Source organism: Haliotis rubra, unplaced genomic scaffold (assembly GCF_003918875.1).
Source record: "Haliotis rubra isolate DU_JTF1 unplaced genomic scaffold, ASM391887v1 Scf311, whole genome shotgun sequence".
NCBI classification, from domain to species: Eukaryota; Metazoa; Mollusca; class Gastropoda; order Lepetellida; family Haliotidae; genus Haliotis; species Haliotis rubra.
Window position 1 is genome coordinate 189,623 of NW_025766982.1, and position 72,089 is coordinate 261,711.

At 41.3% G+C, this 72,089-nt stretch overlaps 1 protein-coding gene and 1 long non-coding RNA gene across 2 annotated transcripts; one reads left to right on the forward strand and one right to left on the reverse strand.

Annotated features, from left to right (window-relative positions):
- Positions 1-1,680: 1,680 nt before the first annotated feature.
- LOC124283264 (S-crystallin SL11-like) lies at positions 1,681-46,693 on the forward strand. The gene is made up of 5 exons (XM_046719294.1): positions 1,681-2,397; positions 27,960-28,052; positions 30,351-30,466; positions 32,649-32,753; positions 46,291-46,693. The coding sequence occupies exons 1-5, from the start codon at positions 2,265-2,267 to the stop codon at positions 46,453-46,455; spliced, it is 612 nt and encodes a 203-aa protein (XP_046575250.1). The 5' UTR covers positions 1,681-2,264; the 3' UTR covers positions 46,456-46,693.
- LOC124283266 lies at positions 18,173-30,237 on the reverse strand. The gene is made up of 3 exons (XR_006900317.1): positions 30,166-30,237; positions 23,157-23,161; positions 18,173-18,183 (listed from the first exon to the last, which is right to left on the reverse strand). It is a non-coding gene; the product is annotated as an uncharacterized LOC124283266 (long non-coding RNA).
- Positions 46,694-72,089: the final 25,396 nt, after the last annotated feature.

The window sequence follows — 72,089 nt, forward strand, 5'->3', positions numbered from 1 at the left end:
GTGTGTACGACAACTATAAATGGAGATAAACAGCATTATTCTTGTCAGTGGACAAATGAACACCGCTTTCCATGTTATCTTGTTTGCTGTTGCTGCTGCTGCTGCTGCTGCTGCTGATGGGGAGGAGAATGACGACGAGGATGGTGATTGGAAGAAATGATATTTTGATGATGATGATGATGATGATGATGATGATGAGATGGGCTTCACACATTGTACCCATGTGGGGAATCGAATTCGGGTCTTAGCCACGGGTCTTTAACCACTAGGCTACTCCACCGCCCCTGACGACGATAACAATGGTGATTACGAGGAATATAATTTTGAAGTTGATAGTTACAATATCGCAAGTGATAAAGAACGACGCAGGTGTTAGTCTACAGGTGTGGGATGCAGGAGACGTTGTGTGCAGTGCTGCAGATGTCCCTCCCACACCTGAGACCCCGCTGCCCAAGGAGTCGTCGCCTCAACAATGACACCTGTAAGAATTTCACTGGCAAAAACGAATTAATTTCATTGTGTCCGAATTATTGAGGACCATATGTCGTTTGCCATCAACGATATGAATAAAGTGAGTGAGTATGGTTTTACGCCGCTTTTAGCAATATTCCAGCAACATCACGGCGGGGACACCAGAAATAGGCTTCACACATTGTACCCATGTGAGGAATCGAACCTGGGTCTTCGGCGTGACGGACGGACGCTTTAACCACTAGGCTACCCCACCGCCCCCGATATGATTAAGACTCCGCAATGTCATCATAGTGTTCCATTGGGATCAGTAACTAAGAGATGGGCGTTGGTTAGCTAAGTGGTTAAAGTTACCGTTCATCATGCCGAAGAACCAGGTTCGATTCCCCATATGCGTGAAACCCATTTCACGTGATGTTGCCGGGTCATTGCTAAAAGCGGCATAAAACAATACCCAATCACTCATTTACTAAGACATGTAAATATATGAATAGTATTGCCTGAGATGGGATATGATTGAGAGTTAAAAAGTCGAATCTCGATTTCTGAAAGCCTCGGTACAGGTTTTGCATAATAGTGATTCATTTTGGATAAAATCATTAATATTTGCCTTTCGGGTCCTCGGATTGATAGAGGCAGTGGGGTAGCCTAGTGGTTAAAGCGTTGGCTCGTCACGCCGAAGACCCGGGTTCGAATCCCCACATGGGTACAATTTGTGAAGCCCATTTCTGGTGTCCCCCGCCGTGATGTTGCTGGAATATTGCTTAAAGCGGCGTAAAACCAAATTCAGTCAGTCAGTCAGTCGGACTGATAATCTGACACAATATTTGCATCAGTTCTGGTACTCTGTCATCAACACGTTTACATAAACTGATGTGTTTAAATCTGTTAAATAGTGAGCCACGACATGACGCATCTCTTTTTTTAGGTGATGATTTTTTCAACTTCCATTATATTTGCCGTATTCCATTAGCGTGATTAGCCAAACACGCATGACTGGATTAAAAGGGGATAAGGTGCGCGAAATGCGAGTAGCTTCTGCTTTCGAAATGGAGCTGAGGGCACGTGGATGAAGACCCCCCGCAGGGTCTGGATTGCACGTGCACATTCATCACCCTAGCAACGGGAGGAGGGGGCAGATGCGGTAAAAATGAGGTGTAACAGGCGGATGCCGAGAGTGTATATCTACATATGTCTGACTGCTGGGAGACCACATTCAGCCGCGCGATGAAAATGTCAATAGTCCCTTCAACAGATACCTGCATTGTGCAGTTTTATACACACGTGTATTGACTCGGCGCGATATACCACCTTGAAGCTCCATTCACAATTCCAGCATTAACTAATCCAGGAGAGAGAGAGAAGGGGAGAGAGAAGGATAGAGAGACGAAAAAAGAGAACTAAATGACCCCCTACTGCAACGGCGGTCAGTTGAGCTCGAACCAAACAGAGGCGAAGAGTGGGAGGCGGGCAGTGTGTTGTCAAGCCCAACCGGAAGCTAAGATATGGATGGCAGGGTTAAGGAGGTGAGAGGACCAGCGGACTGTCCAACCGGACTCAGAGCTGACCGCCACACCGCTTTCGATTAGTTGGAACGTGACGTAAGCAGACCACGCTCCACTACAGGCGGCCTGAGCCCCGAGGATAGGATCTTGACTGTAGCGGAGCGGGTGGGCCGCGATACATAGTTCAGGGTAGCGAGCGCCCGACACCAAACGCCTAGCGAGGGGGACGGTCGCTCGACGGTGTACCGTGAGCTCGGAAAAGCAGGGAGGGGCAGGTCGGAAAAAGGCATGGCCTGTTATAGACTTACATATTTCAACGTGAGAGGGAGGGCGGAATTGACTCGTCTGTGCTTTGCGGCAGCGGGGGTCAACTTTGACGATGTGAGAATTCCCAATAGTGAATGGGCGGCGATGAAATCGAGTAAGTATTTTAATTTTCTACTACAATCTCCGTCAGTTTTTTTTTCTCAATTCAGGTGTTTACTGATGTTTATTATTGTTTTCGTTTTTTATCACCTGGAAAAATTCACCGTGCATTGCAAAGCCGGCTTGAGTGGACCCGGCGATGTCATGAAGGGGTCACAGGGTGCAAGTAAACGATCCCAGTGATCGCGTCGAGGGGACAAGAGACGTTTGAGACTGGGGACGATCACAAGTATGTTATATGACCCCAGAGTCAGTCACGCACCGCCGGCCATCAATAACGTCCAAAATGAGCTTACTAACACTCTCCCATTGTCGATACAACGATGTATAGTGTTAACCGCTAAGGTTCCTTCTGTGGAAAATATTTCGTCTCTTGTCTGTCTCTCACAATGAAATATGATATATTCTTTTCACGATTTTTGTCGTTGAAAAGTAGTGTTTAGTTATTGAAGCGGGCGCAAACGAATAACCCCCGTTCATCCTATTCACCGTGAATAGAACACTTCTCCGGCCTTGAGTATAATATCAGCCATTTATTATTTTTTGGAGGGAATTGTGTACTGTTGGAGATTTACAAACTCATGCGTACGTTTCGGCGTTGTCAGTGAAGTACAAACTTATTTGCAAATTACAAAACCTTTCACTACCTGTTCACAATACTCTGTGAACATTAAATTGAAATATGCCATTCAAGTATCGTCCATAATCGGGAGGCTTAAGTATTTAGCATCTTACATAAACTAGTCTTTTTCATCAGGTCGAGGTGTGACATTTTCGTACCCGAAGTTTATCAATGGAATGGTCACGAGTGTTACTGGAAGTCAAAGTGTGCAATATTAATGATTTTAATGTAAAACTGTTGGGAAACGTAAATGAACGTTCGAGTCAATATGTACACGTGGATGCCGTACACCCCCCCCCCCCTCTCTCTCTCTCTCTCTCTCTCTCTCTCTCTCTCTCTCTCTCTCTCTCTCTCTCTCTCTCTCTCTCTCTCTCTCTCTCTCTCTCTCTCTCTCTTATCAATGTATAGTTTACTTACAAGCCTTTGAATAAGGAATCAGTGAAAAACATGAGAAACTCAGTGGTGCAGTGGGTAGAGCGTCAGCCTGGAGAGCGGAAGGTCCGTGGTTCCATCCCCGGTCGCGACATACCAAAGACGTTCAATGCTGGTACTCTTTGTTATCCCGTCTGGCGCACGGCATTAAGGGTATAAAACAATAATTGATTGGCTCGGAGTCAGAACACTGCGTTTGAGAAGGGTATCTATGTAAAACTGTGACACGGCATCTCATTGGGCAAGAACTAGATAGTTCTGCGCTCACACGCACGCACGCACGCACACGCGCACGCACACTTTGCTGTGTAAGTGCAACAATCTGGAACGCTATGTTAATCCAATTTAACTTCACCTCTGCCGTAAAACGATACAGTACTGTCATCCTGCGGAAGGCATTACACTATCAAGCATTCATTTTGAGTCGTAATTCTTTGTTTGCCTTTTAATAAGAGGAAATGCCTCGAATATTTCCTGCTACCATTTAGCTATAACTATAGGCTCACTATTTATGATAGCGCAAATCACCACCTTTAGTTCCACGTTAGCGCGTCCGTCGTGATATGCATATAAATAGTGCGTTTATACGCTTGATGGTTTTAATGTGGCGTTTGTTTAATAATGTGTTTCATGATGGCCCGACCGTGTACGTATTAAGGTTGTAATATAATGCTTTTTATCTGTCTTGTTATAAAATAATGCAAACATTTCGATCGCTTGTATAGATATAACAAAAGATCAGTTAATATTTTAAGGCTTTGCAGGTTTTCATATTAGCCAGTGGTTAGTAGAGAGTGAGTGAGTATGAGTTTTACGCCGCATTTAGCGATGCTCCAGCAATATCACGGGGGTGGGGGTGGGATGGGGTTCACGCATTAAACCAACGAGGGAATGGAACCCGGGTCTTCAGCGTGACAAGCATACGCTTTAACCACCCGGCTACCCCATCGCCCCGGTTACGTACAGATTCTCAGAACTTGCTCTCTCTTCCGATCTGTATTTTGACTGACGAAAGGAGGCCTTGTCAGACGCCACTGTTTCCTTCAACTGTCGGGCCGATGTGGTAGCCTAGGGGTTAAAGCGTTCGCTCGTCACGCCGAAGACCTGGGTTCGATTCCCCACATGGGTACAATGTGTGAAGCCCATTTCTGGTGGCCCCCGCTGTGATATTGCTGGAATATTGTTAAAAGCGGCGTAAAACCAAACTTACTCCTTCAACTGTCGACGAAGACTAATTTTGTATTTCCTCATGGTACAATGTGTGACGTGTTTGAGTGACGTAATAGCACGTGAATACTGCTCAATGTGACGTAAAACCTTTCACACTCACTCACATGACCAGTTTGGGAGTGAGTGAATATGTTTTTAAGCCGATTTTAGCCATATATGCGTGGGGGGCACCAGAAATAGGCTCCACACATTGCGACCATGTGAGGATTCGAACCCGGTTCTTCGGCGTGGCGAGCGATCGCTTTAACCACTGGGCTACCCTACCGCCACCACTGGTTAGGAATGTTAGATATAAGTCCAGACTGCTTGTAAAAGACAACAGGACGAGTGAGTGAGTGTGGTTGTTTTACGCGCTTTTAGCAATATTCTAGCAACATCACGGCGATGGACACCAGAAATGGGCTTCACATTGTGCCCATGTGAGGAATCGAACCTGGGTCTTCCGCGTGACGAGCGAACGCTTTACCCACCGCATACGTAGGACGGAATCATAGGAGGAGTGAGTTTAGTTTTATGCCGCTTTTAGCAATATTCCAGCAATATCACGGCGGGGGACACCAGAAATGAGCGTCACACATTGTACTCATGTGGGGAATCGAACCCGGGTCTTCAGCGTGACGAGCGAACGCTTTAACCACTAGGTTACCACACCCACCCAGAATCGCATTAAGGCGAAGTAGAAACAAAAGCACCTTGTGCACGAACTTGTCCCATGACCTAAGCACCTATCACAATGCCACATATGGCGCTGATTTAGTGATTTACGGTAAATGCGTTCGACGAGTTGACGAACAGCTGGTGACGAACAGCTGGTGACAAACACCTACTATCGGTATCAAAACCAGTGACATCCATGCAATAGTCACCTCATCACTCAGTGCCGTCACGTTACGATATTGAGTCACTGTCTTCCACTACGTAACCCTAACCCTGAAAACTCCACCTCGTGCCGAGAGCGGAAGGTCGCGGGTTCGATCCCCGACCGCGTCATACCAAAAGACGTTAAAATATGGTACTTTTTGGTCCCTGCCTGGCGCTCGGCATTAATGGTTACATCAAGGACTGGTCGGCTCTGAGTCAGTATAATGTGTCTGAGTGGGTTATTCATGCTTCACTGCGGCATGGTATCTCAGTGGGCTAGCACTATAAAACCAGCTTCAGTCTGGGCTAGTACAAGCAGCAGCACATACACATACATACGCATGCTCGTCGTCATATGAGAGAAATATGCTCAAGCACGACGTTAAACCCAATTTCACCTCACCTCCACCAAGTCAATGCGCTGTCGATCCGTGTCAGGTAGACTTTGTACCGGGCTTGAACGTGAACATACTTACGCCGCGTGGCCTCGCGTACTTGCTGTCGCTTGTCTTCGTACTAAAGCTCATTGTTCGTACTGACTCTCACCGTTTCGGTGCAAAGTACTCAGTATTCAGGCCTTTAAAAACAGTTTATTTATTTTGGGGGACCAAGAGCCATACCACAATCATTCAACATTACAACCCGACAAAGCAAGGGTAGAACTCTACTTCCACGTTCCAACTTTCATTTTAGCATATCTCTCCACCTGCGCTCGTAAACCAGGTATTCAATATTGAATCTATTCGAAAGTTATGGCCGGTCTTATACAAGATTCGATAATATCGCCATTAATGGGCAATTATCGGTCCAGCACGTCACTGTCACCTCCTAATCAGTATCAAATTTAAGAGCAAGGGTTTCTCTATTATCTGCATTATGCGCGTTGTATGTTTCCGCAATCGATATATTAGACAGTCATTGCTCGAATTGTGTATAATTTTACTATGAATTATAAAATTGGATACATTATTGAACGAAATAAAGGACCGGGAACTGCGTGTATCCGAATCTCGTTAAGTTGACATGTGTTTGATGGTAAATTTTCCACTTAATAAATATTTGATGACAATTTAAAGTTGGTTCATTGGAAAACTCCTTATTTTAAGCCAACTAGCCGTATGAGAAACGAGAAATTGATTCACGGTTATTAGAAAGCGAGACATTAAAAGGGCCGAAGCTTCGAGAAACCTTTTATGGGTAATATTGAACGAAAGTAGTTTTTTTCACCGAAGATACTGTACTGTATTTTTATTCCGTCGGCTTTGAATGTGTTTTGTACAGTGTACGCTGAATTTGTTCATGAAATGTACCATGGTAGGGACTCTTTGGAGGATGTAGTCTTGATGAACTTAATTCTTTACGACCATGTCAAAGATGCACTACTGGCGATAAAACTTAAAAATGTAAATAATGATAACGATTTGAGTTTTGATTTATTTCACTAGAAATAAAATTGGAGAAATATTGGTATTACCAGCACGAATAGCGGTTTATTAGCTAAATATTACTCAGTCGATGAGTTCGCTTTATACATACTTTTTCCTTATCTGCTTCTACTAATATTGGTGATGATGATGGTGATGATGATGATGATGTAGAAGATGATTCTCTGAATGTATGATTGTGTTCCTTACGACTGATCTACATATGCCATTTATAACATGGGTGGGTATTTATTAACATCACTGTACATAGTGTATGAGGAGTGATTGAGTTTAGTTTTGCGCCGCACTCAGCAATATTCCAACTATATGGCGGCGCCCTGTAAATAATCGAGTCTGGATCAGACAGTCCAGTGATCAACAGCATGAGCTTCGATCTGCGCAATTGGGAACCGATGACATGTGTCAACCAAGTCAGCGAGCCTGACCACTCGATCCCGTTAGTCACCTCTTACGACAAACATGGGTTACTGAAGATCAATATTCTAACCCAGAGTGCGGCGTAAAACTAAACTAACTCACTCACTAAAAGCGGCGTAAAACTAGACTCACTCATGTACTGTAGCTCCATGAAATAAGATATACGTTGAATTCTGAATAAATAAAGTTCGTATGTACATTTTTTTAATGAAAACTATGCACTCCGTCTTTACGACACAAAATATTCTCAGAAATACGGTTTCGTAAAGTATTTTTCCCTCAAGAGATTTAAGAGATATGTTCTTTTGCCTTGAAATAATTTTCGTAACAAATCCTTCTCACGCTGGCATGAGAGTAATAAAAACACACAATTTGATATCCAAAATACGGAAAATTCCACGAACAAAGAATAATTTGTTCTTGTCAGGGCGTGATTGAAGTTGAAAGAAGGAAAGATTAGACGGGCTGGTGCCTGACTAACCAAAAGAAAAACATGCCCCCTATCTGCTTATGTTACTTGGAGAGGAGCTCGGGGCTTGTTTAGTCGAAAGGGAGACTATCAAAACAGCACCAATACCAGCTTCAGGTTCACTGGTCGAAGTCACATAAACACATTCGTATCTACCGGCATAATCTTCCTTTTAATTTACATCTACCATAGCGACGAGCTCCACATGGTTCAGATGCTTCGGCGAAACACTGCCTCCATTGAGAAATCTCGTGGTTTACTCGGCGAAGGTTAACGGAATGAGGTTAATCGGCGAAACCCCCCGATGTATTCTGAGTGTCGGTCAGACGCTAGTGTTTCTCTTGCTGCAGTGGAATGGTTGAGTACAGCAGATGAACTCATGCTTCGGCGCCGGGTGCAGCCCAGTTCTCGATATGCCTGCTTCTGTTTCTTGATATCAGCGTCATTATCTCGGTGATGTCGAGGTGAAGTGCTTCCCGACGAGGCGGTAAGCGTTGAAGGATGGCGGTTCTTAAAGCGACGCTGCCACTTTTAGAAACATTATTTACGCCAAAATTAAAACGATATTTTTCTTACAGCATGTTTGTTTTAATGCTGTTTCTGACGAATATTATTTCCACGGCGTCTTTCTTTGTTTTAAATTCTTTTGAGTTTGTTCTGTAATTTTCTGATTTTGCTTTGAGGAGTTTTGTTGTTCGTTTTTATTAATTTCTTTTGGCTAAATTTTCGTTTCTATTCCCCTTTTACTCAATTAAGTTTTGTGTTGAGAAAGACAATATGGTTTCTATGTAAATATTAATATGAACTTATTTTGAACTTATTATTTTGTCACCCGTGAAGATCCGGGTTAGAATTGATCTTCAGTGACCCATGCTTGCAAGAGGCGACTAAGGGGATCGGGTGGTCAGGCTCGCTGACTTGGTTGACACGTGTCGTCGTATCCCAACTGCTTAGATCGATGCTCATGCTGTTGATCACTTGATTGTCTGGTCCCCAGACTCGATTACTTACAGACCGCCGCCATATAGCTGGAATATTGCTGAGTGCCACGTAAAACTAAACTTACTCACTATTATTTTATCCCTCCTTTCTCATTCTAACTACACGTACTTCGATTGGCCTAAGACAAGACAAGCGTCGCTTTTTAAAATAATAATCTAGCATAAATGAAACTGTACTCCTTTGGTCAACCATTACATCGGAACGGTGTTCTTTTAGGCTCCGTTGAAATCAGTGCAGTCGGGTTTGTGTTCTGGTTCTCGATCTAAAAAGCGTTCATATCTCTAAGGGGGCGGTTGGGTAGCCTAGTGGTTAAAGCGTTCGCTCGTCACGCCGAAGACCCGGGTTCGAATCCCCACATGGGTACAATGTACGAAGCCAATTTCTGGTGTTCCCCGCCGTGATGTTGCTGGAATATTGCTAAAATATTGCGGCGTAAAACCATACTCAGTCAGTCAGTCATATCTCTAAGCCATTCGTAAACTGTTACGACAGGTCATAACGTTACGAATGGTTGTGGATCGCGGCCCTGAAGTATTCCCAAGCCACGGGGATGCTTTCCATTGTGGTCTATTTCCGGTTCAGCGTTGCGAGTTTTTTTGTTGCCCCAGAGTGTCTTCCTTTTTGAAACGGGTCAGTTCATATCCGCATAAAAATAAGTTCATCTTCTGGAGTTTACATCTCAAGTTTATATCTCGATTATAAGTATTTATATCATAAACATTAAATGGTTGAGTCGTCGGTTCTGACCTACTAAAGCCGTTTGATCCAAGGGTAGTAAATCGCCAGGTTCAGGGAGTACATCAAGAGGAGTCGTAGTGATGCTGAAACTACGAGGTGATCTCTGCATCCTGTAGAACGGCCGAGGGCGGACCGACGAATGTAATTAAGTTTCATTAGGTCAAATGATCATACAGGCGTAATACTAAAACACTACACGGTGTCATCAATGGTCGGTAGGGTTACACGACAGGGGCTCCTTTCACGAAGCAACCTTTACTAAGGTTAACATTAACCCTTAACCATTCTTTAACATTGCACTAAGGTTACCTTAGTGACTTACAATCACCTTAGTGCTTTGTGAAAGGAGGCCCTGTACTGTACTTCCGCTATCAAGAGCACTGGGCCCAGGTGCCCAAATCCGTGTTAGCGCAACGACAGTCGTAAATCTGAGTGTTGCAGTTACCGTCGTTTCGTAGAAAGGCTCCCGTGCCTTTACTTCAATACACATGTAAGGCCCAACTGCGTAAATCGATGCTCAACTTAGCGCAGAGATTGGACTGTTCAAATGACTTACGAAGGCGTTAAAAGCGTTTTACCTACTAAGATTCTTCGTTGACTAAATACTTTAAAGCCCTGGGTCCCGTTTCACAAAGCGATCTTTGCCTATGTTTAAGTATTTGAGTTTCAAATACCTTATTAGTCCTAAGATCCCTTTGCGGAACGGGATCCTGGTATATTTGTATATTGATACCCGTGAAGGTCCAGGTTAGAATGAACCTTCAGTAACCCATGCTTGTCGTAAGAGGCGACTAACGGGATCGGGTGGTCAGGCTCGCTGACTTGGTTGACACTTGTCATCGGTTCCCAATTGCGGAGATCGATGCTCATGCTGTTGATCACTACATTGTCTGGTCCTGACTCGATTATTTCCAGACCGCCGCCGTATAGCTGGAATATCGCTGAGTGTGGCGTAAAACTAAACTCACTCACTCACTCACTTGATCACTGGACTGTCTGGTCCAGACTGATTATTTACAGACCGCCGTCATATAGTTGGAATATTGCTAAGCAAACAAACAAACATGTGCAGGCTCTGATGTAAAAGCCTTAAACTGGACCCGACTCAAGAATCATGGTCTTTATAGAGATCGTACGGTATTTATATTCACATTTAGTGAATGAGTTCCATAACGAGGTCCTTCATTCCCTGACAACCTATCAGGAGCCATTAACATGGCCGTGTAGCTTTAAACCTGCCGTCGCTGTTTTGGAGCGGATTACTGCCAGGAATGCAGATACCGCAGACAATACCAAAATACTTGACATCTTCTTAAGAATTCTTCACGTCGGGTTCCCAGACATAACGAGTACCACCAAGCTGGTTTCTGTAGAGCAGCGCTGACGCAAGAGAAGGCTTGGTGTTGATGCTGAAATCGTGTTTTGTCCAACTTGGTTATCGTTGTGTTTTTGCCGACGACCTAATCGGTGGTTTCGCTGCATGTCGTTTGATATTTACCGGAGGCGGTGGGGTGGCCTAGTGGTTAAAGCATTCGCTCGTCACGCCGAAGACCCGGGTTCCATTCCCCACATGGGTACAATGTGTGAAGCCCATTTCTGGTGTCCACCCGCTGTGATATTGGTGGAATATTGGTAAAAACGGCGGAAAACTTCACTCACTCACTCACTCACTAACCCACACTGTATATCCTACGGCACAGATGTGTATGCTTAATACTGTATATCAATGCGATAAGAGAACGATTGTGCAAGAATAGGGAAAACATTGTATCCTACAGGTACGACATTGAGACTTTTAGCCTTATTCTACTTTATATCCTTCAGGTATCACATGGATTAACGTACTTTATATCCTGCAGGTTTAACATAGGTGAATGTACTTTATATGCTGCAGGTATCACACGGATTAACGTACTTTATATCCTGCAGGTTTCACATAGGTGAATGTACTTTATATGCTGCAGGTATCACACGGATTAACGTACTTTATATCCTGCAGGTTTCACATAGGTGAATGTACTTTATATGCTGCAGGTATCACACGGATTAACGTACTTTATATCCTGCAGGTTTCACATAGGTGAATGTACTTTATATGCTGCAGGTATCACACGGATTAACGTACTTTATATCCTGCAGGTTTCACATAGGTGAATGTACTTTATATGCTGCAGGTATCACACAGATTAACGTTCTTTATACGCTGCAGGTATCACATAGATTAACTTACTTTATATGCTGCAGGTATCACATAGATTAACGTACTTTATATGCTGTAGGTATCACATAGATTAACTTACTTTATATGCTGTAGGTATCACATAGATTAACGTACTTTATATCTCGCAGGTACCACATAGATTAACGGACTTTATATCATACAGATAGGAAATATTCGTACAATTTATTTGCTTCATATACGATATATAAAGAACGCAATATATATTCTATATCACCGAAATACTTGGACCATACATTATATCCTGAGCTGACGAATGACCATTTACATGGAAAGACGATTGTACGCCTTACTATTAAACCGTTATAATCCATCTGACCCGATTGTCCACTCTGACCGTACCTTACCCTGTCCACTGATCTCAGGATTTAAAAGAATTTAACCAAACGTACCGTCAACATGTATGCCTTGATTTGATCATAAAATCATTGCATGTTGTAAATGAGATCGTTTCTATGATAATGGGAGGATTTGCCAGCAATTAAACAGCTCCGTTTTGCCCGTCAGCTAAACCAAAAACGGTTCCCATGGAAGAAGAGGCTCTTGGCATTTTGGAGAACAGGAAGCACTTGTAACTTTAGTATGTTGTGTAGTACTTGAAATGTCAAGAAGTGAGGGAGGTTAACGATCCGTCCACACAAGACTTATGCACCTAACGGCTATCGACCTAACTAAGATGTTTTGTTAAGACTCCTTTACGTAGTGTGCATGTGTTTAGACACCTTCACGTAGTGTACATGTGTATATACACCTTCACGTAGTGTACATGTGTATATACACCTTCACGTAGTGTACATGTGTATATACACCTTCACGTAGTGTACATGTGTTTAGACACCTTCACGTAGTGTACATGTGTATATACACCTTCACGTAGTGTACATGTGTTTAGACACCTTCACGTGTACATGTCATACATGTGTATATACACCTTCACGTAGTGTACATGTGTTTAGACACCTTCACGTAGTGTACATGTGTATATACACCTTCACGTAGTGTACATGTGTATATACACCTTCACGTAGTGTACATGTGTATATACACCTTCACGTAGTGTACATGTGTATATACACCTTCACGTAGTGTACATGTGTATATACACCTTCACACGTAGTTATATACACCTTCACGTAGTGTATGTGTATATACACCTTCACGTAGTGTACATGTGTATATACACCTTTACGTAGTTTACATGTGTATATACACCTTTACGTAGTTTAGTGTATGTGTATATACACCTTTACGTATATGTACATGTGTATATACACCTTTACGTAGTGTACATGTGTATATACACCTTTACATGTGTATATACACCTTTACGTAGTACATGTGTATATACACCTTTACGTAGTGTACATGTGTATATACACCTTTACGTAGTGTACATGTGTATATACACCTTCACGTAGTGTACATGTGTATATACACCTTCACGTAGTGTACATGTGTATATACACCTTCACGTAGTGTACATGTGTATATACACCTTCACGTAGTGTACATGTGTATATACACCTTCACGTAGTGTACATGTGTATATACACCTTCACGTAGTGTACATGTGTATATACACCTTCACGTAGTGTACATGTGTATATACACCTTCACGTAGTGTACATGTGTATATACACCTTCACGTAGTGTACATGTGTATATACACCTTCACGTAGTGTACATGTGTATATACACCTTCACGTAGTGTACATGTGTATATACACCTTCACGTAGTGTACATGTGTATATACACCTTCACGTAGTGTACATGTGTATATACACCTTCACGTAGTGTACATGTGTATAGACACCTTCACGTAGTGTACATGTGTATATACACCTTCACGTAGTGTACATGTGTATAGACACCTTCACGTAGTGTACATGTGTATATACGACTTTACGTAGTGTACATGTGTATAGACACCTTTACGCAGTGTACATGTGTAAAGACACCTTTACGTAGACACCTTTACGTAGTACATGCCTATAGACACCTTTAGGTAGTGTACATGTGTATAGACACCTTTAGGTAGTGTACATGTGTGTAGACACCTTTAGGTAGTGTACATGTGTGTAGACACCTTTAGGTAGTGTACATGTGTATAGACACCTTTAGGTAGTGTACATGTGTATAGACACCTTTAGGTAGTGTACATGTGTGTAGACACCTTTAGGTAGTGTACATATATGTATAGAGACCTTTACGTAGTGTACATGGGTATATATATACAACTTTAGGTAGTGTACATGTGTATAGATATTTTTACGTAGTGTACATGTGTATATATATACACCTTTAGGTAGTGTAAATGTGTGTAGACGTAGAGCTCATCTTGCAAAACCTTACACACAGTGTTAACGATCACTGTCATGTTACACAGCCGTCAGCGATGATTGTCATGTTACACAGCCGTCAGCGATGATTGTAATGTCACCCACGCCGTCAACGATTACTCCCATGTTACCCACGCCGTCAACGATCACTGTCATGTTACACAGCCGTCAGCGATTACTGTGATGTAACCCACGCCGTCCTCGTTTACTGTCAGTATACCGACGCCTTCAACGATTACTGTCGGTTTACCCACACCGTCAACAATCACTGTCATGTTACCCACGCCGTCAACGATTACTGTCATGTTACATACGCCGTCAACAATCACTGTCATGTTACACACGCCGTCAACGATTACTGTCATGTTACACACGCCGTCAACAATCACTGTCATGTTACACACGCCCTCAACAATCACTGTCATGTTACCCACGCCGTCAACGATTACTGTCATGTTACCCACGCCGTCCTCGTTTACTGTCAGTATACCGACGCCGTCAACGTTTACTGTCGGTTTACCCACACCGTCAACAATCACTGTCATGTTACACACGCCGTCAACGATTACTGTCATGTTACACGCCGTCAACAATCACTGTCATGTTACACACGCCGTCAACGATTACTGTCGGTTTACCCACACCGTCAACAATCACTGTCATGTTACACACGCCTTCAACGATTACTGTCATGTTACACACGCCGTCAACAATCACTGTCATGTTACACACGCCGTCAACAATCACTGTCATGTTACCCACGCCGTCAACGATTACTGTCATGTTACCCACGCCGTCCTCGTTTACTGTCAGTATACCGACGCCGTCAACGTTTACTGTCGGTTTACCCACACCGTCAACAATCACTGTCATGTTACACACGCCGTCAACGATTACTGTCATGTTACCCACACCGTCAACAATCACTGTCATGTTACACGCCGTCAACGATTACTGTCATGTTACCCACGCCGTCCTCGTTTACTGTCAGTATACCGACGCCGTCAACGTTTACTGTCGGTTTACCCACACCGTCAACAATCACTGTCATGTTACACACGCCGTCAACGATTACTGTCATGTTACCCACGCCGTCAACAATCACTGTCATGTTACACACGCCGTCAACAATCACTGTCATGTTACCCACGCCGTCAACGATTACTGTCATGTTACCCACGCCGTCCTCGTTTACTGTCAGTATACCGACGCCGTCAACGTTTACTGTCGCTTTACCCACACCGTCAACAATCACTGTCATGTTACACACGCCGTCAACGATTACTGTCATGTTACCCACGCCGTCAACAATCACTGTCATGTTACACACGCCGTCAACGATTACTGTCATGTTACACACGCCGTCAACAATCACTGTCATGTTACACACGCCGTCAACAATCACTGTCATGTTACCCACGCCGTCAACGATTACTGTCATGTTACCCACGCCGTCCTCGTTTACTGTCAGTATACCGACGCCGTCAACGATTACTGTCGGTTTACCCACACCGTCAACAATCACTGTCATGTTACACACGCCTTCAACGATTCTTGTCATGTTACACACGCCGTCAACAATCACTGTCATGTTACACACGCCGTCAACAATCACTGTCATGTTACCCACGCCGTCAACGATTACTGTCATGTTACCCACGCCGTCCTCGTTTACTGTCAGTATACCGACGCCGTCAACGTTTACTGTCGGTTTACCCACACCGTCAACAATCACTGTCATGTTACACACGCCGTCAACGATTACTGTCATGTTACCCACGCCGTCAACAATCACTGTCATGTTACACACGCCGTCAACGATCACTGTCATGTTACACACGCCGTCAACGATTACTGTCATGTTACACACGCCGTCAACAATCACTGTCATGTTACACACGCCGTCAACGATTACTGTCATGTTACCCACGCCGTCAACAATCACTGTCATGTTACACACGCCCTCAACAATCACTGTCATGTTACACACGCCGTCAACGATTACTGTCATGTTACCCACGCCGTCCTCGTTTACTGTCAGTATACCGACGCCGTCCTCGTTTACTGTCATGTTACCCACGCCGTCAACAATCACTGTCATGTTACACACGCCGTCAACGATTACTGTCATGTTACCCACGCCGTCAACAATCACTGCCATGTTACACACGCCGTCAACAATCACTGTCATGTTACCCACGCCGTCAACGATTACTGTCATGTTACCCACGCCGTCAACAATCACTGTCATGTTACACACGCCGTCAACGATTACTGTCATGTTACACACGCCGTCAACAATCACTGTCATGTTACCCACGCCGTCAACGATTACTGTCATGTTACACACGCCGTCAACAATCACTGTCATGTTACCCACGCCGTCAACGATTACTGTCATGTTACCCACGCCGGCAACGATTACTGTCATGTTACCCACGCCGTCAACGATTACTGTCATGTTACCCACGCCGGCAACGATTACTGTCATGTTACCCACGCCGTCAACGATTACTGTCATGTTACACACGCCGTCAACGATTACTGTCATGCTACACACGCCGTCAACGATTACTGTCATGTTACCCACGCCGTCAACGATTACTGTCATGCTACACACGTCGTCAGCGATTCTTGTCATGTTACACCTGTTGTCAACGGTCAATACACCTAAACAAAAATGACGTCATTAAAGATGACTGCCACATAATTGTGACGTTCCACTGGTGTCAACTGCAGTTGCCACAACACATCACATGCCTGCCATGCATCAAACGTAATCAACAATTATCAGACGCCCACTGGCAAACGAGAAATGCGTGATCTTGTCATCTTGAATTTCACCCTTTGATCCGTTGTGTTATAGTTCGCTGGTGCGTATAATTACGGAAGTGTATTGCCTCTACGGCCCGGACACCGTTAAACCGGACACTTCAACGGAACCACTGCTATAACTTAAATGTCATTACAACGGTTCCGTAAATTAATGAAACCGCGCGATTTGAACGAGAATGGTACAGCCCCGATAAAAATGGTATCGTACCATTGTGTTAACGCCTGTCACGAAACAGTAACAATGCCACTCTTTGATCTTTATTATCCCCGAGTAATGATGTTAACGAGTGCCCATCAACACCGTCACATCACTGGTACATTACACATAAATCCCCATCGACATTAAAACTTCTTTTGTATGAGTTCAGCTGGTACGACGGGTTCAAGCAAGGGCAGACACTGCTGAAAAGCCAATTTTACCATTTCTTGTTCAGGCATGGTACGACCGCCTCCGTGGTGTAGTTAGAGCGTCCGCCCGGAGAGCGGAAGGTCGCGGGTTCGATCCCCGACCGCGTCATACCAAAAGACGTTAAATTATGGTACTTGTTGGTCCCTGCCTGGCGCCCGGCATTAATGGGTACAAGAAGGACTGGTCGGCTCGGAGTCAGTATAATGTGTCTGAGTGGGGTATTCATGCTTCACTGCGGCATGGTATCTCAGTGGGCTAGCACTATAAAACCAGCTTCAGTCTGGGCTAGTACAAGCAGCCGCACATACACATACACACGCATGCACGGCGTCATATGAGTGAAATATTCTCCAGCACGACGTTAAACCCAATTTCACCTCACCTCACCTCAGGTATGGTACAGGTTTGTTTGTGAAACAGGTCGACCACAGTGTGAACATCTGTGCATGCACGTGGAGCTCTTGTCTGCAATACGTACCCGACACAAACAGCCAACACAAACGGATCCAACACGCCGAATGCAAGGGGAAAATATTTGGCAATTCTGTTTTATGTGGCAAGTTCGTATTATGTGACAAGTCTGTATTATTTGGCAATTCTGTTTTATATGGCAATTCTGGATTATGTGGCAACTCTGTATTTTTTGGCATGTCCGTACTATGTGGCAAGTCTGTATTATGTGGTAAATTCGTGTTATTTGGCAAGTCTGTGTTATATGCCTAGTCTGTAATATGTGACAAGTCTGTAATATGTGGCAAGTGTCTGTATTATATGGCAAGTGCCTGCATTATGTTGCGAGTCCGTACTATTTGTCTAGTCTGTGTTATATGGCAAGTCTGTATTATCTGGCAAGTCCGTACTATTTGTCTAGTCTGTGTTATATGGCAAGTCTGTATTATGTGGCGAGTCCGTACTATTTGTCTAGTCTGTGTTATATGTCAAGTCTGTATTATGTGGCAAGTCCGTACTATTTGTCTAGTCTGTGTTATATATGGCAAGTCTGTATTATGTGGCAAGTCCGTACTATTTGTCTAGTCTGTGTTATATGGCAAGTCTGTATTATGTGGCAAGTCCGTACTATTTGTCTAATCTGTGTTATATGGCAAGTCTGTATTATGTCGCGAGTCCGTACTATTTGTCTAGTCTGTGTTATATGGCAAGTCTGTATTATGTGGCGAGTCCGTACTATTCAGTATTTGTCTAGTCTGTGTTATATGGCAAGTCTGTATTATATAGCAAGCCTGCATTATGTGGCAAATCTCTTATATTTGGAAAGCCTGCATTATGTGGCAAGTCTGTATTGTGTGGCAAGTCTCTTATATTTGGCACGGCTGCATTATGTGGCAAGTCTGTTATATTTGGCACGGCTGCATTATGTGGCAAGTCTGTTATATTTGGCAAGTGTAGATTACTGCATTTTCAGGACTGTTCGGAAAATGAAGAAAGTCCCAGGCCTCCTTTTCAGTATGTTTTATTATGATAATTTACGAACTGTGAAATAGATTAATTTCAGAGACTAAATTTTAGTCGGGGCTGGAGCTCCGTCAAATACAGCTTGCATGTCTCAGCAAAATACTTGCCGTTTTAATCAGTTTTAACGTCACGCAAGTTCGTGACAGGATCTGGGGCTTGACGGCGAGTGTCGATGCTATCTGGCATGAGCTATTTTGAGTCCAGCTGATGATATCATGATACTTGTCAAAACTATCTGAATGCAAGTGAAATATTTTAGAGGTACCCGCCCTTTACAGACCTGAGCATGTTTTGTATCAGGTGAACCATTCCACGTCGTGAGAAAACACGTGACGTCTTCTGAACTCGAAACTTAATAACTTGCCTCAACTTTGAAGACGATATGACTTTTGATCCCACCATATTCCCTATCGACACAATGATTGTTACTCTGTTTGTCTCGAACTGCAGAAATTCTCAGCTCCATGTGAAGTATGCGAAACGAGCTACCTCGAGGAGTTTGAGCTAATTTTGTATTCACAATTATCTCATTGACACGGGTACCCATTCTATATTTGGCGAAGAGATGTCATCTCTTCTAGGAGACAGCACATCTGTCAAGTCGACTAACCGATCAATGAGGGTGGCGCGAGTGAGCGAGTGTTTTAATCCTGAGTGGTATTCTAACTACGTCACAGCCACCTGTAGATGATCGCATCTATGGTCTACCCATTCATCGTGCAGGGACACGTTGTAACCATCCAGCCCTCATTGGTCATTGTGTGCTAGCCTTGTAGTTAAAGTGTAAGGAACAAACTACTTACTTTCATGTTTTACCTGTGATGATCCTGGTTAGAATTGGTCTTCAGTAACCTAGGCGACTGACGGGATCGGGTGGTTAGGCTCGCTGACTTGGTTGACAGATGTCATCGGTTCCCAATTGCGTAGATCGATGCTCATGTTGTTGATCACTGGATTGTCTGGTCCAGATTCGATTATTTACAGACCGCCGCAATATATTTGAATATTGCTGAGTGTGGCGTAAAACTAAACTCACTCACGTTCATGTTTGATATTCATTTGGAATGTGAGACACTTTGTGCACTTGGGTTTTTTATGTTGTGCTTACCACATCACAGCATGTGCGAAATGAACCTGTCCTGGCCAAACGTTCCCTTACATATACTCCGGTCAGAGGATCACACAGATGTTCGTTCTAAGCTCACTGGTGATGGTACAACTAGCTGCCTGTGAGGCGCTGGAAGGTGAACAATCACATCACCACCTCGTCCTGCCGGGTACCCATTTACAGCTGGGTGAAGAGGGGCATATTTGAAGCAAACCGTTCTTCCAAAGAAACACTACATGTGCTTCCCCATATGGGAAATTGAACCAGCGTCTTCTGCCTGACGAGCGAAGGAGCGAGCGCTTTAACCAGTAGGCTACCCTACCGTTGTGAAAAACTTCTCTATTGTGAATAACACGACGTTGAGTGTATGCTTGCGCCTTCATCAGGTTGAAGGAGCAAGCATACACTCCGAAACGTCGTGTTGTTCACAATAAAGAAGTTGACATCCATAAATCTCGCTTTTCTTTATTCCACTTCTAAATGCCCTTCAAAGATTTTACCCTACCGTTCCATGTACTCTGAAGAATCACATGGGGTTATTGTGACCGAACTAGTCAAAGGTATTGCAGTAAAAGCGACTTTCTTGTGCCGGTGGCCAAGACATTGATCAATGTCAATTTGTCTTAATATCAACCCTTAGTTTCAATGACCCCGATTCAATCATGTAGAGATCTCCTTCACACTGAGGAAATGTTGCTGACTGTGACTTGAAGTTTCACCTTCGCTTGAACAGTCATTTTTCGAGTATAAGAAAAGTGAGATCGTAACGAGAAACGAAATAAACCACTTTTCATGTCGCCCAAGCACGTGTATAAAAAGTGAGATCGAAACCTGAAACGAAATACATACGGTTCTTTTATACCACTTTTCATGTCTTCCATACATAAGTATAAAAAGCGAGATCGTAACAAGAAACGAAAAACGTGTAATTCTTTTATACAACTTTTCATGTCACACATGCACGTGTATAAAAAGAGTGAGATCGTAACGAGAAACGAAAAACGTGTATTTCTTTTGTACCACTTTTCCTATCACCGTAACAAAAGCACGGGCATCACCAATGCTCGTTTCAAAAGTGCTATATTTAGCTTCCATCGTTCCTCAAGTTCACTCGGGGCGCGAAATGACACTTTGAAAAAACCTGAAAAACCAAAAACACCGAAACGTCGACAGGACAGAAAGATGATCCAACCAGAACCGACACTGTCACACTTCGTACACAGTTTTCAAACCGACCCCCCCTACACCCTGACTGGCCTCTTTTGTATAGATGTGTCAGTCAATGTCACGCCAGGTCACGCGAGCGCGGGCAAGCCAGCTGCCACGTTAAGACCTTGACCTTCATTCTTCGGTCACGTTATCAAGTGTATATACAGAAGCCAATTCAAGGCACCGCGGTGCAAGCAAATGAACCAAATGCACTTCTTGTCAACCGATGTTATTTTGAACTCTAATTGTTATGAATACTCATACATGATAGACGTTTGATGTCGCCCGAAGACACCTATGTGTAATGTTTATGCTAGCCGTTGAAATACTATGCCCAAATCTCGCGAAATACGACCTTTATTATACAGCTTTAATGGGTGTTACAGGCAGACCCAAGCCACTCGGTGCGGGGGCTCTGGGTGCAGATGGAATTCGGCGTGCTTTTTAATACGTACGGAGAAGAGACAGATAGGTTTACGACGGTGTAACCGTGATAACGAACCAGTGACATTGAGTAAGCAATGACGTGGGGCGATATCCATATCTGATGACGGCTGGGGTTGAAACCTCTGCACGCAATGGGTGTCTCCGTCATATGCTGCAGAGAGTGAAGGGTAGATATGTTGAAGAGCGGTTTAATGTCCTGTCTAAGATTATTACGCAATTATATTGCGACGTACACGCTCGTATTCGCGTGCGTGCGTCTGTATCTCTGTGTGTATTTGTGTCTGCGTCTCTGCATCTCTGCGTATATCTCTGTTGCTGCTTATACTAGCTCGGGTAGCCCAGTGGTTAAAGCGTTCGCTAGTCACGCCTAAGACACGGGTTCGATTCCCTATTAAGGTACAATGTGCACCCGTTTCTGGTGTCCCCCCGTCGTGATATTGCTGGAATATTGCTAAAAGCGGCGTAAAACTAAACTCACTCACTATACTAGCTAGTTCACATTTTTCATTTTTTGCCCTATCCCTTTGGGATACGATCCCACAGTTTAAAAGGCTATCCATTCTCGCGCATTTTATAGGCCCCGAGCCAATCAATCCTTGTCCCTCGAGTCCTCAAAGTCCTTATGTTTGGCGCGAACTGGACATGGAAGGCAAAAATGCGGTGAAAAATATAAGTGTGGGTCAGTGGAAATTACACATTAACAGCTGATTTACTCAAATGAACATAAAAGTTTGGGTTTTTTTAAATCTAGAAATAGAGATTTTAAAGAAGAGATATTCAAAACTTGAGACTCGTATATGCACATACTTACTGTTAGTTAAAACCTGTTGTTAATTTACAATGCGGGATAGACATGGGATAAAAGCAAGATGATCATATTTGATAGCATCTGTAATACATATAGCGTGACCTCAGTATTCCGGACCTCGTTAAACCGGACACGCCATGCTCGTTCAAGAGAAATATACAGCTAAGTCTTTTGCAATGAAAACTCTTTTTAGTAAGGAAATTCGATACTTTCTCAAAATTTCATTATACACATTTTCACAGTGTGTGTCTTCTGAGCTAAGCGGACTGAGGGGTATTGTGTTTTCTCATTAAAGCAGAAACTAACGAACTTTAGCGAGGATTGGTGTGTTGCTGGAATAGATTTGTTCGCTCAGAACGGTAACGAATTACTGTTGAAACGTCAGCGACAACATTGCGTTAACTCGGCATGAACGGAGGCAGTATGGGCCCGTGTTACGTGTGTAGTACTCATGTCAAATAGACTTGATCTGTTCACAGTACAACTGCACCGAAGTCCACACTTGCCTTATGGGTGAATATTTCATGATGGGGAGTGGTTGTTTCGTCTAAGATTCATTGTTCATTATTCTTCTCTTTACTGTTTCTGTATGGACGTCTAATCACGTCTTCTCGAACTCAGATCTTTCACCGTTTGTGTCGAACTCCAGTCCGGTCCCGGAGACGGTTACTATGTCTGTAACTAACGTTAACCTGCATGTTTCGAACTGGATGTGTCGAATTATATTGTTTAACAATACAGTCATGAATAAATTGTTTTGTCTGTCAAATTCGTTGTACTATGACACGTTTTGTCTGAAAGTCATTATGCTAAAACCATTAAAGAAACTGTTTTTACTTTAAAAAATCCCTGTTAGTAAAATATTGTCTCTGAAACTCGGTGTACTAGAAGCACTCGGTGTACGTACTATAAGCACTCGGTGTACTATAAGCGCAAGCACATTGTTTTGTCCTTGAAACTCGTTTTTTCTATAAGCAGGAACAGTCTGTTTTGCCATTTGAACTCGTATATTGCAATGCATGCATGCATGCATGTATGTATGTATGCATGCATGCAGTATACACACGTACACACATCTATGCATGCATGCATGTATACATGTGAGTGTATGTATATATGTATGTGTATATATTATATAAATTATGTATATATGTATTAAACTTATGTGTGTGTGTATATTGTCTTCGTTTCTGGTACAGCAACTTTGTAAACCAAAAGCCAGCTATGACGACAAACACACGGTCAGGTAGCACAGTAGTTCAAGCCTTCACCCGGGTTCGAAGCCTCATTTTGACAAAGCACAAGTCCATCCCTATTTCCCACGCCGTTATACGACTGTATGGAAGTGACGAGTGTTAAATCCTTCACACGCGCTCGATTTCAAGGCCAATTATTAAATTACACATTGCTCTTGTTGTCTTGAAACCGCAGTGAACCACGAGCTTCAGTGTAAAACACGACCCAGCGTTACCTAGCGTTAACAGATAGGAAATCAATTCTATTCTGAACGCCGTGGTAGTGCTCATTGCAGATTTCAAAGAGTTAATTCAATCCCAGTTCATGGTAGAACTGTTTCACGGTGCATTAGATTCATTTCACAATGTAATAAACTACAGGTGTATTACAGGCAGCCGGCCCAGGTTATTCCCCTTCGAGGAGGACACTAATCCTCGGCTATCGGATTCGGGTGAATTCCACCACCTGGTGCGTCCTTTCAGCGTCTTCGTATACTTATTACAATCCCCGTATCGGGTGATTCATGTTAAACAGAGATCGTACTTAATGCTTTTTCCGACGATGATTTGTGGATGGTATACGTTGAGTCTATTCAGTTACCCCTCTTCTTTTTTCTCTCTCGATGCTGTTTAAGTCATTCGACCCGAATGACACATCATTCGCTGAGGACTTTTGAATAGGGACTTGTGGAGGGGTTTGACACCCTACGAAATATGAGTCGGCTCCGACAAGATGCACCCGGTACACTCAAACTCATCCTCATCAGTGTTCGCTTGCCCCTCATTTCCCAGAACGAGGCTCTCTCTCAAAGTTGTTATACGTACAGGTAGTGCTGAAAAGCTTGCACTCGTCGACATTGACGACCCAAGTCAGTAAAGAACTCGGGCGACATCAGCCCCGACCGATATCTATCTATCTTCTACTTGATTTAAATTAAACACAGTTGATAGTGAGAGGGCGAATAATGCCTTCGTTCCAACATGCATTGCCCTTTTCTTGGTGCGATAAACAAAGTATGGATGACTGGACGGGCCATTATCTAATCCTTAAGCACTGTCGATGGTATTGTAAGTGACGGGTTCAGCCAACGAGAAATAAAATATATACAGATACATATGCAAATGTACGCGCATATAATGCTTCCTTATTAAAAAACGAACCACGGAATGGGGGGTTTATGTTCCATAGCTTGGAGTTTCATGCAAGAGCTGCGTGAATTGATTGAGATATTTTCATCATGGTTCAGTATTAAATTCCATTAATAAGTTCCCAAGTTGCGCATCTGAATGAAATATGGTAATACTTTAACGCTCGAAAATATGACATCGTTCCTTTTTCAATCAAATGTCGACATTAATTGTAGGGTCACGAAAGTAATCCTTTTTGAATCAGCGTTCTGCGTCGAGAATTTTAAGAAAAACGTTCTGACTAGGTTCATAGCCGTTCATTTTGTATATGAGAACGACTGTATATTTTTCGAGTTTGCATATTTCCCTGCATTAAATGGACATTAAAAATACGCATTATGCACCAAGGAACGTGTGTGTTTAAGTGCGCATCTTCTTAAGGTGTTCCAAGCCACCGATTAAAATAGACCCCTTGCGTTCCAGGCTTATGCTGTAAAGTGACATTTTGGAAGGCGTTTAATTATTATTATTTATGGTGGTTCTTGCAAGCGCTGATTGCTATGTACCTGCAGCCCCCCTGATAAAGAAATTTAATTAACCTGGGTCAGTGTGGCTGTTGATACTCGTTCTCTGAGTGCAACGCGTGATAAATGACAACTGCCAACTGCATTAATCCTCAAGACGGACATTTAACGTCACGAAGTTAGTTTTTGTTTTAATTTATTGTTTTGTTTCCAGAAAAGAATGTTGAAGGTACGGAGAGGTGACGTTGAGAAACTGAAATGTGTTGCTGAGTCTGTACCCAGAGGTGTATTGTTCTTGGAGGGTTTATCACCCCAACCGCAACACCTAAATTCATCATTTTACCTGACAGTGTATTCCCTGTTGTCTGCTTGTACGATATTTGTAGCTCGAGCTCTTCCATTTGACGTCATTTGACATCGGTTTGAAGCGACACTTCAAACCTTCAAGTGTATTGTGGTTCTGAAAAACAATGTGAATATATGATTCTTTAAAACAACGTGAATATATGGTTCTTGAAAACAACGTGAATCTATGATTCTTTAAAACAAAGTGAATATATGGTTCTTGAAAACAAAGTGAATCTATGGTTCTTGAAAACAATGTGAATTTATGGTTCTTGAAAACAACGTGAATCTATGGTTCTTGAAAACAACGTGAATCTATGGTTCTTGAAAACAATGTGAATCTATGGTTCTTGAAAACAATGTGAATCTATGGTTCTTAAAAACAATGTGAATCTATGGTTCTTAAAAACAATGTGAATCTATGGTTCTTAAAAACAATGTGAATCCATGGTTCTTAAAAACAATGTGGATCTATGGTTCTTGAAAACAATGTGAATCTATGGTTCTTAAAAACAATCTGAATATATGGTTCTAAGAACCAATGTGAATATATACTAGCAGGCCAATTGTAGAATGCAGCAAAGGGGAAATTAATCAATATTGCATGATTCATAAAAACTCTGCTGTACTCAGTATACCTTGACGGGGATATATAACATCATATTCTATTATGACGTTAAAGTTAAAACGTGACGCAAATGTATTTGCTCAAAGGTGGAAAGTTCTGATGTAATGAAAGTTATATGTGTTAAACGTGTGCCTTCGGACTTTCGACTCTCATTTAGCTCTCAAGCCGTGGTATGCTGTTCAAGGCGGCGTTGAACTACACTCACTCACTCACTCACTCACTCAACCACTCAACCAACCAAACAAACAAACAAACAAGCAAACAAACAAAAGTAGTATCGATAAATGCCCGTATTCCACTCCCTCAGAGATACAGTTTGTGAAGCACATGGCCGCAATGAGGTAGCAGACTGGCCAAAGCGTTCGAAGATGCTGTTCGACTCTTCTCGTAGGTACAGCGTGGTGGCCGTCACTGTGACGTTGCAGGAATATTGCTGAAAGCGGCGTAAAACAATACTTACTGACCCTGGCTTTTTCATTGCTGGAATATTGCTGATGGCGAACATTCACGCTATCAATACTCACACATCACCAACTAGCTTATCGCCCAAAGTAATTTGGTTGGTGGGGCAGTGGACGGTGTACTGGTCCAACCTATGATGTGCTTTCTCTCAGCGGTGAGTCAGTGGTCGAGTTTAGTTTTACGGCGCTTTTCGCAATATTCCATCAATATCACGGCGGGAGACACCAGAATTGGGCTTCACACACTGGGAATCGAACCCGGGGCTTAGGCGTGACGAACACTTTAACCACAAGGCTACCTCACCGCCCACTTTCACTCGGTGGATTGCTAGTTTCGAACCCAGAATACGAAACATGCGTTTCTCACCGCTATACTTGACACCCTGCAATGAGTTAACGGCAGATAAGACCTACTGGGTGTAACTGACACGTATGCTTGTCCTTTCATTTATATTTGAGCGTCAACAGCATTAATCAAAGGAGAGTCCGGGGTTCGATTCCGGCTACACCATAAGCATGTGTTTACAAATGACTTTAACTCGGTGCTGATACGTTGCGAGATGAGTGAGTGAGTGAGTGAGTGAGTTTGGTTTTACGCCGCTTTTAGCAATATTCCAGCAAAATCACGGCGGGGGACACCAGAAATGAGCTTCACACATTGTCGTTGCGAGATGACATCTAATGGTTTAAATTTACTCGTTATCACACCACGTGAAGATCCCTGTTAGAAATGATTTTCAGAATAGCACCTTTTTCTCAGGGGATCGGGTGGTCAGTTTCGCAAACTTGACTACTGCATCATATCGCATCTTAGTTGTGTATGATGCTCATAGTGTCAATCACTGGATTGTCCTCAGATTCGCTTTTTACATAGATGGAATAACAACAGCACCATCAACAACTACCCCATTTCTCCACAACGACAAAAAACCAAGAACATGTATTAGCTTGTATGAAGCTTGTATTAGTTTGAAGGTAGCCTAGTAGTTCAAGTGTTTGCCCGTGACGTTGAAGAATCGGGTTAGATTCCCCACATGGGTGCATTTCCGGTGTTCCCCGCCGCGTTATTGCAGGGTTATTGTTAAAAGCGACGTTTACCTTATTCACTCACTTGACACGCTAAACTGACCACCTCCAATGTTCCTGTTTCAGCCACCCGTTTTGGGATGCTACCCATCCTCGAGGTAGACGGCAAAAAGTTTTCACAGAGTTTCGCAATGGCGAGGTATATCGCACGAGAACACGGTGAGTTCCAACGTTGCATTTCGTTTACCATATATATTTTCAAGAATGTTATACCCAATCACTAAATCATTGGTAATGTGTTCATAATCTCTGGCTCATCGCACACTGTCCTTATATGTTACGTTTGTGACATTTCTTGGTATTAAATCTTCATGATTACTCTTTCGTTATTTTTACCCAGCTTGTGCAAGTTTACAGTGCAAAATTTAAATAGAATCCCTTTGCGACTTTAAACATGGCCGTTGCGGCAGCCATATTGAAAATATAATTTTTGTAAAATAAAATTCTGGTTATGTGTGTATAGATATTTTAGTTTCAGTAACATTACGTATGCTTATTGGTTTTTTTACTTTCTGAGATGAGATATCACATGCTAAAAGAATGCTTAAAAGACTGGGAAAACGGGAAATATTTAAAATTAGTTTCTGAAGGATTTCAACAGCGGCCACATTGAAAATACTATTATTTTAGAAATGTTAACGCATAACATGTTTCATGTTTGTTGAAATGTCCGGATCTGTCGACGTACGTACGCAATATCTGGTATTCACACGGTATTCACTACGTCCGAAACACATGGATCCGCAGAGCTCACTTAGCATAACGCTACACCATTGTTACGGCAAACAACGAATGATCTCGACGCCACTACAGTCGCTTTAGTCGATGACGTTGATTTCAAATAACGTCAACATAGTGTTTTCTGGCTCGGTAGAACGTGCGACTGGACTCTGGGCCGCGTTTCACAAAGCGATCATAGCGCTACGACAATCGTATCTTCCATACTTTAACACAGAGTTACGACAGTCGTAGCGCTAAGATCTCTTTCTGAAACAGGGCCCAGATCCCCCGTTTCACGAATTGATCGTAGCGCTAATGTGACCGTAACTCACATACTTTAACATAATAATAATAATGTGTCCATTTATATAGCGCCAAACTCCACACTAGGTATGCTCATAGCGCTAACAATCAAGGCCATTATTACCCCGGATAACCAAAGCTGCCTGTTAGGCGCTAGAAGGTTATAGTCATATGACTTTTTTCCACCGGGTACCCATTTTCCTGCTGGGTGAACAGAGGCAATTTTGAACAAACTCACTTGCCTAAGGTGAGACCACATGTATCACATGTGCTTCGTTGTGGGCAGGACTCAAGTCCTAGAAACTCTCAGGAGTCAAGCTGCCAAACACGGTCACCCATCCAAGGACTCTCCGAGCTCGACGCTGCTTAACTTCACCGATTTGTGACCTGAGCTTTAAGCACAGGACCACGCGCCACCACCTGGAACATAGCACTACGACGGTCGTAACTATAAGATCGCTGTTTTGTGCCCGGGGACGCAACAAACGTTCCATGGATGGTCCGGTGTGGAAGGTGAGGGACCAGATGAATCATTCCTGGACCGCCAAGAGTGATGCGGGGTCTTCCTGACATTGAAACTCCAGTAATGCCTTGTTGGCAATATCGTAGACTAAATACTCTTCTTCCACGAAATTGTGAAAATAATGTTACCACTTTGAGGTTTTTTTTCGGAGTATCCATTTCATAGTACTAAACTGGTAAACGCGTACTTTGAACGCGCAGGTCAAAGTGTTGTTTAATTAAAAAAATAACACTAAATGATATTGCGCAAACTGAAGCAAAACACGCATTGTGACTGAAGTGATCAAATTTAAACTTTATACTTCTGTATCTGCTTTATAAGAACGATACCAAACTGTTCATTGAATCACATTAGATTGACTAGGATAAATCGCGACAAGCATCCATATCAGATTTAAAATGACGCAATGCAATTACAGGCACGCATTCAAAGTATTGTTGTGAGGGCTTAGTTGAACAGTGTATGGACACACTACTGTAAAGTCTTGTGGTGTATGGTCAGGTGCATAGAGCTCAGTCACAAATCAGTTGAAGTTAAGCAACGTTGGACGCAGAGAGTCCTTGGATGGGTGACCATGTTTGTCATCTTGACTCCTGTGAATTTCTAGGACTTCAGTCCTGCCCCACAACGGAGCATATGTGATACATGTGGCCTCACCTTAGGCAAGTGAGTTTGTTCAAAATTGCCTCTGTTCACCCAGCAGAAAATGGGTACCCGGCGGGATACGACTATAACCTTCTAGCGCCTAACAAGCAGCTTGGGTTATCTGGGATATTAATGTGTTAGCGCTTTAAGCATTTGACCTAGTGTTAATTTCCATGTTTGACGTAGGTCCTTATCGCTACCCTTAATCGTAGACCATGTTACCAAAAACCATTTCAGTATACTTATGTATGCTTATCGTTTTTCAGGGTTATACGGCAAAACGAATCTGGACATGCTCCAGATCGACGAAGTAGTTGGTCTTGCAGAAGATCTCAGAGACTACTTCGTAAAGATTTACCACGAGAAAGACGAACCGAAAAAGGTAGGAGCCCTTTCTTCATAAGTTTCACATCAAAACCTGCATAATGGAAGCCTCTGTTTTGAAAAAGAATGTTTTGAAACATGACTTTAATACAATGTCTTGGGCTAGATATATACATATATGTTAGCGCGTGAAAAGCCTAATATACTTTTGAAAAGTGAAGAAATAGTATTGTGGACAATCGAAAGACGTTCGGATATATCGAACCCTCGTTTGTGTCGAACTCATCCGTTTCCACTGAATTTAATCAGCTGTTATTATTTTATATCTAATCGGATGTTCCGAACCTTCTCGAATGCTTATGTGGTTCCAAATGACAGTGCAAAGTCCTTAATTGCCCTGACCAATCGAAATGAGACCTTTATGATTTATGAACCGCTTGACACTATAGCATGCATTACATGCAATACTCTGCACTATATTGGGGCGGTGGGGTAGCTTGGTGGTTAAAGCTGAAGACCCGGTTCGATTCCCCACATGGGTACAACGTGTAAAGCCCTTTTCTGGTGTACCCCGCCGTGATATTGCTGGAATATTGATCAAGGTGGAGTAAAACAAGACTTACTTACTCACTACTCTACACTATATATTTGTGGTTCAAACGTCATATAATCATGTGAGATTGTGAATGGCGTTTACAGTCTGATTTGGGACGTTACGAAAATTGAGTCAAATTCGACACAATGGGGATTGAATGTATATGAATACAAAGTATATTAACAAAACATATGCAGCCCTTACTACAATAATCCAAATTACCCAGGAACCTTTACTACAATAACATGAAGACTTACAGCCCTTAATACAAGAAATCTAATAACAATAAGACGTACAGCCCTTACTACAATAACATGAAGACGTACAGCCCTTACCTTACAATAACATGAAGACTTACAGCCCTTACTACAATAACATGAAGACTTACAGCCCTTACTACAATAACATGAAGACGTACAGCCCTTACTACAATAACATGAAGACGTACAGCCCTTACTACAATAACATGAAGACGTACAGCCCTTACTACAATAACATGAAGACGTACAGCCCTTACTACAATAACATGAAGACGTACAGCCCTTACTACAATAACATGAAGACGTACAGCCCTTACTACAATAACATGAAGACGTACAGCCCTTACTACAATAACATGAAGACATACAGCCCTTACTACAATAACATGAAGACATACAGCCCTTACTACAATAACATGAAGACGTACAGCCCTTACTACAATAACATGAAGACGTACAGCCCTTACTACAATAACATGAAGACGTACAGCCCTTACTACAATAACATGAAGACGTACAGCCCTTACTACAATAACATGAAGACGTACAGCCCTTACTACAATAACATGAAGACTTACAGCCCTTACTACAATAACATGAAGACATACAGCCCTTACTACAATAACATGAAGACATACAGCCCTTACTACAATAACATGAAGACTTACAGCCCTTACTACAATAACATGAAGACGTACAGCCCCTTACTACAGCCCTTACTACAATAACATGAAGACATACAGCCCTTACTACAATAACATGAAGACTTACAGCCCTTACTACAATAACATGAAGACATACAGCCCTTACTACAATAACATGAAGACTTACAGCCCTTACTACAATAACATGAAGACTTACAGCCCTTACTACAATAACATGAAGACGTACAGCCCTTACTACAATAACATGAAGACGTACAGCCCAATAACTTACTACAATAACATGAAGACATACAGCCCTTACTACAATAACATGAAGACTTACAGCCCTTACTACATGAAGACAATAACAATAACATGAAGACGTACAGCCCTTACTACAATAACATGAAGACATACAGCCCTTACTACAATAACATGAAGACGTACAGCCCTTACTACAATAACATGAAGACGTACAGCCCTTACTACAATAACATGAAGACGTACAGCCCTTACTACAATAACATGAAGACGTACAGCCCTTACTACAATAACATGAAGACATACAGCCCTTACTACAATAACCTGCAGATATTTTGGAAATTCAAAGTTCCGTTTAAACAATAGATAATGCAACATTTGGCTGAGGGGCATACTTGTTCATACCGCAAGTATGTAACATCTCGTCAGCCCAATTGAATATTAATAACCTTTCAATCATTTTTATTCTCTGAATCACAGAATGCGCTCCGGGACAAGTTCGACAACACAGACCTTCCCCGGTTTTTAGGCTATTTCGAGAAGTTGCTCACAGATACGGATTCAAGTTACTTTGTTGGAAACAAGGTAAGACGGAGCTCTCGGCAAGACCCATGCCTCCTGGTAATAAATAACAACCATGGATGCGTCATTGCTTATCTGTCTTCATGTTTATTGTGCGCCTTAAATATCAATATACATTCATGTATATGGCCTATTTACGCTGTAATATCTTACACAGTTTGTGTTCGACATTTTTTCATTTCTTTCTTAAAATTTACTGAGTCATAAGGTTGCCCGGTTCTCATCGTTCCGATTGCACTTCTCAAGGTCGTGTGGCCTTTTGAGTTGCGTGTCCATGCACGTTTTTGTAACAACCTCGCCCTAATCGTGTCACCGTTATGCCAAAATATGTATGGAGGATGGGAGATAAGGAAACGTTTTGCTTAAATACTCTGGCATAATTTATTGTTTCTGGTTCAGGGATGATCGCAATGGCAAATGTATATGAAGGTTACATGGTGTCATGCATAACTGTTACAGGGTGTCATACAGAACTGTCACATGGTGTCATACAGAACTGTCACATGGTGTCACGTAGAACTGTCACATGGTGTCATACAGAACTGTCACATGGTGTCATACAGAACTGTCACATGGTGTCACGTAGAACTGTCACATGGTGTCATATAGAACTGTCACGTGGTGTCCTACAGAACTGTCACATGGTGTCATGTAGAACTGTCATATGGTGTCATATAAAACTGTCACATTGTGTCATAAAGAACTGTTACATGGTGTCATGTAGAACTGTCACATGGTGTCATACAGAACTGTCACATGGTGTCACATAGAACTGTCACATGGTGTCATGTAGAACTGTCGCATGGTGTCATACAGAATTGTCACATGGTGTCATGTAGAACTGTCACATGGTGTCATGTAGAACTGTCACATGGTATCATGTAGAACGTTCACATGGTGTCATATAGAACGGTTAGATGGCGTCATGGAGAGCTGTCACATGGTGTCACGCAAAACTTCACATGGTGTCATGTAGAACTGTTACAGGGTGTCATGTAGAACTGTCACATGGTGTCATGTAGAACTGTCACATGGTGTCATGTAGAACTGTCACATGGTGTCATACAGAACTGTCACATGGTGTCATGTAGAACTGTCACATGGTGTCATGTAGAACGGTCACATGGTGTCATATAGAACTGTTACATGGCGTCATGGAGAGCTGTCACATGGTGTCACGCAAAATTTCACATGGTGTCATGTAGAACTGTTACATGGTGTCATGGTGTCACGTCATGTAGAACTGTTACATGCTGTCATGTAGAACTGTTACTGGGCGTCATACAGAACTGTCACATGGTGTCACGCAGAACTGTCACATGGTGTCATGCAGAACTGTCACATGGTGTCATGTAGAACTGTCACATGGTGTCATGTAGAACTGCCACATGGTGTCATACAGAACTGTCACGTGGTGTCACATAGAACTGTCACATGGTGTCATGTAGAACGGTTACATGCTGTCATGTAGAACTGTCACATGGTGTCATGTAGAACTGTCACATGTGGTCATACAGAACTGTCACATGGTGTCATGTAGAACTGTCACATGGTGTCATGTAGAACGGTCACATGGTGTGATAAAGAACGGTTACATGGCGTCATGTAGAACTGTCACATGGTGTCATGTAGAACTGTCACATGGTGTCATATAGAACTGTCACATGTTGTCATGTAGAACTGTCACATGGTGTCATGGAGAGCTGTCACATGGTGTCACGCAAAACTGTCACATGGTGTCATGTAGAACGGTTATATGGCGTCATGGAGGACTGTCACATGGCGTCACGCAGAACTGTCACATGGTGTCATGTAGAACTGTCATATGGTGTCGTACAGAACTGTCACATGGCGTCACGCAGAACTGTCACATGGTGTCATGTAGAACGGTTACATGGTGTCATATAGAACTGTTACATGGCGTCATGCAGAGCTGTCACATGGCGTCATACAGAGCTGTTACATTGTGTCATACAGAACTGTCAAATGCTGTCATACAGAACTGTTACATGGTGTCATGTAGAACTGTCACATGGTGTCATGGAGAGCTGTCACATGGTGTCACGCAAAACTGTCACATGGTGTCATGTAGAACGGTTATATGGCGTCATGGAGGACTGTCACATGGCGTCACGCAGAACTGTCACATGGTGTCGTGTAGAACGGTTACATGGTGTCATGTAGAACTGTCACATGGTGTCATGTAGAACTGTCATATGGTGTCGTACAGAACTGTCACATGGCGTCACGCAGAACTGTCACATGGTGTCATGTAGAACGGTTACATGGTGTCATATAGAACTGTTACATGGCGTCATGCAGAGCTGTCACATGGCGTCATACAGAGCTGTTACATTGTGTCATACAGAACTGTCAAATGCTGTCATACAGAACTGTTACATGGTGTCGTACAGAACAGTCACATTTAGTGGCCTCAGTTCACCACAAACAAATAAAGGAAATGCGCCCACGCACAGGCAGTGTTCCATTGCCATGTCCCTGCTAGGACAATGATAATCGCTGGACCAACACTGGATATCCCTTAACCTTGGTCTCATTCTTCCTACTCTCTGCGACCGGTCAAGCAGGGTTGTACTCCGTGTCCTGCGGTAACCTTAGTACGATCAGGCCGATGATACCTGAAACCTGGCTCCCTACAGTGAAACACTTGAGCCACAGTGGCATTTCAACCCTCGGAGCTCTGGTAAAATGACTCCAGAACATTCCGATTTGTATCCTCTGTCTTCGTTATCGTAATGTTTCAACCTACTTGGGATCGCTACAGCCGTGGAAAAATACCACAGGGTAACTAAATACTATTTTTTGTGACGTCGGAAAGGAATTTGAATCAGATCGGATGTCGTTCCACTGAAATTGGTTGGGCAAGACTTGTCTGTATTGGGTTGTCACCCATGGTAGCTTAAAGTCGATCATTGTGGTTTCGAATCCCTGATTCATCCATTGACGATTCCTGGTTTGTTTGCTCCAACCCATGTGTGGGTGTACCTCCGAGGTCCTGACACCGACAGCAGGCCCCGCTGTAGGCGTCTCTACATGCAAGAACATCCATATCCGCCAGGATATGTTTAGGTGGTGGCTTAAAATACGAGTCATGTACACGGATTAAAAAAACTGAATTAGGAGCGGTTGGGTGGCACAGTGGTTAAAGGGTTCGTTCGTCACGACGAAAACTCGGGTTCGACTCCCAACATAGGAATCCCATTTCGTCTCTCCCCTTGATATTAACAGCATGTAGAACAAATGAACAAGTTGTTATGAATTTTCAGTACGAAATGTTTCCCCCTCAAAACAGAATCTAATCAGTTTATCTCTTAGAATTTCGTATTTTCGAACCATCTTTAACGCACCAAACAATAATAGTGTATTAGTAGTGTTCAAATGAGTTTCCTTGTCGCAGACCAACGGCTATGAGCTGTCTGAGGTTCTGATTAGGACCATGGATACTTGTAGCCGTTCACTCTGTGTTATTAAAGTACATTGTAAATCCATATGGATTTCTAATGTTGAATATCCTTCTGCGGGACGTGGTCACTGTCGAACAGCTGGACAACCGGACAATCATCACTGGTGCAGAGCTTGAGAGGTGACAGCAGTTTAAAGTCTGTGTGATATGTCGGTAGGCACACGCTGCTTTGTTCTGTCAATAGTCCCAGATGGCCGATGTTTACAGGGTCTGTTTGTTCAGGCTTGTCAGCGCTTCGGGGCTCGCTAATACAACATTGTAGAAGATCTTCGAAAACGTAAGGCCCCATTAACCGAGAATGACCGCTGGAGATGGTCCTGAAACATACCATGGCGTTACGTCACTGTGTGTGATGATGACATCATTATAGAGGAAGAGCATGACCCTTCAGTTCAGTTGAATCGTTGGTTGGCTGAGTTTGTGTCCGGTGGCCTGTCCGATATTACATATACTACTTTGACTGACTGAGTTTTAGTTTTACGCCGCTTTTAGCAATATTCCAGCAACATCACGGCGGGGGACACCAGAAATGGGCTTCACACATTGTGCCCATGTGGGGTTTCGAACCCGGGCCTTCGGCGTGACGAGCCAACGCTTTAACCATTAGGCTACCCCACCGCCCCTATACTACTTTGAGCCCCTCTGAGGTGAGCCGAAATATGATTAAAGTCGCGGCTGCTTGTCCGGACGTAAGAGTTTGTTAGTGCTCCCCCACCGAGATACACCTCTCAGAAACATTAGTATGACTCCGAGTGGCCAGTCCTTTCTTATTTGTTAACATGGAGCTCAAGTCATGGTAACAAGAATCATTCAGATGGTATTTCAAACATAGCCGCTACGGCAGCCATATTGTATTGGTGTGTTTTATAACTTGGTGTATTACGCCCAAACCATCCATACATACTTAACATTTTATTATGTGATGTTTACTCTACAACCTTCCAAACCTCCTCAGCCATACAAATTGCAATTGGCAATATGATCAAAATATTTGGATGAATGAAATGATGGTTGGTTGGTTTCTTGTTTAACGCCGCATATTCCAGCTATATATGGCGGCGGTCTGTAAATAATAGAGTCTGGACCAGACAATCCAGTGATCAACAGCATGAGCATCGATCTACGCAATTGTGATACGATGACATGTGTCAACCAAGCCAGCAAGCCTGACCACGCGATCACGTTAGTCGCTTCTTTCGACAAGCATGGGTTACTGAAGATCAATTCTAACCCGGATCTTCATTGATCAAATGAAATGAAATATGGCCGATTCAATATGTTAGGAAGTTCATTTACACACGCAGGCAGCAGTTCTCAATTGTTCATAATGATGCATTTCGGCACATGCAACAGCTACTCAGGTGTTAATGCACTGGTGATATTTTGACTTCTTGATTCCTCACAAATTCTTATTGTGTATCGCCATCGCTATTACCCGCAAGGAATATAAATTAAATATAGACACACGTTTATGATGTCAATATAAGTCGATTGTTCATTTGTTGAACTGGAAATTTCCATCTTGAGTATGACGGGACCGCAGTAAAATCTATTCGTGGAACACTGATTTGCATAGCTACAAACTTCGTATGTTTATTTATATGATTTATGAGAACCTTGTCATATTTGAAGAAACTCATGTACCCTTTACATGAAGAATCAAACTATTTCAAATTCTCTCGTAGCTGTAGGTGGTGACAATAATCCTCAAACCCACTCGAACATTCTTCCCAAGTCCCGGTAACCTGACAGTGAGTGCAGGGTTTAGGCAGGGTGGATGTCTAAGCCCTATTCTGTTACTAATGCTTCACCACAGGCATTGTTCACCTAGCCATTTGCATGGGATTAATTTACCGTGTTCTGTGTATGTGCCACCACATGTGTGTCATTGAGTCCGTGTGTCATCACTCTATGATCTATCACCGTAACATTCATAAACCGCGGGTTAAGAAATACGATCATAACCATGTATACTAGCTGACTTAGCAATATTGACAATGCATAATGCTATTTACTTAAACCCCCTGACATATTTCTCCCAAGACTATACAATATACTGTTTTGTTCGCATGTTACTCGGTTTGATAGGCGTGTTGCTTGCTTGTATGTTTGGAGTTAAGCTTTTCCAACAAGTGTGTACTCGTTGCAAAGATACTTCGTTTTTTCGTAGCTGTCTATGATTGTAAATATCCCCATGGCGTGAAATCGACCGTATTTGTGACTCCACGTTATGTAACTATTTACACGACACGCTTAGGAGGCTACGTCAAATATGCCTAGATCAAGGCTATAAACTGTCGTAAATAGGGGTTGACCTACTTCACAGAAGTATTGACGAAGCTTAGAGTTTTCTTCTGTGTGCACGACAATATGAACCTTGTAACTTTGTTATTCATTGCAAATTTACAAGACGGCTCAACACCGAATAATATTTCAAGATCCACATAGTCGTGTTACGATGTATGCAGTAGATTAAACCAACACTAAGTCTTCAGGTTGAGTGTTAAGGAGTACAAACGCTCTCAAAGGAAATGTCGGTTAAGTGTGAACTGAAGCGGATGGCTGACACGTTATGAATCTGACTATTATGGACTGTTTCTGTTGCCAGTTACATTACAAGGGGCGACTGATGGGGTCGGGTGGTCAGGCTCGCTGACTTAGTTGATGTTTATCATCGTATCCCAATTGAGTAGACTGGTGCTCATGCTGTTGATCACTGGATTGTCTGGTGCAGACTCGATTATTTACAGACCGCCGTCATATAGCTGGAATATTGCTGAGTGCGACGTTAAACGATAAGCAAACAAACACCTGTACCAATGATGCTGAACGAGTGCCTCACTGGTGTAGAAGGCTTCCCATGGTGCTGTTTTTTTATATGGCATCATCATCATCATCTTTTTCCCAAACGTTTTTCTTAATTTACTTTCTCTTTACTTCTACACAGCAGTCGTACCTCCAAATTATCTAACTAGATTTTCAGCTTAATCGATCACCCGATTGTTTACAGAACGCCGTCGCATGGCACGAGTACTTGCCAAAGATACTCCTATTTTTAGACAAATGTTGTGAATGGCGGGTCCTTCCAGTAGGACAGGACATTCTTACCCTTTCCGCGAACACTTGGTGTCAACGTTAATCTTGTGTAATCCATATCTTTAGTTTTCAATTTTCTTTCCCTTTACATCAAACGTGCAGAATTTGTCTCTGAGGATAGTAAAGACTGGGTATTTTTACACTGACGTTCTATATTTTACAAACTAAGAATGAGTGAGTGAGTTAAAATTTACATCGCATCGTCACATCGCAAGTATTTCAGCCATATCGTGACTATGACTGTGGTATATCAAAAATGAACTCAGGCAATATAAATATCTGTCAACGAAGGAGAGTAAAATATCTAGATTATCACAGATGTAAACCTAAAACTAGCATATAATCATAAAACAATAATTCTACAGAACTATACAATATGAAAATGGGCTATAGATCGCCAACAACTGAAGGTAGATCACCATACCAGATGCAAACTAAGAAAACTGAAACCATTATCTGGTTTCGTCCTTCAGAGAAAGAGACGTCGGATGTTTCCGCTTCTCTGACTGTTATTTAGTTTCTGACTGATGAACGCAAAATTCATCCATGGTTATAATTCAGCTGTGTCTGCTTCAAAACATTCTCACGAGAGATGATGAACTTGGAGAGTCAGAAGTCTTGGAACCTAGCTTCCTGAAACCTTTGTCCACCATGCTCATCCACCAGAATGTTCTCAGCTCTCCACAACATTGGTAGTGTGACGAGTGGTGCGTCGATCATTCATAATCTTCTCAAGTATTATATTCACTTGTCCTTTGTGGTGGTTAATGCAGGTTGTCACATCATCTCTTCAACCCCCGGGGCGGGGGTTAGCCTAGTGGTTAAAGCGTTCGCTCGTCACGCCGAAGACCCGGGTTCAATTCCCCACATTGGCACAATTTGTGATATTACTGGAATATTGCGAAGAAATTGTCAGAATTGTACTATGTACTCTGCTTTTCAAGAGATTATGGGAAGAACTTGTCACTTTTGATTAACAGTGTACCAGTATGGGATGAAGAAACCAGGTCATACTCGCGACAAGGAAAAAGCTTTGTGAACTATGTTTCGTCAAGTACCTGATATATTTTGAAATCAACGGAAGAGAATCAGTTCTTGCCACGCTTCTTGATCAAGTGTGTCACCGTACACAGACCACAAGATGCAGTTGATTCTGTACTTCATATTCTAGTACGTCACCGTACACATACCACAAGAAGCAGTTGGTTCCATACTTCATATTCTAGTGCGTCAACGTACACAGACCACAAGAAGCAGATGTTCCATACTTCATATTCTAGTGCGTCACCGTACACATACCATAAGAAGCAGTTGGTTCCATACTTTATATTCTAGTGCGTTACCGTACACATACCACAAGAAGCAGTTGGTTCCATACTTCATATTCTAGTGCGTCACCGAACACAGACCACAAGAAGCAGATGGTTCTGTACTTCATATTCTAGTGCGTCACCGTACACATACCACAAGAAGCAGTTGGTTCCATACTTCATATTCTAGTGCGTCACCGTACACATACCACAAGAAACAGTTGGTTCCATACTTCATATTCTAGTGCGTCACCGTACACATACCACAAGAAACAGTTGGTTCCATACTTCATATTCTAGTGCGTCACCGTACACATACCACAAGAAGAAGTTTGTTCCATACTTCATATTCTAGTGCGTCACCGTACACAGACCATAAGAAGCAGATGGTTTCATACTTCATATTCTAGTGCGTCACCGTACACATACTACAAGAAGCAGTTGGCTCCATACTTCATATTCTAGTGCGTCACCGTACACATACCACAAGAAGCAGTTGGTGCCATACTTCATATTCTAGTGCGTCACCGTACACAGACCATAAGAAGCAGATGGTTCTGTACTTCATATTCTAGTGCGTCACAGTACACATACCATAAGGAGCAGTTGGTTCCATACTTCATATTCTAGTGCGTCACCGTACACAGACCATAAGAAGCAGATGGTTCTGTACTTCATATTCTAGTGCGTCACCGTACACATACCACAAGAAGCTGTTGGTTCCATACTTCATATTCTAGTGCGTCACCGTACACAGACCATAAGAAGAAGATGGTTCTGTACTTCATATTCTAGTGCGTCACCGTACATAACCACAAGAAGCAGTTGGTTCCATACTTCATATTCTAGTGCGTCACCGTACACATACCACAAGAAGCTGTTGGTTCCATACTTCATATTCTAGTGCGTTACCGTACACATACCATAAGAAGCAGATGGTTCTGTACTTCATATTCTAGTGCGTCACCGTACACATACCACAAGAAGCAGTTGGTTCCATACTTCATATTCTAGTGCGTCACCGTACACATACCACAAGAAGCAGTTGGTTCCATACTTCATATTCTAGTGCGTCACCGTACACATACCACAAGAAGCAGTTGGTTCCATACTTCATATTCTAGTGCGTCACCGTACACAGACCATAAGAAGCAGATGGTTCTGTACTTCATATTCTAGTGCGTCACCGTACACATACCACAAGAAGCAGTTGGTTCCATACTTCATATTCTAGTGCGTCACCGTACACATACCACAAGAAGCAGTTGGTTCCATACTTCATATTCTAGTGCGTCACCGTACACAGACCACAAGATGCAGTTGGTTCCATACTTCATATTCTAGTGCGTCACCGTACACATACCACAAGAAGCTGTTGGTTCCATACTTCATATTCTAGTGCGTTACCGTACACATACCATAAGAAGCAGATGGTTCTGTACTTCATATTCTAGTGCGTCACCGTACACATACCACAAGAAGCAGTTGGTTCCATACTTCATATTCTAGTGCGTCACCGTACACATACCACAAGAAGCAGTTGGTTCCATACTTCATATTCTAGTGCGTCACCGTACACATACCACAAGAAGCAGTTGGTTCCATACTTCATATTCTAGTGCGTCACCGTACACAGACCATAAGAAGCAGATGGTTCTGTACTTCATATTCTAGTGCGTCACCGTACACATACCACAACAGGCAAGTTGGTTCCATACTTCATATTCTAGTGCGTCACCGTACACATACCATAAGAAGCAGATGGTTCTGTACTTCATATTCTAGTGCGTCACCGTACACATACCACAAGAAGCAGTTGGTTCCATACTTCATATTCTAGTGCGTCACCGTACACATACCACAAGAAGCAGTTGGTTCCATACTTCATATTCTAGTGCGTCACCGTACACAGACCACAAGATGCAGTTGGTTCCATACTCCATATTCTAGTGCGTCACCGTACACATACCACAAGATGCAGTTGGTTCCATACTCCATATTCTAGTGCGTCACCGTACACATACCACAACAAGAATTACTGTCAACCTCATTGAGCTTGTGTGTCACTCTTCCCAGTCGTTTGTAACAATACTTCTGGATGTCACCTTATTTGTTGACGTGTTTGGATTAAGTCGTCTCGTTAAAGCTTACCGTGTCCGATAGGGCCTTAAACAGTGATGACAGCCCATTTAATGACATATTGTTGTCATGGTTACATTATAAATCCGTAATATAGACAGGAAAATATTTCATGTCTGTATATGGTAAGCAATCATGATGGTATTAAATGGAAGAATTGTTGTATATCGGTGAAAAATAGCATATTGTTTTATACAGCTATATGCTCATTTCTTACGTTAATGGTCAATGGTATTTTCTCATGGTCACAGACGCTACTTATTTGACTGTGGAAAAACAATGTGGATATTCTTTTTAACATCATTTCAAAAACATAAAATACTTCACTATAAGGCAATTCCATCGTTTTGAGGCTCATCACCGAACTCTTTTATTATGCATTAGCAAAGTGAACACCAGTGAGAAGAACTCCTTGTCTGACAGAGTTGTAGTTGGCATAAGAACAATCTCTTCATCATTTTCAAGTGAAGAAAAATATTTCTATATTTATAACAGCCTCTTAACTTAAAAAAGTAATTATTCAGAGTGAGAAGGTAAACCTACTTATTGTACCGCTGCTTTCTAACGTGTTTGTCGAGCTGTAGTGAGATATGACCTTTGGGGCAAGTGTAATCATCGTTTGAAGTGTTGCATGCGAATAACGTATGGCAATGTGTTTTCATTTAATTATTCCCTTTTGGGAGTCGGAGACATGGGGTACGGATGGCAAGTTCGCACTGACCCAAATACCTCATTAAAATGGACTTTATTTTTCTTTTTTCAAAGTGAATACTCACAGTACTGCATTAAAGTTACCTGGGTCAATAGATCACTGTGAACTCGAATTTCATTATCAGCTCCCTGGGAATCATACTTGTTGGAATGTATATTAATGAATCGATCGATGTGAGTTTTGCGTAACGATTTAGCTATGTGCAATTGTGTTGATACAAGGTACTGTTTTAATGCCATGCTAATTCTTTATAAAAATGGTAGTCATGACAACTGGAAACAACTTATCTGTAAACTCAGTTCCCAAGCAGGACAGATATTCCACAAGCGTCGTGATAGAATAGAGTGCAAAGCCCCTCGCAAGAGCCTCAGGGAGTCTAGCACCAAGCTTAAGTCCCGAATTTGCACTCGTTGACATCTGCGAACTTCTACCATTGATTTATGAGCAATCAAAATCGTGGCATCTCCTAGCTCATTGATATAGTTAGCAAGTAGGTCAGTCTCGATGTACACCAGCACTAGGTGAATACAAGGGAACTCCACAGCACTCCTTGACCCTCGTAAAGACAACGCACATTTCACATAGGGATGACAGGCGGGCTTTTTTAATGTTTGACGACCTTGACCTTGCATATTCTGTTTTGTTTTCATCGGCGGTGCACGGCCTTCTGCTTCATTAAGGTAAACAGAACGGCTGAGTTATTTTAAAGGAAGGGTTTGGCAAGGATATTGATTGTGTGCCTTGTTATTGAATATTGAAAGCTTGATATTTCATACACAGCTGCACAAGTTCTCTGTAACCCAAAAGAACCCTGTGCGGAGTTAACGTTTATTGAATGCGGTGTTCATTTAAAGGCTGCAGTGTATGTTCAATTGATGTTGTATATGTTTAATGGGTGCAGCTATTATTTCGTGGATGCGGCGTGCGTTTAATGAATGGGGGCGGTGGGGTAGCCTAGTGGCAAAAGCGTTCGCTCGTCTCCTGGAAGACACGGGTTCGATTCCCCACATGGGTACAATCCCATTCCTGGTGTCCCCCATCGTGATATTGCTGTAATTTTGTTAAAAGTGGCGTAAAACTAAACTCACTCATTCACTGTTTTAATGAATGAATGCGGTGGACCTTGAATGGATGAAATGTACATTTAACTGATGACGTACTTTTCATGCATGAAATATCTTTTGAATGAGGCAATGTATGTTTAACGTATGCAGTGTTCTTTTAATGGATTTAGAATACTTTTCATGGATTCAGTGTATGTTAAATACAGTGCACGTCGATTGAATGTAGTGTACGTTTATTGGATGAAATATCTGTTTTATGAAGGCAGTGTATGCATAATAAGATTCGGGTTCGATTCCCCACATGGTAACTGGTGTCCTCCGCCGTGATATTGTTCGAATATTGCTAAAAGCGGCGTAAAACTAAACTCACTCACTTATAGTTCGTATGACTCTGAAGGGAATAAAGCAAAACCACGACACAAATGTACACATCTACTCATTCCCGGATTCTCTGTGTTATCCATCTCTCTCACACACACGCACGCACGCACATACGCACGCACACCTTTGGTAAAATTCATAAACAGTTCCTTTCAATTTTATATTTTGTGAAACATTTCACACGTTCCTGGGATGTATGAAAATGTAAACACGCTCGATATACACTGTTTTGTCAGTACTCTATTGGTCTCGCATAACCCGAGGCAACCGCCCCACGCTGTGAACACAGAAGCGTTGTCGCTGTTGTAAATACCAAACACTGAAGACTGCACTGAGGCGCGGATTTATTGGACTTTGTCTCAGGTTTATGTCTGCGGGCGATGCAGAATTGTTAAAGATGTCCCCATGATACGACACATTTAATACTTACATTTAACCTCTAATAGACGATTAAAGCGCAATGCAATGTTTTTTCTGACAGTTAATTGCAAAGAGTGCACAAGACCCCGTTCTACAAACGATTTTATGATCACGAATATCGTAACTCATAATTTAACAAAGTCTCACGATGGTGGTTGCGATCTTTTTGTGAAACAGGGATTAGATAAATAGATTACTTTCAACAAAGAATCATTGTACGCGTACACACTGCTATAGTCAGTGTGTGGTTATTTTATGTTTGTAAAGGTATGAGGTGTGTATCTTATTTTTAACTTTTAATGGATATCGGGAATCTGTTGCTTCAAGTCTTTTTTTCAGCGTTTGGGGCGGTGGGGTAGCCTAGTGATTAAAGCTTTCGCACGCCACGCCGAAGACCCGGGTTCGATTCTCCACATGGGTACAATGTGTGAGGCCAATTTCTGATGTCCCTCGCTGTGATGGAATATTGCTAAAAGCTGCGTAAACTCGCTCACTCACTTTTTCAGCGTTCAGATTGGAATCAATGTAGGTTGTTGTGAGTGCCTTTATGGTAAACTTCGACAAACGGATGATATCGTTTGAAACTTCATACTGTTTGCATGGTGGTATGGGACGAACAGAGGTTACGCACCTCGTTACACATTGTTAGCTTTAAGATATATTTATTACTTCATTTTGTATTTAAAAAGAAAGGCAGTGGAGAAGCCCAGTGGTTAAGTCGTTCGCTTCTCCCGCCGAACGAGCGAACTCTGGTTCGAGTCCCAACATGGATACAATGTGTGAAGCCAGTCCATTTCTGGTGATATTGCTGGAATATTGTTGAAACAGCAATACTCACTCATTGTATTCAAATGAGAAATATGTGAACTCAGCTGAGCAGAGCCAGTAAGATGACTGAAAGAACATCAATTAAAACAGTTTTCCTATTTTCCAGCTATCGCTTGCCGACCTTGCTGTGTATGACGTCATGGAGTATCCCCTTGACCAAGGACAGGACATTCTCAAGGATAGCCCAAAGATGAAGGCGCACCGAATTCGAGTGGGTAGCCATGACAACTTACACAACTACCTCAAAGAGCGGGTCAAGACTGTCATCTGAATATGTCATTCATTAATGACATCATCTCGACGTCATCTTTTTGGCTACGTACGTGTATACATGGCAGCATATTCAATATCGCATGGTTGTTGACAGATTTCTGTATGAATGTTATATACTGCATACGATTTAACCAGAGATAGTCAGATATTTATTTAGTGTAATCAACCAGTTCAAATAAATTCATCTACTATAATGGGACTGTGGGGTAGCCTAGTGGCTAAAGCTTTCGCTCGTCACGCCGAAAACCCGGGTTTGATTCCCCACACGGTACTATGTGTGAAGCCCATTTCTGGTGTCCCCCGCCGTGATATTGCTGGAATATTGCTAAAAGTGGCGCAAAACTAAACTCACTCACTCATCTCATACAGAGGCGGCCTAGTGGGTAAAGCGTTCTCTCTTGAAGCGTCAGACCGGGTTCGATTCCCTTTTTGGATACAAAGTGTGAAGTTCCTGCTTAGGTAACAGGAACATAGCTAAAATTTGCAGAAAAGCATGCTCACACTAAATTTCGATTGTTAACAATATATTCTCCATTTTACAAAACATATCTCAGATGTAATATCTATAGAGTACTGAAAATGTTCCAACGAATTCCCTGCTGTCCTGCTGATGGATGCTCATGCTGTTCATCACTGGATTGTCTGGTCCAGACTCGATTATTTACAGACCGCCGCCATATAGCTGGAATATTGCTGAGTGCGGCGTTGAACTAAACTCACTCACTCACTCCTGCAACTTTTGAAATCAGCCCTATCAGACAATGTCCGAGACAATCCCGACCACAGCATCCAGTAGGACAGAATCAAAAGCAATCTTACTGCTCCAACACAGAATTTCTTGAAAATGTGAAATTTTCCACATATCCGTCACGTTATTCATTTGTCTTGAAAATATTTCTATTAAATCGTATGTTTTCTATAATATAGTACAGGGCTGTATCGTCGAGTTAGTAATCTAATTTGATCCATTGACTAGCGTGTGTCAAACACGCGAGAAACATAATGCGTCTCTGTATATCTCATTAAGTCTGTGTGTCCAATATTACGATTATGGTGCTCGTTCAATTTCTCCTTGGCATACGCTGTCTTAAGCCTTATCACGTTAACATACGATTGTCAAAGAAAGGCGTTTTTTATAAACAATAAGAAGAGAGTAAAGTTCAAACTAACACATTTTATTGTTACATGACTTCAAAATATATACCACGTTAGTTCCATGTTTTTGTGGTATATTAGGGTTAGTTTGAGAGACTTACTATTCCAATTCATATTTCAAGAAAGATTTAATTTTTGAATAATTCATTTAAACAATAATTTTCAAGAAAACCCAGGACCATTTTTCAATAAGTTTTAACCAACCCAATCCTATCAACGACCCTCCAGTCCTATTCCAACCTAACCCCACGCCTACCTGTCTAATGTTCGGTCAATACGTTTTGTGTAAAAAAGTGGAAAAATCCTCATTTACATATTGAACGGGCATCTCTGTTTAATCGATGTCTGTATGTTTGTTAAGTGTAAGAGGCATTTCTTGTCTCCAACCAAAGAACAACCTCATCCTCATGGTGTTTACTAAATGTTCGATACAAGCAATACTTTTTAAAGAACAGTGTAAGTACAAACAAATGTTCCTCAAGATAACCTTTTAGAGGTGCTTCAAACGATGTTATAATAATATTGGGGAGTTTGTCAATTGTAACCATTTTGATAGAATATGAAAGCTTCTTTCATGCTAACACATTTTGTTTCGAAACAAGACAATAGGTAACACTGACATATATAACTAGTTTTCGTAGTTAATTTTGTTGCCTTCTTTAAATTATGCAATTCCAAGTTTTATCGAATTAAGGTCAATTCAAATACTAACATGGCGAACGTTGCCAGAATAAATTTTACGGGTGCTTCAAATGATGCTCCCACGAATCATATTGTAATTTTATTAGGTAATTATCTATATGAAAAATAGGTACAACCAGTGTGCGAAATAGTTTCCAAATTGTGCTAGCCAGTCGAGCTATGCTTTGCCTGAAAGTTACGAGCCCACAAAATAATTAACCACTAATTCATACTTTGAATGTAGACACGGGTTTCATAAATTTGATCAGTCCACGATGTTGCATGATTATAACTTAACAAGTCGGAGAGAGTGACATATTTACAAAATGACCCCATGAAAATTCACTTGCCAGTCGAGCCAGTGACTGAGGAGATTTACTGGCCCGACTGGAGTTTTACTAGCCGCGGGCTAGCGGGCCAGTGGTTATTTCGCACACAGGGTAGAACCTTATAGAATATAGGTTTCCTTTATGACAAAATCACCATCCTGAAACCAAAACAGTAGTTAATACAAAATGATTCAAGAATGTGCTTCTAAGTGATTTATACGGGTTTTTAGGAGGATTTTAGGAGAAGATTACTGTATCATATTTGCATACAATTGTTCTGTTTGTCCTGTGTATATAGTCATTTGTATAACAATTATTCATCCCTTGTCGATTATAAACTTCATAAACTTATAAATCAGGATTATTTGTTGGAATAAGAACACTGCCCGATTTAATCATGTGCTCAGGAAGTTTTCTAAAAGACAAAAATCACACATATGCTTTAACATCATACAAGTTCCGCTTAACTACAAGAATGGAATTTTAAAAACAAAAACAAAGTAAAAGTATAGTACTCGATGCGAAATAATTATGAGTCTTTACGTTAGGTATTCAAGAGAATGGAAATACAGAATATCCTTTTCAGTCAGCGCTTTTGTGCAAATGGCCGATACCTCAGTTCCATCAAACAATACAAAATGGAAATAGAACACATTTCAAGTGAATCGGTTTCCGATTTAGTTAACATGTTTCATATGTGTTTCGTCATTCTTACAACTTCTAAAGGGGAAGTACCTTTCAAATGGCTCCTTAACCTTATTTAAGCCCGATTAGTATTTGACAAATCAATGTTGCAGATATACACATATATAATAGGGCTTGATTATTCTAATCTTTCTATCAATATATTCAGGTACATCTGTAGTCCGCCAATAACGAATTACATGTAAAATATGTACATTTACAAACATAGGGCACCACAACGATTTATTGAAAGTTTTATATTTTTTTCACAATATGTAGCCTTGTATATGTTCATTAAAAACATACGTCTCGATGCTTACATACCTTAAAGAAAGGAACTTATTAATCCCGATATATACTGACCTACAAAAGAAACGCTATCTGCATTGAATATACAAGCTGTCCAATGATTGTATGACATTTGATTCGGGGTAATGCAAATATTAACATGACAACATCTTATATAGATTTTGTAGATATGAAAGGAGGTTATGCTTGGTTATTTTCAGCTAATCAAAATTACGTGAGTAATCAGTGTTTTATGTGTTACGATTTAAGAATAATAGCACGTCAGAGAGGCACAACGTTTTCACCTTGTCTTGGTCACTCTGAAAAAAACACGAAACCGAGATTTTGTCAAGTTAACATATCAGGGTTTGACTGATCCAGATGTATGACAGTTCACTTAAATAGTATTCTTGAAATATACTTCAGTATCGCACACATTAAGAGTTATATTCTAGATAATATTCAGTGGATGCTTGTTTCATAAGCAGAGAATGAAATCTGAGATGTATAGATACATATCCAAGCTCAAGTATCAGTTGTGGACACAGCTCCTGTTACCAAAGAATAGTCAGACCAACTCATTGCTTATAGTCAGAAAAGTCCATCATTGCACGGTAGTGACATGACGAAAATGTCGGTTAGCTTTCTTTGCCATCCAAATACATCATCTTATGTTTAGCCAGTTGAGAGCAACTATGTCTTTGGTACGTGTTTAGAGTAACCAGTTCTCATAACATACAAAACGTAGTGAAAACGATTACGGTTGTAGATTTGGAAATGATTCGTGTGGAAATGAGAAGAAAATATAACCCATTTATAATTACAAGAAAAGCAACGTTTCCTTACTATACATGACGCACCGGCTGCTTGGTCATCGACCCTAACTAGGCAGTAGAAGTTGGGTCTTCGTGGACCTTAAACGGGAACTACACAGAGCCAAATTGGCAGTTTAGCAGATTTTGTCGAAGTTGGAAAAACAACAAACACTTCTTCGTTTCTTAAGGTCACAATTTGCTCCCTTTGGCTCGTAGTTTCAAAACGCCATTGCCAGAGAATCCCCCCCTCTTGAATATCAGTCGATACAGATTCCACGGGCCTTTATGCCCAATATAAATATTGGAAGGATTCCTGAAAGCTGTGATGTCGCCGGGTGTTTGTGAAAAGGGTAAGCACTTCGAACGGTGTATTGCTATCAGTACATCTTCTGAGATCTAATCTCCAGTTCCAATACTTGTTTTTAAACCCCCGACCCATAGCATACAGTAACTGGTATTTGGCTAGCTCAGTGGATAGTGTGTTCAAACATGTTCAATCTCCAAATTTGGAAACATTGTATTAGTATTATGGGTGTCGTTCCCACCTCTGTTGTCTCATTCTTTGACTGTCATGATAGAGGTTTGGTAAGGTGATTTTCAGTGCTGGTATGGAAGACAACATCTTTATTTCAGTTGCGACGTTTCGGTGCAGAAGCTATTTTCTTTATAGTTATACAACAATAACTAAGCAAGATTTGTTCATGGTTATAACTCCTTTATCAGTTCATGATACTCACTATTTATCAGTTTAAGTTACTAGCTTCTTTATCAGCTCGTGGTGCTAGCTCCTTTATGAGTTCATGATACCGTCTCTTTATCAGTTTAAGTTACCAGCTCCTTTGTCAGTAAGTAATGCTAGCTCCTCTATCAGCTCGTGATACAAGCTCCTTTATGTATTCATGATATCAGCTCCTTTATAAGTTCATCACATTAGTTGTTTGATCAGTTAAAAACAACTCCTTTATCACTTCATGATAACCGCTACTTTATCTGTTCATCATATATCAGCTGTTTGATCACTTCATGATAACCGCTACTTTATCTGTTTATCATATCAACTCTTAAATCACTTCATGATAACCGCTACTTTATCTGTTCATCATATATCAGCTTTTTGATCATTTCATGATAACAGCTACTTTATCTGTTTATCATATCAGCTCTTTGATCACTTCGTGATAACAGCTACTTTATCTGTTCATCATGTATCAGCTCTTTGATCACTTCATGATAAACGCTACTTTATCTGTTCATCATATCAGCTCTTTGATCACTTCATGATAACAGCTATACTTTATCTGTTCATCATATATCAGCTGTTTGATCATTTCATGATAACCGCTACTTTATCTGTTTATCATATCAGATCTTTGATCACTTCATGACAACCGCTACTTTATCTGTTCATCATATATCAGCTCTTTGATCACTTCATGATAACCGCTACTTTATCTGTTTATCATATCAGCTCTTTGATCACTTCGTGATAACAGCTACTTTATCTGTTCATCATATATCAGCTCTTTGATCACTTCATAATAACCGCTACTTTATCTGTTTATCATATCAGCTCTTTGAGCACTTCATGATAACAGCTACTTTATCTGTTCATCATATATCAGCTGTTTGATCACTTCATGATAACCGCTACTTTATCTGTTCCTATACCAGCTGTGTTATCTGTTCAGCACACCATCTCCTTTACCAGTTCAATTTACCAGCTCCTTTATAAGTTAACGAAAATATGCTATTTTCAACATGTGATAGTAGCTATCCTGAAACGTCCAACAGTGTAAATAAACATATTGTCATACATGCAGTTGTTTATTATTGTCTATATTCACAGTCATTAATTTCTTGATGCATTATTTGGCACTGAGCGGATTATAAGAAATAAGACGAATTTCTGGAAAATTAAATTTGTAAGAACACTGAGTGAACTCTACTATTCTCACAACTGTTCCTTTTTGTCCAATAGAGTACAGCCTAAATCCCTCTTAGTACCTTAAAGTAAAGCCAAATACTTACTTCCCATGATTTCCAGGTACAGTTCTGGAACACGTCACCCCTCTGGTGTTGTTACTAGGCTTGAAGACCATCGGCACAAGCCTGTGTATATCTAAGGGTCATGCAGTCGAACATCTCTTTTGTATAAAGTAATAGTAGGGATAGTTTGTTTGGAAATAACTGATCTGATTGCACACACAACAAACACTCACTTGGCTATGGGTTCCAAGTTAAAGATGCTTGAATCGAACTTAGGGTTGTACAGTTGCTCCAGTAAGTTTAACGATAGGTAACAAAACTATATTTCTTTTGCCTCTTGTAACACCTTAGAGTATGACCTGTCGTTGAACACAAGAAATTCCGAACAACTGACCAATTCTTTACAAATACAGACCATTAGCAGACAATAGTGAAGAAGTAGTCTTGAGGACTTTAAGTTAAGGTTTGTGTTTATGTGCTTTCAGTCAAATTGTCAAATGGCACCAGAAAGGCCACCAAGGTCTAGGTACATTGGTCGATATATTGTTGTCTACATATATGGCATAGGTGTAGTACATTGTATGTATATCATTAAATGTATGTTCATATATCTGATGTTTGTGTATAGCGTTTCTGATCAGTGTATTCCGCTCGACAAAAGTTTAATTTGGAGTTAATCAGTCTGTGTTGGCGGATTTGCGGTGTTATAGAGCATTCGCCTCACTGAATTTTCATTTAGAGTCCATAAGTAAGTAGAATATTGAAAAAAAAACAGGAAGCTCTTATGATATCAATTTTAAATATCAAAAATATCTATATTTAGTATGGTATCAATTTTGCAAAGTTAAATGGCACGTGCGTTTGAAATTCTAATTGAGAAATAAAAATAGCATTTGGAAGAAACCATTGAGTGAAACCCCCCAGAAGATTAGGGCGATCCTGTCTACTCCTATTCATCTTACAATGACTTTTCCTCATGACAACATGTTTGTTGATAAAGCTGCCTAAATGTTTAATCATTTGCAGATCTTCAAAGAAAACTTCTTTTTTTGATTTGTTGCGTATTGAGGCTTTCATTAATGTATTTTTAAAACCAAAAGCTTACCAGCAACCTCAAACTCGACATTAGAATGTTTGTATTCTGTAATGACAATTTCCTAATTCGTTGCTTACAACGGTGAGTTGCTACTATTTAGATATGAAATGTACCACTTCAGGAGCTTTGACGGAACGGTGTGTCGTAAAAAAAGGATATGACTATGGACCATGGCGTGTAGCTAACAAATATCACTAACACTTCTGAACTGCCTTATTTGTCTCTTTGGTTTCTGATGATTTTAAATGCGAAAGTTACATGTGATATTATTTTACAGGGAGTGTATTTCCTCGACACCGGCTCCAAATGGCTATTTCAAGAACGGCCCAGTTATATTAGGGCATCTCGATATTTTAAGTTTGGCAGGGATTTGATTTTATTGTTATCAGTTTTAAATACTTCATTATCTCAAACATTTATATATTCATGTTACAGAGGAAATAAAAATTATTTCCATGCACGTTGTGTTGTGTTGTGTTGTTTGTCGGAACACGGTTAGGCTGTCGTCTAAAGCTCTAAAGCACTCACTCACCTACCCAGCTCACTCACCCACTCAATCAATCAAATTGACAGTTTCAAAACTTTTGTTTTCCTTCACTGTGTCACAAGTGCGAACTTGAGGAGATTGTAATCTTTAATTTAAAAATTAAACGAGACTTACCTGTAAGTTGAAGTTTGATATAAATTCCACTGACCTATGAAGTACAGAGGGATCACATGCAGTTTAAGTTTGTTATTGACCACTTTGTTCGAATTTCAGTTAAATGTCAAGAAAAAGTGACTTCACTTAGATGATTTTGCCTTACTGATTTTTAACATAACTGCAAAAAATAACTATAAATAAATATATTTACTTATTTTGTCATTAGGAACGCTTATAATATTTTAAGCCATGACTTCCCTGGCCGCGTCATATCAAAACACGTTAAAATATGGTACTTGTTGGTCCCTGTCTGGCGCTCGGCATTAATGAGTACAACACGGACTGGTCGGCTCGGAGTCAGTATAATTTGTCTGAGTGGGGTATTCATGCTTAACTGCGACATGGTTTCTCAGTGAGCTGGCACTATAAAACCAGGTTAAGTCTGGGCTAGTACAAGCAGCCACACATACACACTCATGCACGTCGTCATATGAGTGAAATATTCTTAAGTGCGACGTTAAACCCAATTCCACCTCACCTTAAGCCCTGACAGCGAGTATTGATTGTGACGAGAATGTCAGAGTGCATATTTTGAAATAAGAGCAAACATTTATTCGAGTTTGAACTTAATACTCGATTCAAATTGGTCAATTAGAGGTTCAAACAAAATAACCACATCTCGTTGAAACAAATTCTCACGGTCGCATTATGAGAATATTTTTAGACAAAGGTTTTTTGTCTCAACCATTGCAACCATACCGAAATCATGATATATACTCACGGAAAGAAGTATCGCAACACTGGTTTTGTAGTGCTGATAGCTATGGTAGTATGATGTTAACACGTGGGATCATTTTCAGGTTTCTGGCATACAATGCTGCCATAACATCTTTGACCCTCCTCCATTTTCTGTATCTAATGTTGAATTCGACGATGAGGTATTGCGTTCTTTTTTTATGGAGGGCTTGTGCCAATACATTAAGGTTTTGTATTGGATGATATCTTTGAAGTATAATTCTGCGACCCATAATGTCCTAAACATGGTCTATTGGATTGAGATCTGAACACCTGATGGGCCCAGTTGAGTTGCTGCCGTCTCTTGATGTATGGAATCACCAACGGCACGTGCACGATGTCGCCTAGTATTGTCGTCCATGAAGACTGCCCTTGTGTTTACAGGATGGTTATCGAAATGTGGTACAACAACCCTGTCTGGGATGTCGGTGATGTCAATTCAGATTTTGTCTGATCGTCACAAGGTCAAGTTTACAGCCATGTGAGAGCCAGCCCACATCATTAAACACCGCCAAACGGCACCTGCTCCAAGATATTCCATTGTACATATGTCATCAACAAATCAACTATCAGTCATTAACAAAGGAAATTGATTTTCGTTCGACCAGTGGACCCTTTCCAGTGACGTTGTGCTTGACACTAAGCTAGTTATTCTTCTTTGTGCTTAGAATATAACCAAAGACCTCTGACTGGTCGTTAGACTCTATACATGACCGATTTTTGGCGACTTCGGATCGTTTTGTTGCGGAAATGGCAAGTCTTGAAGACCAATTCTAACCTGGATCCCACGGGTAAATTATCACATCGAACGTGGGCGAAATTGTATTGTCATTAGACTAAAGAAACTTCCGGAGAAGAGTGAAATTAGGAAAATGCAATTATAATTAATATCACTGATAATGATGCGGATCGGATAACAATGTACAAAACAACGGCATTCGATGCTGATTAATACCAAAGTCTGCATTATCATTTGATGACTGTCGGGTAACCATGGTTACAAGTATAAACTGGAGCACTCTCCTAACTAATCTATTTGCATGCGATAGGACCTGTGAAGATCCGGGTTAGAATTGCTCTTAAGCATCGCCTGCTTGTCGTAAAAGGCAACTAACATGATCGGGTGGTCAGGCTCTGCCGCTCGCTGACTTGGTTGACACATGTCATCGTATCCCAATTGCGTAGATCGATGTTCATGTTGTTGATCACTGGATTGTCTGAGCCAGACTCGATTATTTACAGACCGCCGCCATATAGCTGGAATATTGATGAGTGCGGCGTAAAAGTAAACTCACTCACTTACCCATGCGATAGTTTACATTGGTTAGATCAAGGAAAGGACACTTTGCAAGGAAGTACAATAAAACGACTAAAACAGTTTTCAAAGGGTGGGCATATCCTGTTCCATCCATGATACTAGTCATAAACACATACACAGGCAAGTCAATTGTTCGCCTGAAAAAACACGAGACTATCTGGTACACGTCCAAATAGGTAATTGCATTGGACATTGTATTTGTCAGAGATGCATCAGATTAGGATATGTCTATCATAGAACGTGTGTATCTCTTAATCTTTGCTGATGTGTATGTTGTTATCTTGATCATTAACGAGGCAGTAGAGTGGTATGGTCCTCTTTAGGATCTTTATCGAATCTAGAATCGTATAAAAAGCTTGATTGCACCTCAAAATTGTGACATGTGGACACCAGATGATGGAGCTGCGGGAATAATGCTCAGTGTAATGGAGAAGTTAGTACAGTGGAAGCCCTCTAAACGGACATTCGTTGGGACCGTTGGGACAATTCTAGTGCCGATATTGAGAGCATGCCGGATTGGAGGGCTGCCGGTTTTGAGAGCTTCCGCTGTATATTGGAAAGTTGAAGTGATCTTGTGCTGACATTTTGTCACTGTGAATCTGTATGCATGCAAGGTGTCTATTCCCAATTTGAATCAATAGGTTAATGAAAATTAGTGTGAGAACAACAAATAACAAAGAGATTAGATATAATGAACATTGTTATTGTATTCTAAAATTAAGTGCACAAATGACTACAAAGGAATCACAATACACAATGCAGAATATAATGGTAGTACAAATTGAACGACAGAACAAATGCAATGGCCAGTGACGACAACAATATTCACTTCGCCGCAGCAGTGATCAAGCTTGCAAAATAGGCCTTGACTGAGTGTGGTTTATGCCCGGAGTGGCCCTTCCAACAGTGGTCCCTGAGTTTTCACGCCTTGTTAACGGCCCTTCCCAGAGTGGCCCCTGAACATTTAAGCGTTCCCACACTAGCCTCTCTTGATCAAATCAGCTTAATTACCAACAGTGTTGGACTTATTACGGGGGCGTGATGCTTAGAAAGAGCTCTGAGAACCAAGTTGAAAAAGAAACACAACAAACCAAAGAGTGTTTTACGATACATTTACATTCTTGTTTTGCTTCTTCTTGTACCTAAAACCCTCCATCAAAATATCAAGTCCAATTTGCCTACCAGGAACAATCTCTTCCTTAAACGTCATGGCTGATATGACCAACATTCACCCAGAAGTGTACTTATAGCAAAAATACAAAAAAGGATAAGCACACACAAAATAAGATAAAGATAAATTATTACACAAAATTCCTCCTCATCAAACTGAGAAATCAGACAAGCAGCTAACGGCATTAAAATTAAAGGTACATAATTACACAAACCACTAGTGGTAGCAAGACTTTCACTTTGTACTCTGAAGTTATCACTTTGCTAACAGCATCAACAGTCACATTACGTAATAGACAGAGAGACCACTCTGGGAATACACCCTGAGTATCAAGGGTGATGCGTCATAACCCCACATCTGCTGGTCTTGATTTGTGACACATAATGTGAGATGACTTGAGGCAAGACAAGATTGAATATAATTCAATCGATTAAACTAATCATGTCATGTATATGAATACATAGCAAAGGTCACAATAAACATTAAGAGGAGCATAATAGTATTTTCAATACGGCTGCCATGCTTGGCATATCATGAGCTGGGTCGGAAATCTGAGAGGATTTTCATAAGCTTTTAGAAACTAGACAGACCAAAGACCACAATACATGCTGGTCGAAATCTGGATGTTTGTAAACTAAAGATTTTCCTCACATAATTGATTCTAACCGGACAGGTGGTTTTACTGTAAGTTTTGCAACCATTTCTTTTTGGTTTTGCTTTCGCACGTACGACTTACAAAAAATGTCCATGAACGCTTTTCGAAATGGCGGATAGCCTAACACATAAACTAAAACATTTAGCAAACAACCAAAACAAAGCGAAACCGTAAACCACTGACCTTGTGGTAGTATATACTTGCTCTTTGAGAGTATGGGTATAGAGGTAAAAAATGGAATCATGGGAAATACATACATGAAAAGAAGAAGCGAAACGAAGACAACGGATATCCGCTGTTTGTTCAGTACCATAAAGTTCCTAATATTGGGCCTGTGTGTCCCCACTTCTTCTGTGCCAACCCTATTCAGTCTCATGACTGACTGTATGATCCTCATGTAACAGAAAGTCACTACACATGATGTCAACACTGGACCAAGAAGCACATGTATGGAGAATGTTGGAGACATAAACAGAGGGAGAGAAAGCAGAAGTCTCGGTTCGTACTGAAACGGGGTGGGTGTTGATATGAATGCCAGACCCACTGCTGTGAGCCAGAACAACCAGCAGAAGAAGATGATGAAGATGACTCTGCTTGTGGTTACCAACCTTTTGTATCTAGCTGCGTGGCATACAAGAATGTAGCGGTCAACCACGATAAACATTACATTATACATTGAAACCCAAGTTGCCACAATGGTAATAAAACCTAGAATTTGAACCCAAATGTCTTGATACGGGAAGCTATTTAAAAAACCAGAGGGAATGCAAATTACTATGGTCAGTATTCCAATCATCAAGTTTAAAGCCGAGAAATGTCCAAACGTAAGTTTTAACGGTGAAGCAATTTTCGATTTCATGAATACGAAAACAGAGATTGTATTTATACTGACAACAGATACTGAAAGAATAAGTAAAACAAACAAAGCTGGTTGGTTAACTCCCGATACTTCAAGTTCGGTAGAATTCATTGTTGTGACTGCTTTAGCTAAAACATTGGCACAGTCGATACTCGAAATCAAATTAAGACTGATCTCGATAATTTATACAATCATCAATCAGTGAATTCATGTTATTCTTATAGGTGTAACATATGTTATTTTTGGGATTACACTTTCTCAATAAAGAACAGATTCTAGTACTTTTGAGTGGTTGAGTCCCATCCAGGATTCGAACCCACACCCTCAAAGTCAGACACCTAATCGCCAGCACACAAAGTCAGACACCTAACCCGCTCAGCCACCACGGCTTCCACAGTATTGAAATTGGACAATTGGTAGTCTTTGTGTACTTTCTTACAGGGATGCCGGACACCTGGGTTTGTTTTGAAGAATTGGGTTCATGTGTATATCTTGGTCCTGGTGTAGTCAAATGTTTTCTCAGCTAGATCCTGTGTTGTAGTTATTGCCAAAATAACATGATTGTAGAGAAAGAATTTATGAAAGTTGTGGCTTCTTGGTTCAGGAACGCAAACGAACGTTACGATAAATATCTCTTCCTTTCCCTTCTGAATCATCTCACGTCAAAAGAGGCAATGTAGTTCTGGTGTGTCCCTCCTCAAGCAACCACTTTTCTGGAACTATCTTCATGACCAAAATGTCAAATTCCTGCAAAATACATCAGGAAATGATTTGCATCTTTAGCTGACAAGGCTGATAAATGATATTGTCTTGTTTTTGGCAGTGTCTAGCGGTTTGAGAGTGAGGACTTGCGTTGTTAGCCCTGAATCTCCATATACAGCCCATGTGCCATTTCCTGAAAGAGTATTTTGTCATAAAAAGGACAACAGTAATAGTAATGGTAATACTAACAGAAAGTAGTAAATGTGATATTGGTTGACATTGCAATGTGTGCATTGTTAACAAAACTGTTATGTGACTTCAGTGTATTCCCTGAAGCTGCCTCTGTCACTACAGTGACGATTTGTCAACATGTCATGACACCATCCACCCTACTGATTTGAATTGATTTATCAATGTCTTTGATGACAAGTGTCTGTGAGGCAACGGTTTCTCCATCAGATTGGTACTTTGGCGAACAGCTGACATTAAACACATTCAGCATGTTGGAATGTTCATGTGCCAAGGCAGACTAGGCGTTAGACGACCCTTTAGTCAATTTGTGATGTTTCTGTGCGAGTGAGAGGGTTAATATTTAACGTTGCTACGGCTATACTTTTCCCATATAGAGACGGGACCAAGCAATTCTCTCTCAGTTCAAAACTATTTTCAATTTAAAATCTGCTCAAATCTGTATATCTGCAGTTCCATGATTGTTGTAAACAGCTTTGTTAAACGTCAATTATGTATTTGCATTCATTATGCATTTTATCCTGTTTTACCATAAAATAATGTCCAACGATGCATGTTGAATAAATTTTCTGATTTATGTAGTTTGTGCTCAAATGTAGGATACCCAACCAGTTTATTTCCAATGGGACGCGCGTGAGCTTTTACGTGCTTCTTCCGTCATTGCCGTCTGGAAACGTTCACATCTTTCCTGAATAAACCTTGCTAACCCAAATGATTTTATCAGTTACCTTTGCGGTCTCACGGCAGCGATTAACTCTTTCTCTCTTCAGCGCTTCAATTTGTTCTTGGTGTACATTACTTCAAATCGTAGCAAAATGATGTCACACCTTCTTCAGGACATGTTGAAATATACATTCTAGTAACATGCAATCTATATTACACAGATTTGATTACGTAATCACACAGCTCATCCATGTCAAAATCATTCAAACTACATCTGTATCAAACCTTTATCTTTTCATCGTTTTTATTCAACACGAGTAAACTTTCTAAATGTTCATTTGTTATTATGACAAGCGGCAATTTCAGTCTTGCCACAATGTCATGTTATTTTGCATAATCAGTTTTCATTTGTCCACAGCAATTTCCGTCATGATTTGCCGAAGACAAATTGGCGAGTGTGACCTTTTAACATGCACTTTCCCGAATACGAACCCCCAAAAGCTGGAAAATTACATTCATTAGCTTCATTAGTGTTTGTCTATTGTGCGATTGCTTTTTTTGTCGTTTAACGGTACCCTCAGCAACATTCCAGCTTTATGATGGCGTTCTAAAAATAATCGAGTCTGCCCCGGACAATCCAGTGATTGACATGATGTCTATTGATATACGCAATTGGGATACGATGACATGTGTCAATCAAATCAGCGAGTCAGTTAGTCGTGACATGCATTGGTTGCTGAAGACCAATTCTAACCTCCATCTTCACCCTTGAATACTCCATTGCTGTAAACCCAGCACCTCGCCACAAATGCACAGAACCCGATCCAAGTTTGTGACAAATGGTCAGATCTGGCTTACACGTTAAAATATCATTCCAACAGTTACATTGGTGTTTAAATTATGCTTGAATTTTCCCACTTTTAATTATTTTTTTTTAAAAGAAACATTACTATGCTTTCCGTGCAAAACAAATGTTTGTGGAAATTTTTTTGATGCTTATGAATTTTGTTTTTTTGCTTGCTTGTTGTTTAACGACTAACACCTTACTCGCTTCTTACGGCAGTCATGGGTTGCTGATGCCCAATAGTATATTTTAAATATTATACACTCTGCTTACTCAAAATGAAATAGTTTGTATATACATAAATCAGTTTTAACATTATGTTCGATATTACATATCCTCAGTAAAGTACAAATTCTCTTGCATGAAATAGGTTAAGTCCCTTTCGGGAATCTAATCACATTCTCAGAGTCATTTACCTAATCGCCATTCCTAAGAGTCAACGATCTAACACATTCGGCAACCGCGGTTCCACTAAAATGGCAGTCCAAATCAGTATTATAACATGTTACATTTGACCACTTTCGCAATGGCATTGTGTATTACTTAAATTGGTTTGCTACATAATTATTTAATAAGACTTCTATACCTAGGATTAATAATAAAATTATCGATTCCTTTAAGGCAAAATTAAAGGTTTGGACTGAAAGAAAGGAAAAGGGGAAAAGAAGAACAAATTTATAAAACAAAATAAACTCTTTAGAAATAATGAAAAGGATGTTTATAGGCAACTCAAAAACACAGGTGATGGTGAACATGATAAACGGCCTTCCATGGATGCCACTGAAAGGTTCTGGAAACAGTTGTGGTCTATACCCAACGACTGTAACCTGCAGGCACCATGTGTCAGTGATTACGATCAAGCAATGCATGAGAAAATAACTGGGTCGTTTGATTATTACACCTCACCAGATTGCCTGAAAAGAGTTATCAAAAAGTCCAAGTCTAGTACAGCTCCAGGGCCTGATGGCATTCGAAACCGGTATTGGAAATTGTTCCCCTGTGTCCAAACACCATTACATCACTGTTTCAGTTCTCGTGTGGACACAGGTGATGTTCCTCCGTGGTTTTGCAAAGGTCGCACACTGCTCCTCCCCAAAAAAGGAGACTTGCCTGATCCCCAAAACTTCCCCCCTATCACATGTTTGAAAACACAATATAAAATATTCACAGAGTGTTTGACAAACCTCATGTCATCTTAATGTTCTTCCAATGATATAATTTATAGAGAGCAGAAGGGGACAAGGAAGGGATGCTGGGGGTGCAAGGAACAACTTCTTGTACAGAAAATGATTTTGGAAGAGGCTAAAACATATCACTGCAACCTCTCCATGTGCTGGATTGACTACAAAAAAGCATACGACTCTGTCCCTCATGAATGGATTCTGAAGTCTCTTCATGGTATTCATTGATCAGGATCACCTATCTTGGACTGCAAGTTCGAGTCAAGCTCCAGAATGCCCAGATTCAAGACAAACTTCGGACCGAATATAATGGTTGCTTAAAGAAAATCTTGAACTCATAGCTAAATGCTCGACACAAGGTCAAAGCCACCAATACTTTTGCTGTGCCAGTTCTTTCCTTCTCCTTGGAGTAGTTGATTGGACAAAACAAGACATCCAAAGTCTTGACTGCCTGACCAGAAGGATCATGTCTGATAACAGAGCCCAACACCCTCGTTCCTCTCTTAATCGTTTATATATGCCAATCAGTTCTGGAGGTCGGGGTTTGATTAATGTGAAAGCTCTTCATGATAGAATTCTTTTGTGTACTATTGCACAATTTTTTTATTTATCGGGTAGTACTCTGGTGATGCATGTCAAGCAAGGAATTCTACAGCTTTTTTAAGCGTGCCAAGGTTGTTGGACAGAATCTGAAATTTGAGGTTCATTGATTTGATGGTACAGCGATGTGAAACTGAGGGCTTTCTTTTTCCTGCCCAAGACCAGTCACTTCCCACTCGCTATCGCCTAAATGTGAATCTAAAAGAAACTATTTGCATGAAATGTCGCTAGAAGGTTATTGAATGAATAAATCAAGACTGTAGTGGTGAGGTCACACACAATATATAAACTGATGTATAAAAGATCGTAAACACCTTTTATATTAATATTTTCAAAGTGTTTTGATTGTTGCATACAAAACACAAGCATTGTAAACGTGTTGCCATAATCACTTTTCAAAATAATTACGTTGGTTTTTGGAGAATAATCACAAAGCCGCAGGATTGACCTTTCTTTTGTGCTTCAGTTTATCATGAATAACAAAGACATGGAACAAACCTAATAGTTACAGATGTTCATTTAAGATTACACTTTTCAGTTATATTTCTATACAAAGTCGAATGTATTCTGAAGTTGTAAGGGAAGTTGCGTGATACCCAGCAGGAAAAATATCTTAAGTTGTGCATACTTACATTTCAGCGTTTCCAGGATCTGTCAGATCCTCCACTTGAAATCTGACGAAATGCTTTTATGTCCAGAGTTAGAACTTCGCATGATCAAACTGGTATGTAGGCTGTATTTCTCTCAGTGACCGAGTAAGCCGACTATAGAGCTTGAATAAAGACTGGGTACGTAGGAGAAGCTGGTTGTCACACTGGTATGAACGTATTATGTTCTCATTATGAATAACAATACCTCAAACACAGAGCGAGTGTAACCGGATGGCTTTTCCCCTAAACAAGACTAATTATCAACGTCTCTGAGCGAAGTCTTCTTGTTCAAAACAACAACGGATAATATTTCAAAGTTTGTTAATGAGCTTGTTAGGGTAACAGTGTTTGAATGATGTCATTTTATATAGGTAGCGTGGGAAGCCTGATGTGACCCATGTGATTTCAAAACCATTACACACATATTTCTTTGCTAGTGATACAATCTGAAATATATGAAATTCCAATTAAGGATATTGGCATGTAGTTTCTATATATTTGATCCCATTAACAGGATGTAATTTAACATTTAGACTTAGAGCACGAGATAATTCAAGTAGTCAAGTCAAAGTCAAAGATTTTATTGTACTTAAGGCCTCCGGCCCATATACAAATAAAACAAATATATACACAACACATGTTACAGACATTTCACAAAACAAATTACAGTTCAGATACAATATTGCTGAAATCCCCAAATTTCAGACCCACAAAGCATAGTCGGTTGGATTTGTGAATCAAACAATTTGAAATATATTTTCGAGGCTGGGAAACTGACATAAAATTAATAAGAGCCTTCTTTAGTTCTTAGCACCATCCTCGATAATCTCCAGGGTATATGTTCCGATAAATCTCCACTACGGCCCGATAATGTTATTACCTCCCTTTGCTGGCTCCGCATTCTCACAGTAGCCAATCAGCTAAGCCGCCGTTACAACAGAGCTTTCCAGTTTCAACAAAGATAGCGGTCGCAGTCGCGAAGGTTTGTTCGCAGTGCGACTTAGATTTTTGGGGAAATCATAAGACAAATTGAAAGATCCGAAACTTTAAAAAAATATATGCAAGAACTCCTTCTACCTCTTTCAGAGTGCCTCTGCATCAGTTGTGTTGCCAAGTTTCATCGGTTAGATAATTTAAGAAGCGAAAGTGAGTTGTGATTGATACGCTCAACTTCCGAGCGTAGACACCTGATTGGATAAAAAGCCAGCCAAGGGAGGTAATAAAATCATGGGGCCGAGCCGTAGATGCAGTCAGGGTGTAGTGGAGATTTATCGGAACATAATACCCTAGAGATTATCGAGGATGTCTTAGCACGTGACTTCAGGTCTATAACACTCTTTTTAAAGTTCATAGTATGGGAAAACACTAGTCCGAAATAGGTATAGTTATTAACAATTGATAAGTGTTAATTAAACCATTTTTCTTTTGAGGCGTCAGGTCCACCTCTTCTAAAGATAACAATAATATTAAAAAAAACCGCATAACCCAGAAATCTGTTGCGAAAATGTTCTATTTGCAAACATGTATAACTCGTCCACAAATAGACTTTAGTACATGAATGTTTACATCAGTCCAGAAGAAGGTAATGTCTATAAACAACCACGTCGATAATTTTAGATAACAGAGACGTTGAGCGCGATGATGACCACGCAGCATGGTCCCGACGTCGGTTCTCCTGGCTCTCAGTCTAATCTCTCTCAACCTGTTTGACCGGATATCCTCCGAAGTCCAGGTTCCCTGGCTGCTGTGCTCTCACCCGTGGCAGTACGACCACGCAAATGTAGTACCCGGATGTACCGGTCTTGGGCTGCAGTGGTGACTCGAGGTCTGCTTGTACGGGGACTTGTTACACCTGCTTGGTTGTAACGAGCTGCAAGCAGTGATATCGTGCTCAGACTAACATTCAGACGCCTGGCAACAGAAAATTGGTCATCTCCAGCGTGTATTCTTTCAATGGCGATGTTCCGCGTCAAGACGTGGGGTAGTGATTTGACCTTGAAACTCCTTCAAAACGAATGCCGATTTCCGAAAGTAATCTGGATATTTATAGCCAGACAGTGCATGCTCTTTGCTGCACAATTTCAACTGGAAGGTGATTTCTGTTGCGTTGTGGCGATGCCTTTTGATTCTTATAAGGAATCTCATCAAAATCAACACTTTCAGGTAAAGTCACTTGTGCAATGGTGTAAAATCATGTTATCAACACTTTTGTTGCATATTTTGACGATTGTTTGAACACAATTGGTAATTAATACATTTATTTTGTTGGGTTTTTTTATAACTTAACAGAAAATTCCATTCATTTGTATACCGTTCCAAAATATTCAGTTAGATTTGTAAACCGACGATACTATCTGACAACTAAAATAACATCATCGACAAATAGGAAGATAAAAATTTCAAACACTGACTTACCTAACACGATACATATCATTGTTCATACTATCAAACAATGACTTACCTAACTCAATACAGATCATTGTTCATACTATCAAACACTGACGTACCTAACAGAATACAGATCATTGTTCATACTATCAAACACTGACTTACCTAACACGATACAGATCATTGTTCATGCTATCAAACAATGACTTACCTAACACAATACAGATCATTGTTCATACTATCAAACACTGACTTACCTAACACGATAGAGATCATTGTTCATGCTATCAAACACTGACTTACCTAACACGATACAGATCATTGCTCATACTATCAAACAATGACTTACCTAACGCGATACAGATCATTCTTCATACTATCAAACACTGACTTACCTAACACAATACAGATCATTGTTCATATTATCAAACAATGACTTACCTAACACGATACAGATCATTGTTCATGCTATCAAACAATGACTTACCTAACACAATACAGATCATTGTTCATACTATCAAACACTGACGTACCTAACACAATGCAGATCATTGTTTATATTATCAAACACTGACGTACCTAACAGAATACTGATCATTGTTCATACTATCAAACACTGACTAACCTTACACGATACAGATCATTGTTCATGCTATCAAACACTGACTTACCTAACACGATACAGATCATTGTTCATACTATCAAACAATGACTTACCTAACACAATACAGATCATTCTTCAAACTATCAAACACTGACTTACCTAACACGATACAGATCATTGTTCATGCTATCAAACACTGACTTACCTAACACAATACAGATCATTGTTCATGCTATCAAACAATGACTTACCTAACACAATACAGATCATTGTTCATGCTATCAAACAATGACTTACCTAACACAATACAGATCATTGTTCATGCTATCAAACACTGACGTACCTAACATAATACAGATCATTGTTCATGCTATCAAACACTGACTTACCTAACTCAATACAGATCATTGTTCATGCTATCAAACACTGACGTACCTAACATAATACAGATCATTGTTCATATTATCAAATACTGACGTACCTAACAGAATACAGATCTTTGTTCATACTATCAAACACTGACTTACCTAACACAATACAGATCATTGTTCATACTATCAAACAATGACTTACCTAACACGATACAGATCATTGTTCATGCTATCAAACACTGACTTACCTAACACAATACAGATCATTCTTCATACTATCAAACACTGACGTACCTAACAGAATACAGATCTTTGTTCATACTATCAAACACTGACTTACCTAACACAATACTGATCATTGTTCATACTATCAAACACTGACTTACCTAACACGATACAGATCATTCTTCATACTATCAAACAATGACTAACCTAACACAATACAGATCATTCTTCATACTATCAAACACTGACTTACCTAACACAATACAGATCTTTGTTCATGCTATCAAACACTGACTTACCTAACACGATATAGATCATTGTTCATGCTATCAAACACTGACTTACCTAACACGATACAGATCATTGTTCATACTATCAAACACTGACGTACCTAACACAATACAGATCATTGTTCATACTATCAAACACTGACGTACCTAACAGAATACTGATCATTGTTCATACTATCAAACAATGACTTACCTAACACAATACAGATCATTCTTCATACTATCAAACAATGACTTACCTAACTCAATACAGATCATTCTTCATATTATCAAATGCTGACGTACCTAACAGAATACAGATCTTTGTTCATACTATCAAACACTGACTTACCTAACACAATACAGATCATTGTTCATGCTATCAAACACTGACTTACCTGACACGATACAGATCATTGTTCATACTATCAAACACTGACTTACCTAACACGATACAGATCATTGTTCATGCTATCAAACACTGACTTACCTAACACAATACAGATCATTGTTCATGCTATCAAACACTGACTTACCTAACACGATACAGATCATTGTTGATGCTATCAAACAATGACTTACCTAACTCAATTCAGATCATTGTTCATACTATCAAACACTGACGTACCTAACACAATAGAGATCATTGTTTATATTATCAAACACTGACGTACCTAACAGAATTCAGATCATTGTTCTAAGTATCGATACTGTGACTACACCTCACGTTACCATGGTTTCATTTGTTATAGCTGCAGGGGTTTTGGCTGGTAAGACGATAAGTAACTGTTACTCTGCCTCATTTACCATGGTTTCTTCTGAAATAACTGCTGGCTTTCTAGCCGGTAAGACCATAAGTATTGATACTGTTACTACACCTCATGTTACCGTGGTTTCTTGTTTATAACTGCAGGCTTCTTCGCCGGTAAGTCGATAAGTATTGATACTGTTACTAAAGCTCACGTTACCGTGGTTTCTTGTGTTATAAGTGCAGGCTTCCTGGCCGGTAAGACCACAAGTATTGATACTGTTACTACACCTCACGTTACCGTGGTTTCTTGTGTTATAACTGCAGGCTTCCTCTCCGGTAAGACCATTTATAAGTATTGATACTGTTACTACACCTCACATTAGCGTGGTTTCCTGTGTTATAACTGCAGGCTTCTTCACCGGTAAGACGATAAGTATTGATACTGTTACTACACCTCGCGTTACCGTGGTTTCTTGTGTTATAACTGCAGGATTCCTGGCCGGTAAGCATGACAAGCGTATCTCACGGCTGTATACTCAAACCTCCCATCACAAAGATGTACTGATCTTTCTTCTGCTACAAAATTTGTTTCCGAGAGGCAAAGAATCGAGAGACATTACTTTGAATGCTCATTACGTCAGCTTATTTCATTCGCCCACAGATAAACAACAAATCAAAGTTTTCGCCCTGAGAATTTTCACCAAAAATATGGATAACTTTATGGCAATGTACGAAAAAGCTGCTGAAAAACCCTTTGGACGACTCACCATCGATCTGAAACCTAGCACAATAGACATGTGCTGACTGCAGGGTGCTCATAGACAACATGCACGATCTACAACGACATATCAAAACTTGGTGTCCGGAAAGTACCCTCAAACCAAAGAGAAAATGCGCCAGATACGAGAACGAGGAAGTAGTATATACAGTGGGGTTACGATCACTTTCCCCAAAGGCCACTGTAAAGCTTTATTTCATAGATAAAGCTTTCATCAGACCCCGATCTCTCCCCCCCAGTGTATATACCACTTTTGAATCCCCCAACCAACTTCCTGGTCACTATGACCGCGAACCAACACCTACGGCATGTTGACCTCGACGAAACAGTTTAATGTGAATCGCCTATGATCTCTTTGGTCTTCGTAATGAAGGTTGTACCCCTTGTTCTATGTACTTTTTTTTCTCGTCTTCGCTGATGGCAGTCTTACGAGACTTGGACCGGATCTTTTGCTTCATCTTGTGGCACTTGTTGAGTTCAGAGAGGACCAAACGAAACTCCTCCTCGGAGACTTTACTGTCAGTGAGTGCAGTGGAGATGTGGTCGCGTACCGTGTTCAGCTTCGCTTCGGCCAGGACCCTGATCTCGTCGTGCTTCAATGCTTTACGATGCAGTCTGCAGGATGCAAACTTAAACACCAACCCCGCCAACCCTGACACCACAGCTGTTATTTCGATGCCTAGCACTATGGGTGAGGCTACGATGGTGGCCAACAACCTGACACCTACCGCCCCTAGTCACATGCTGGTTGTCATAAGGGCGGTATCAACCCCATCCATGACATTGAAAGCCCTATGGTACTTCTTGCATAACGCTGTCCGTCTGTCGCGGTCTTGTTCTAGTTGGCGTTTTATGTCACATAACTGTCTCAAGCGGAACCCATCTACGGTTTCCAGTGTCTTCGCTACTTCCTCTACGACTGGGTACAGGCCCATCCTGTGTATTATATATTATGTGATAAGATTTAATTGTGTGATACTTAACTCTTGCCCAGTGTACCTGAGGCTTATAAGGCTTAGATCATCGTACAGGGAAATAGGTGAGAGGTTAATAGGCGACTCTGTGGATACCTCAATATCCCCGATGCATAAGAGGGTAGTAAACCCCGAGGGCCCCAGGTGTACGACGATACGGCAACATTGGTCACTGAGGCCCGTCCAGCGTAGTGTCAACCCAGGTAGGAGTTGTCGTTCTGCCCTCCTAAAAGTGGCCCTGAGATAGACTTCTATGAAGAGTGTGGAACTTGGTTTCATAGCCATAAGCCCCAATTGGGAAGCGGTACGCCGGATCTGAAACTAACATGTTACCCGAGTGATCCGGTATTTGGGAGACTCCTATCGCACGGAGATGCGGAGTGAACACCCCGAGCAAGATACCGTTGTTCTTAATCTCGGAGACAGAACCATTTCCATTGAAAGAGATGTAAGGTGAGTTGAGGCCCACGTTGATCAACCACGCAGGCTCCTTAGGTGCTGCCATCGACACCCGCTCGTACATGTCGCCTTTAAAATACAGGCCGTACAAGACGCCGTTCCCGTCGAGCCGATCGAACCCCTCTGTGTCCCCTAGGTCGCTAGGCGTGACTTTGGGGCGATGACTGTTCATTGCTATACTACTATCACAAGATAGTTTCCAACTATCTTTCTGATAGTAGTTCAGGGGTGAGGTGTATGTTGTCGGGTAGGAATAGCTTGGTGAGTGATATCGTGTCTTCCATGGTCACGGTGACCCCCTGCATACTGGTGTGGGAGTCGACACCCACCTGCACGTAAACAGTGCAAACGTGATACTGGTGTTGTTTGACCCACCGAAGTTTGATCCCCTTCACGACTTCGACTTCGCGCTGCGATGGTTCACCTAGGTAGACTTGGATGACCAGCGTGGAATTCGCCGGTAGACCTTCCAGGATGTTGACCACGCCTTCGAATTCAGACACTACTTGCAACCCCACGTTTTGCGTCCCGGGCTTGCTCGACAGCAGGTAGTCTGCCATACTGGAGAGTGGGCTGATGACTACACTACGCCCCTGCATCAGGATCTAAGCCACGAGCAGGGTTCCGTTGTTCACGACTTTGTTTACGTAGTTGTCTTTGTTCTCTGTGAACACGTAGGGGGAGCCGAGATTAATGTTGAGAAACCAGTCGACTCGAGAGGGTAACAACACCCACTTGTCGTCGTCAGTGAAGATGAGGGTATACTGATTGTTTCGAGCAACGGTCGTGCTCTCGACATCTTCTAGGTCGAACAGTTTGCCGCCAAACGATGGGTATCCCAACCATCTATCATCACCCATGCGGACTAGGTCGAGCCGAATGTTGAGGGCCGCTCCTGAGGTATCGACTATATCACTTAGGGTACTACCAGAGAGGACTTCAACGCGTTTGTAAATGCTGTTTTTAAGCTGTAAGGCGTACAGTCTACCCTCTACTCCGGGGTCGTCGAACCCACATGTGTCGCAAGTGCCCTACATTGACGCATCTTTTCAACCTTCCGAGCCCTTGTGCGCTAGTCATCTTATGTGCAGCATTATGCTGAGGTATCCTATATTCACAGGATTATGCTTTATATCTAACACTGATATTACCAACTCCGGGATGGTGCCCCGAGTTAACCTCTTGTACTGTCGCGATGAAAACGACTCGGTTCTGCCGTCGTTGTACTTCTCCGTCTTCACCGGTATGGTTGTCAGCAGTGTCGAAGGGCATTCGGCCTGAATGTTGTCCGTCGTGCTCAGCTGATCGAGATGAATGCACAGCTCGCGGTACAGGACTAGGTGGGGAACTTCGTACCCGTGACGCTGGTTGTGGGCAGCCCGAGTGTCTTCGCCAATGGTCGGCCGAGCCTCAAGGGGCTTATTCCGTTGTAGGTTAACACCACTGTGC

Excerpts from the sequence above, each read along its gene's own strand:
- LOC124283264 (XM_046719294.1), top strand. The coding sequence starts at position 2,265 with ATGGCCTGTTATAGACTTACATATTTCAACGTGAGAGGGAGGGCGGAA. Across the intron at positions 28,053-30,350 it reads GTATATCGCACGAGAACACG|GGTTATACGGCAAAACGAAT; the intron begins GTGAGTTCCAAC and ends ATCGTTTTTCAG. Across the intron at positions 30,467-32,648 it reads AGAAAGACGAACCGAAAAAG|AATGCGCTCCGGGACAAGTT; the intron begins GTAGGAGCCCTT and ends TCTGAATCACAG.